Below are 72,089 nucleotides of genomic sequence, written 5' to 3' on the forward strand. Positions count from 1 at the left end.
ATGTTTTCCAACAGACTGTTAGTGCAGTAATGTTATCACACTTTCATTATTGAATTCCACTTGGTCTTTATAACTGTTACCTTATAATTAATAGGAACAATGTTTTGATTGTCTAGGAAAATAGATGGGAGAACATAGCTTCTTTACAATTTTGTTCTTTAGCTTCAAAGTGATGAAAACCGTTCTTAGCCCTCGTGCCTTATCTCATTTTTCATAACTCCACAAAATTAAATGAATTCGTTCATATACCATTTCTGGAAAGGAGATATTTCATCGAGTGCTAACTAAAATAGTGCTAAAGAAAGAAAGGTATGCCTTAAACTAATTTTAAACTGGGGAGCCATGCTCTTTCTAAAACATGGATTAATTATATTTTGAAATGCATATGAAGTACAGCAGAGTGCTATGGCAAAGTTCTGTAATGAATATGTGTTTTTAAAGATTAAGATTGCTCCTCAGCTCCAATCCTGAATTAAAATTTATCTCACATGAAATATCAAACAATAAGGGTGGAAGGAATAATAAAACTTAAAAAATTATCAGTTCACAAAAAAAAAGATAGAAAAAATGTGATTCAGGAAATAATTGTGAATTGATGCTATACTTTGGGCAGAATGTTGTTGAAAAACAGGCTGTTTACTTCGTTTCAAATGATTACTTCACAGATTAGTCATTCAGTACAAAAGGAAGTTGTTTATCTTTACCATATAACAATCAGGCAGACGCCATTTTATTTGATTTGTTGAACTTAACGTTACCAATAATAAATTGCCATCACATGCCTTAAAATGTGATACCTCGAGAATAACAGAATACCACCTATGTGATATTCCTGTAAAAACAAAGAAGAATAAGAAAAATAACCTGAATCTAATCATGAGGAAACAATCAGGCAAGCCAAAATCAAAGGACATTATGCAAAACAAATGACTTGGAATTTTAAAAATAGAGTAAAGCTATTAAATATTTTTAAAAAATCAGCGTAGTAAACTCTTCTAGATTAAACAAAATACATAACATTGGTCAGATTCTTATTTGGACAAGAGAAGAGTTTAAAACACTTTATTAGGTTAATTGGGAACTTAAAATATGGACCCTACATTGAATATTTGCATTGTTTTAATATTAAGTTTATTAAGTGCAAACTCTCTGGTCACAAATGAGTATTGAGTATATTGCTTCAACACAAAGAGACCTTCCTTCGGCCTGGCATTGACTTCTAGTTAGTTAATTGTTTCTCAGCTTCCTTTCATTCAACATTTTTGCAAAGACTTGTATATATATAATAGTTATACATGATACCCTCCTTTCACTTTGCCACCCACTGAAGTTAATTTCCAAGGTCTCCATTTCACAAGCGGCTTCTGCCATTCTTTATAAATACAATGGATTTATTTCAGTCTTTATCTTAATTTCTTTCTCTCTTCCATATTTAATACTTTCATTAAACAACTTCTGTTCTTTTTTTTTTTTTTTTTTGAGACGGAGTCTCGCTCTGTCGCCCAGGCTGGAGTGCAGTGACCGGATCTCAGCTCATTGCAAGCTCCGCCTCCCGGGTTTACGCCATTCTCCTGCCTCAGCCTCCCGAGTAGCTGGGACTATAGGCGCCCGCCACCTCGCCCGGCTAGTTTTTTGTATTTTTTAGTAGAGACGGGGTTTCACCGTGTTAGCCAGGATGGTCTCGATCTCCTGACCTCGTGATCCGCCTGTCTCGGCCTCCCAAAGTGCTGGGATTACAGGCTTGAGCCACCGCGCCCGGCCGACAACTTCTGTTCTTAATTTCTGTGATACTATTCTCTGCTTCTCTTTCTGCCTCTCAGTTGTTGCTGTTCATTCTGCTAGGTTTTTCTTGGCCATTTCATGAATGTGGTATATCCAAAGCTTTTTTCTTTAGCCCTTGTTTATTTTTTGTTTGTTTGTTTGTTTTGTTTTGTTTTCACTTTAACATTCTTCATGGCTTATTTTACTCAGGTCCCAACATTTCTACTATCACTTTTGTGAAAATGACACTCATGCCTACATGGACACATCAAATTTGTCTTCAGATCTGTACTTCCAAATACCTGCCAGCAGTCTCTAGCTGGACGTTTTAAGAGCTCGTGTATTATAATAGATCCAACATTGAACTTAGTGTTATTTTACACCCAGATTCATTCACCTTCCTTTATTTAGCTTTATATAAACAGCTTTCCACTCCTCAGAGTCTGTGGATTCATCATCCTTCTGTTAGGTTTGTCAAAATTTATTAAACAATGAAGTCTTATCTTATTTCCCCAACCTTCTTTCCATTGAATTTAAATTAATATTTAAATCCTGTAAGTATAGATTTAGAATATCACACATACAAAAGTATCCTTCCTCCCTTGCCTGATTGCTGACATTAGCTTAGTCTAAATAATTTATTATTTTCTTTGGAAAATAGTAATAACGTTTTTTGTTTTGTCCCACCAGCTCCTTTATAGTCTATAGTTTGCCACCATCATCATCTTCCTGCCATACATATCTTCTTTTTCACTGCCTTGATCAATAGTCTTCATTTGCTCCCCAAAGTCTTTTCTTTTTCTTTTCTTTCTTTCTTTCTTTTTTTTTTTTTTTTTTGAGATAGTCTCCCTCTGTCGTCCATGCTGGAGTAAGTGGCACAATCCTTGGCTCACTGATACCTCCACCTCCAGGTTCAAGCAATTCTCCTGCCTCAGCCTCCCAAGTAGCTGGAACTACAGGCACGTGTCACCACACCCAGCTAATTTTTATTTATTTATTTTTTTTTAGCAGAGATGGAGTTTCACCATATTGGCCAGGCTGGTCTTGAACTCCTGACCTCATGATCCACTCACCTCAGCCTCCCAAAGTGCTGGGATTACAGCATGAGCCACACGCCCAGCCCCCAAAGTCTTAAGAATACATTTTAAACTTTTATGCATGAGATACAACATTATTCTTCATCTGCATTGTGAATACTACTCCAGACTCATCTCGGCTTGCTCCATCACTCCGTATACATCAACAGTAGTTATATGTCTTCGAGCTATGCGTATTAGTCAGGATTCTCTAGAGGCACAGAACTAATAAGATAGATGTAGATATAAAGGAGAGCTTATTAGGACAATTGACTCACATGATCACAAGGTGAAGTCCTGCAAGTTGAAGAGCAAGGAAGCCCGTCTGAATCTCAAACCCTCAAAAGTAGGGAAACTGACAGTGCAGCCTTCAGTCTGTGGTTGAAGGCCCCAGAGCCCCTGGCAAACCACTGGTGTAAGTCCAAGAGTCCAAAAGCTGAAGAACTTGGAGTCCTATGTTTGAGGGCAGGAAACATCCAGCACCAGAGAAAGATGAAGGCCAGAAGATTTGGCAAGTCAGCCTCTTCCACCTTCTTCTGTCTGCTTTATTCTAGCCATGCTGGCAGTTGATTAGATGATGCCCACCCAGACTGAGGGTGAATCTGCCTCTCCCAGTTCACAGACTCAAATGTTAATCTCCTGGGACAACACCCTCATAGACCTACCTAGGAACAATACTTTGAATCCTTCAATCCAATCAAGTTGACAGTCACTATTAACCATCACACTATGCTTTCTCATTTCTCAAGGCTTTGCATTTGTAGTTATTCCTGCCTGGAAGTGCTTCCTGTGAGTGTTCATCTGGTTGACTGTCTCTCAAATTTTAGTTTGCATGCTGCCCTAGACTTTCCTCGGCCTATTTTAGCTCTACTTCAGGCACTGCTCTCTTATGCCTTGTTTTTCCTGTATTTCAAAAATACATTATTGTATTGCGATAGTTATTTTACATAACCATCTCCTCAGCAGAGAACAGTTATACATGGAAATAAGCGCAGTCTCTCTCTCTCTTTTTTTCTTTTGCCTGTATTTCCAGACCTATCGTATGTGGAACTTCTTGGCAATTGCAGGCAAATTATTAAGAAATTAATACATTAAGAGGAAGTCTTAAACCCGGTCTACTTGTATCATTAGAAGTCAAATATTATAAAAAAGTTTGTTAGTGATTTAGGCACTCATAAGAATGATAGTTACTGACTAACATAAATGGAGTGGCATCTCCTGGAGACAAGCAAGGAATTTCAGCTGACAGAGAACATTATGTAATTATAGTATCCATTGATAGTGTGGTACACATTCCTAGGAGCACAAAAGGATTCATTAGATGGTATTTAATCTCCAGTTTCTTCATTTCTTTGACAAGATATTATCAACTTTGCTCTAGACTTAGAATCAAAACAAAATAACTTTTGCAAAGTCATGAGCTACCTTTATCATTTAGAGTCACAGAACAAGTCAGTATAGCTATGAGAATAAAGTTTCGTATTTTAAACTTAGTATGTTTCTCAATCTTAACCGTGTTTCATCTCATCTGTTAGAAGCAACTTACAGAAATAAATTTTATTGGTCATTTTGGTAGTCTACTTAATTTTTAAATTGCATGGATGATGCTATTAAAATAAGAGTTATTTTTGAATGATGATAATTCATGTCCAACATAAAAATTTTGCTAAAATATTTTGCCTAAAAATATCAGATGAAGATAATTCTTAACATTTTAGTATACTTTCCTAATTTTATTTTTCTGATGCGTAGTGGCAAAGTGTTTGGGCTCTAATAAGAACTGTATTTTACTCTTGAATCCTGTTGCATGATACCAGGTAAATTGTTTAACCACTCCATGACTTGGGTTTTTCCTCTGTAAAATGGTGATGATAATAATAATAATACTCATATCATTAGTTTCCTTTGAAAATCAAACAGAATTATCCATATAAGACTCTTAAACCATAGTCTAGAACTGCATAAGCAATCATTAAATATTGGTGGTTTTTGCACACTTTTTTTCATTTTTTGATCATACTTCACATAAACTGATTTATGTTGTGAATTTTTCATTTTACATAATATCATAGGCCTTTTCCTGTATTATAAGCATTTTTCAAAGTTTGTAGTACTTTTAAAGAAATATATTTTATCAAAAATAAAAGTAAAATTACTTTTATTTCTCAAATACTGTTACACATAGTTACTAAAATTCAAGTTTTGCACTAAAATATTTTACCTCTATACAGACACCTACAATCTATTTTTGAATGCTGGGATACTTTGGGATAAAAACTGAAAACAGTTCAGGTGTTTCAGAACATCCAGATGTTCTACAGAATAAACACTTTCATTGTAGATTAAAAATTTACATTTTCAGCTAGGTGCTAGATGAAAAAATTTCCTGTATTAGTAACTAGAATTAGTCATACTGAATGGTTTATTTCATCTTTTTCATCACTGCAATATTATCACCTTAGTGCTATGTATTACAGAAAACTGAGATATATTGATCTCTGATAGAATTTCTGGACCATGAAAGCTATACTCTTATAGTTTATATTTGAGTGTGGTTGTATATGAAAATAACTACAATCTTATTTGACATTACAACAATTTAATGAAATAGAAGTCTACTTTTTTAAATGGTCCCATTATAATTTTTGTAGATAATTGCATCTACTCCTTTTCGTGTCAATAGTTGCTTGATTCTTGATCTAGATCTTAGTATGTTTGCCTTAGTAAATAAAGATAAAGCTAGTTCTGGTCTTTATAGTTAACTCCACAGATTAATGTAGGGTACCTGATACTGGATAATACATCATTTGACCATGATCCTGCCCTTAAATTCTGTTATTTGATACATGCTGGTTTGAAAAGAAACCGCAGAACAGAAATCAGGAGTCTCTGTTACATGTTACCTGAAATTCCTTATTTTCTGTGTATTTTTAAAATTTTTCTATTCAATCTAAATACACACATACACACTCTCACAGATGTATGTGTGCATGCATATGGTGTGTTCTAAGATTCATGCAGCAGGTTCAGTAGTACAGAGATGAATTTACTGTCTGCCATCAAAAATGTTCAGAATCTGACAGAATGTTGACATATATCAACAGCTATAAGAGATACTGTTTATTATGTTCTACACATTTTGCTAGATTTTTTGTGTGTATTATCTAATGAAATTGTTTAAATTAAACCTTCCATAGAATTGGTATTATTATCCCTGCTTTACAAAATAAGAAATTGAATAATAAGATATCTTGCTCATAGTTGCACACCTTAGAAACCAGTTACATCTAACACGAAATGCTATCAGGTAAGCTCCAATGGTTCCCTCTGGTAGTTTGAGAGGAGCTCTATAACAGGTATTGGTTGGATGCCAGAGAACTCTGTCTAATAAGTGAGCATCCAATGATAGTGGAGAAAATTAGAAAGTCTTCATGTATGTGATAGCCCTTGAGGTGAAGCTTGATAAAAGAGTGGTAGCTAACTAGGAGTCAGAAAAGAGAAAAGGCATTCCAGGAAAACTCTTGCAATTCAATTATATTTGAACATTGTCACATACTTTGGTTTTCTAAATAACGATTTAATAAACAGTATGAAGATTCTTCTGAAAATCTCAAAAGAACTTTACATTTCCCTATATGGAATTTTCAACATTGTAGCCAAGATTTATATGTCAAAAACAGAAGGCCTAGCCAACCACAGTTAAGTATAGGACCAAAGTAATAATTGATAAACCAAGGAAAATCATATCCCTACTCTTTCATTTCACTTGCCTACAATATATGGAGAATTGTGCATCTATTTTCTTAAATTTGCTTATATAGACACCACTTGCCCTAAATGAATGGGACTCTTGCTGAAAAGAAAGGATTCAAGTTTCAGTATTTGGATCTCTCAAAACAGAAAAGAAACATAATCAAATATGTTGCACCTGATATTTAGAGAGGAAATTTGTTTAACATAAACATTTTCTGGACCAGTTTTGTATGTTAAATTAGTGATCACACATGTTTTATTGCCAACTTAGTGTAATAAATCTCTCAGATGCCAATACCATCTGGCTATCTGTGCCCACTTGCGAATTCCATGTGTCATTTCGTACCTGCCATAGTTCCATACTCATGCTGCTCAGCATCTGCCCTGAGTTAAATGTTTCCTTTACAAATCACAATTAATGGGAACATCCTGAGTTGTGAGTAAAGAATTTGTGAAAAAAAATTGTCACACATCCCAAAATATAGCCTGAGATGTCATTGAACAGATGTTAAACTAAAATAAGTGTGATAATATAAGGAAAAAAAATACTGTATCGTGCTGATTTGACTTGGCTGATTTTATTTCTATTTCTTATTTTGTTGATAACAGTTTAAAAACTTTTTTTTTACAAAATGTGTTTTAGAAAATAACAGTGATTAAAAGGTATGAAGTGGCAGTGTAAAAGTATAATGAAACACCAAGTCTTTTTGTTTTCTAAATTATGTAAGAAAAAAATCAGAATGGCTGCCTTATACAATCTTTGCCTTTTGCCTTGAAACCTACAGAGATATTTTTGTGGGCTATTTGGAAAAATGAGAAATCCTCATTGGACCCTAAAGATGATATTTCCACTTTTAACTTGTGAGTCAGGTAGTCATTCAGCAGTCATTACCATTTAATCAGTACCAACCACACACATGTAATTTTCAGGAAGAATTCAAAAGCTAGGTGATATCTATGTCTGTCTTCAGGAGCTTACAAAATGATAGGTAAACTGGAAAGTTAAAAGAGTCATTAAGTATAAAATATGGTTATGTGGTTCCTGAAATATTGTTCTCGGAACAGAACTATGAAGTTAGGCTAATGCTGGGTGTACATGATGGCAAATTAAACTGTGAGTCGCATGTACAAAAAAGTCAAATGGAATCAGGGGGATAAAACCGTTTAAAAAATTATAGTTTCAGAAAATATAAGTAAGACACTAGCACCATTTAGCTGCCTCTAAATGGTCTTTCACAAAGATAAGATGACTTGGTAAAGGTGATGCCTTTTGAGTTTCTCGTGGAACTGTAACATATACGACTCTTGATGCGATGCACGGAGAAATACATTTTTGTGTGATTCTTGCTGAAAATGTGAATTTAACCTTGAGGAAACACCACACAAGACCAGATTGAGGAAATTATACAAAATAACTGGCCGGTACTCTCTAAGAGTGTCAAGGTGATGGAGACAAAAGGGCTAATGAAGACTAAAGAGGCATAATCAAATGTAATGTGAAAGCCTGAATTGAACCCTGAAAATCCTAAAAAATTGAGAAAAATAAATCCAGAGAGGAGAGAGTAAACATTATGCTTAATATCTCTGTCTTGAGGAATCATTACATTTCAGGTTGTGCGTTTAGTTTTCCAACACAAGTGTGTCTCCTGTCACAACACTGTTCTAAAAATGTAATTGTCAATGGCTATGCAGTGGTCTTTCATAGGAATACGTTATATTTTACTTACCATGTTTCTGTTAGCAGAATTTAGTTCTATATTTCCCCTCAAATTCTTATGTCAAAAAACCCAAATGCAAAGATTTATGTATAGACAAAAAGAAAAATACATTTCTAATTTAGAATTATGTTTTTGGTTAGACTTGATGTTGATTTATAACAATTTGGATTGTGTCATATGATGCCTCATCATATCCTTCCTGGAGCTGAAAATTACATTAAAATATTTTTTATTTGATCAATGGAAAGTTGATATATTGTTTTATTTTTCTTTTCTTAATTATTAGTTAGTTAGGATGTTATTTTAAATGGTTATTTATATTTGTATTTCTATTCTCCTTTTACATTTTAATGTATTCTTTAAATTTGATATGTATTTATTTAATATTTGATTATCATTCTGATGCTTAAATGCAACATTTTGCTTTTTTAAAAAATCCATATTTATCTGCTTTCTCTAAATTCATGACATAATATGTATACACTATTACTTTCTGTGAATGTGTGCTATATTTATTTTTTCTAAAACATTCTGGAGTGTGGTTCTGTGTATTTGACTACCTTTTCATCAAGATGTAGTACAGATAACTGACCCAATCTTACACATGGCTTTTATTTGAACATACAATTTTAAAATTGTGAGTATATATTTTTAGATATACTCACAATTTAGGTTTTCTCTCAAGAGATCTGAGCATCAACACAGCTGGAGCTCTTCAAAAACTGACTTTGTGACTATTACTCAAGTCACTTCAAGATAACACAATTGTTTTGTTTTGGTATTATTTTTCTTAATGTACATTATTACCTTTTCATTTATGAATGTATATTGCAACTAGCACTGCAGAGTGAGCCCAAAATCTCCCTTATAAACAATTTTCATTGAGTTGAATATTTTATTTTTCTTACTACACAATTTAAACCATCAGTATAAAAATAATTATATTGTAATTACTTAAGTTACTAAAAGACTATGTAAAGAAAATAATTTCAGAAACATTATAATGTTTTATTTAAAAATTCTTTAAAAGGGATTTTCCAAACCTGACTAGTAATGATTTTGAGTTACGTGTTATAACTCTTTCAGTAGTTTCAGTTGACATTTGCTAATTTAATCATTAAAAGTTTTTAAATAATTTCAGTTGACAATTTTGTAGTAATGGTTACAGAACCTGCCTGGCCTTATCTCTTTATGTAACCATTTTCAAGACTTCATAACAATAGCAAAAGCTTGGATTTATTTAGGTTTACAACATACCTTTCCTTGTTCTAAGAGTTTTACACAATTTGTTTTCCTTTATTTATTACAGTATGTAGTGTAGGGGTTATTAATAGGCTCATATTACTGGAATCAGATTTTAAATAATTGGTGCAACTTTGCAGAGTAGGTCTCAGACATTTGCATCAGATTACTATGACCTATGCATTTTTCACTCCTCTGTAGGATGGCTACTTTTTTGAACCATAACTTCACTTTCTTTTCTAAAACTTGTTCATGTGTGAGTTTCTCAATTGTTATTCACGTCTTTGCAGAATGGTGTGTTTTCAAATAATCATTTGTAGAAGGTAAATAGACAAAACATGTTATGAACCTGTTTTTATTGGATAATATTTTCTACCGCTTTTCCATCAGAAGAGATACTTCATTTTTATTACAATAATGCTAGGATTGCATCATACTATTAGTGTAATAACAGGCAATTGACCTGTCTGAAAATCAGTTTTTTTAATCTACAAATGATAAAACTAGTGTTCATCCAACTCACTGGATTGTTTTGAAGATTTAATTATATATCCCTCATAAAGAAGACAAATAATCAACTGGAGACTACAATGATTATTTTTCTAATGTATTATTATTATCGTTTTCCAAAAAAGTAACACAGCTGTTGTTGTTGTGATTTTCATTAATTTCTTGGTAGAGAATTATTCAATAATCCTCCAAAACTTGCAAAACTTTCTCCGTTAGTGTCAGGTAATTTAAAACAGAGAAATCTGAGTCCATTTGGATTTTGCCTCTTTCGAAGACATCTTTTCCTCTCCTGCCCTCTGTTCCCTGGATACTACCTGTAAAAATTATTTTTCTTTTTATTTAACATGATTCATTTAGGTATGGCTTGTCTATAAGTTGTTTATTGAATATCTTTATACTACATATTTTGGAATATTATTAATTTTTATGGAAAGTTGTATTCTATAATAACTTTCATTATTGCTTCCATTTAGTCTCATATAGATAATTTCCACAAAATTCTTCATAGGCTGTATTTTAAACATGTCACATATATATCTGGCATCTAGTCTTGTAATGCATTTACTCATTTTTTCATAATTTTGAAAATTCTTTATAAATATGAACTGCACAATGATGAAATCTTATAATCAATTTGATTTTTTTAAACCAGTTATTTAAGTGTTGTCTACTTTTAAAGTAGTTGAAGTATTTATCAGGGTAATGTGATTTTATTAAAATATCTGCTATGATTTTGGAGGAAACTTCATTTATTCATTCTCTTTTTCACACACACATAAGTTTCATATTTTTTCAAAATGATATTGTTTTTCTTAATTCTCAGCAAATTGGGAATTGGAATGAGCAATGAAAGCAAAATAATAATTACAATTTATCTTTTTCATTCTTAAAATAGAATTTCAAAGTATTCAGTGTTCTATAATTTAATAATCAATGCCACTCAAATATTTTTATAACTGAGTCAATTATTGATGGATGCAAATATCAATACACAAAAGCAACTACAATAAGATTATTTTTCCACATTTCATGCATACTGGCATTATATACAACTCTTTTTTTGTTTTGTACATTTGTCAGATCTTCTAAAATGTGTATTTCTGACATCATTTTCAAGGATTTCCAGGATTTTTTCTCTCTTCTGAACTTGGCCATCTTATTCTTTTATATGTCTTTTAACCATACCTACAATATAGAATCATATTTGGGTTTAATATATTACAAAATAATTTTCAACTGAAACTTGTACTTTAAAATATTGCAAGATATGAAACACATCTGTACCTTGTTTTACTGTACTACTCTCTCACCATTCTAACCCTTAGTGAAACATCTTCCATAATGTAGAAATTATATTATCAGCTCAAATGTGTTAAAGAATCACTGGGTTCCTAAACAGCTTCATCTTTATTGGACAGTCACTAATAATTTGGGGGGACATTTGTCTATTTTGTCTCTTAATTGTTACTAGATTTTAGTGATTAGCTTAAGTAACCACTTCCTCTTCTAAAACGACCAATCCTGGGAGATTCAGTAGAGGTATTCTCTTGAATACCCTTTACTTGACATTCTATGTGTATTTCCAGTTCTAACTTTAGGATCCTTTTATTAGAAAGTCAAGAAGGTATAGGAAAATTGCCTTGATTCTGACAAAATTTGCTCTGGTCTAAACATAACCACTCATAGCCTCTCGATTCGGTGCAAAGGACTTACTTTTCTGGCTGTTTTTGCAATCATTATTTAATAGGATAATTTAGATAACAAACATAAAGCATGCAGTATAACACTTAGGCCATAGTAAGTTCTCAGTAAGTGCTAATTTAATTTCCAGATATTTCCACCTTGTAATTATGAGCTAAAAATTAAGTATTGTAAACACACTGGATACAATCAACTATAAAAACATAGGGCAGAGAAACATATAGAAAGCGCAATAATTATGGCATGCAGGGTAATATGCATGATGCATCCTATCAATAGGGAGCTCAAAATTGTGTGCAAGTCACAAAAGACATGCAAAGCAGTTCTGGGAATGTGCAGTGACACATGCAAAGGCAAGAAAACCATCAATCTTTGCAAAGGTTGGATATGGAAAAAATTCTAAGAACACAAAATATATAACTCACTTTTTTTGTATAATAAAATCTCTAGAAGTATAAAAATATAGAATATAGTCTGTAAACTAGATAAATGTACTTCAAGCAACTAAACTAAAAATACTTATTGAACTCCTGCAATATAAAAGACACCTTCAAACAAGATACATGGCAAGAGAGCCAACATTAGCAAAATTTTTATGTAATCTGCTCTGGATTTATCCCTTGTCACTCTCCTCCAAGCAATCTACGTTGGTGTGTGTTTATTTTACTTTGTCTTTAATGTTAGATGCCCTAAGCTTATTTAACTTCTATTGTTTTTATTTAAGTTGTTCAGTTTGCCCTTCCTGTTGGTACAAATCCTGTCATCCTTTGAATTCCAACTTCAATATCTCTTCCCACAAACATAAATCTCATAACATTCTGAGTTAAATAAAAGTCTCAGTTTATTTTATCCTTCTAGCATTTCTGACATCCTTCACCTTGCTATTACAGGTCCACATGAATGCAAACCTAATATACAGTGAGTTTCTTGAGGGCAGTGGACAGTTGAAAATATCTCTGTGACTCTAGAATCTTGATGCAATGCCTGAGAAGGGCCTGATCATAGGAGATACAATATAATAAGCTGGGGATAGTGAATTGATAACTATTTTCAATAGTCAGTTTCTAGTATGTAATTAATAGCAGAGAGGAGCAAAGGTTTCAGTGCAATGACACTTATATGCATGTTTGCCTAAAATCTCTCTTCCTCCACTCTCTTTTGCCTTTTCATTCTCTTTTCCTTTATTCATTTCTATTTTCCTTCATATTACTTTCCTTTTCAATGTTTTTTAAACTTTCTAATTATCCATGTAAAATTCTGATGAGCTTTTGTGTAACTACAGGATGGTAGAAAGAATAGTAATTTATACCCCAAAATATAGTGGTTTATTAATGTCATTGAATGAACAGGATGCATTTTCAAACTATGATATTTCTGATATCCTTCTGCTTCTGTAGAGACCAACACCTGGGCCAGAGCAGGGAAAAGCAACGAATAAGGAAGATGAGGACAAATAAAAATGGAGCACTTAGGTGTGTAATGTGTGTGTGTGTGTGTGTGTGTGTGAGAGAGAGAGAGATGATCATCAAGTCAACATGGTAATAAAAAATACAGAGGTCATTACTTTACAGTGAAATCAATACCAAATATAGTACATGTGTTAACATAATTTTTGCATCAGTTTTTCCACGTGTTAAAAAACCATGATGCTCAATATTTATATATCCACAAATTTATACTAACAGTTTATATATGAGGATCAACTAAGTTAATGTTCTCTCAGTAATGGGAGTTATTAAATATTCCAAAAGCCAAGGAATATGTTTAATTTATCTATGAAATTTTAGAAATTTTATTCAGGCAGCAAATTCCTTATATTTAGTTCATTTTGTTTAGGGAGCCAATGTGTTATAAAAATAGATTTTGTTTTGATAATATTAGTTTATAATTTTAGAGAGAAAGAACAAGTGAATTGTATGAATTTTTAAATGATGTAAATATAAAAAAAGGCTTGTATATACAGCAACAAAAAGCTGTGCTATCCTCAGTTTTCAAAGTTTCAAAGAAAAATCTTATCATCTTTCTTAAAGCATTTTTTCCAGTTATTCAATTTTTGCTATAAATATACTGTAGGTCATGTGTGTATGTACAAATTTTGAAATTGCTTTTATACAAGGAAATTAGTTGATTTCACAATATTTTCCGGAATGTTAGGCAATAATTTTTTTTTTTTTTTTTGAGACGGAGTCTCGCTCTGTCGCCCAGGCTGGAGTGCAGTGGCGCAATCTCGGCTCACTGCAAGCTCCGCCTCCCGGGTTTACGCCATTCTCCTGCCTCAGCCTCCCGAGTAGCTGGGACTACAGGCGCCCACCACCTCGCCCGGCTAGTTTTTTGTACTTTTTAGTAGAGACGGGGTTTCACCGTGTTAGCCAGGATGGTCTCGATCTCCTGACCTCGTGATCCACCCGTCTCGGCCTCCCAAAGTGCTGGGATTACAGGCTTGAGCCACCGCGCCCGGCCTAGGCAATAATTTAAATTATGATATAATATTTAGCATATCAAGATATGATTTGTGATCATTGACAGACATTCAGGAATGTTTAGGAAGCAGTGTATACTTTCACTGTACATCAAATAATGTTGCGAATAAACAGAAAAACACTCAACCTGGATTTTGAGGTATGACTTAAAGTCAAACAAATATTGAAAAATGCTTACATGCAAACAAAACAAACATTCGACACATATGCTACTCCAGCTGATCACTCAATACTTGCCACATAAAGAGACCATATAATTCAAATAGGTAAATATATTAAATTCTACTGGAATAAAAAGTTCAATTATAGATCAAAGGATAAACTGCACAGTCCATACCTGAAATAAAATAGTCAATTTTACCATATAATCTCATATGGATGCATGTAGTATGAAATTCATCATATAAAATTTATATTACGTGATATTTTATGATTTTACATGGCTTCTCTTATTTAATTTTTCATTCACTATAATACACTATATTGTAAATGCTTATTTACTTCACAAATTGTCATATCCTGTAAAAACTTGAGGATATTAAGCAAAACAGAAGATATTCCTAGTGTGCCTGGTGCAATATATGTATTTAACAATATTTAGAGGGATAATAACACTATAGGTTATAGCTCACTCCTGGCAGAATGAAAATGTAAATCCAAGTCTCCTAAATTATGGCCTCAATCATTTTATATTAATTATTGCTATTTTCACTAACTTTAAATTAAAGAATCATAATGTTAGAAACCCTGCTGAATCACAGATCTTGAATATGAGTACATTTTTAGACAAAATATGTTAGTTAAGGTTTGGTTTTACTTCTAGATTAATATTCTTGGCAAGTTAGTAGGCCAGAGTCATTATATTTTATCAGAAAAACGGACCTTTTTATGGACCTAAAATTTCTAATTAAAAGGATATCTTTTACGCTTACAGAATTAAGAGGGCATCGTTATATGTAAGTTTCTTTATTAAACTCTCTGAAGAAAAAAGATGAGCATCATTCATTTATAGTCCTCACATATGGTTACAAATACTATCTGAAGTTCTAAATTAAAGAAGCTGTGATATTTTAGAATAAGGAATGAAAATAGAAGGAGTTTGAGATATGCTGACATGTTATGGTAAGGAGAAAGCATTGACAATACTGATAATGCTGATTATGTAAGCTCAGTTTATTATTTCCACTCAAAATACAACATTTTTACTAAGCCTTTTGTCTCCAATATATTTTGTATGTTTCCACCTATGTTATACTAGTGTTGTTATTAACCCCATTTTATGAAGTTTTAAACTGTCACTGAGAGGTAACTGGCTTGTCTCAAGTCACACAACTAGTTATTGGTGTGTCTGGGATTTGAACTCAAATGTCTCTTGAGCAGAAAACCCCAATTTTTTTCTTGACAGTACCATCTCTCATAACTCATATGGCCTAACCAGGATTGTGAAAGAGAACACAGTGTGTTCTAATGTTTATTTGCCATGATATTTGTTGAAAATAATTGTAACACTGATGTGACACTACTAGTCATGTGATATACAATGAGTAGCATCTTTTTTTTTTCATTTTTTATTATACTTTATGTTCCAGGGTACATGTGCACAACGTGCAGGTTTGTTACATATGTATACATGTGCCATGTTGGTGTGCTGCACCCATTAACTCATTCTCAGCAAACTATCGCAAGAACAGAAAACCAAACACTGCCTGTTCTCACTCATAGGTGGGAATTGAACAATGAGTGGCATCTTATTTACAACCAGATCCATTGGGGGAAAAATCATTCAGTAACACAACTTTTAAAAACAACTTTATTTACTTCCCTTTTAAAAAGTTTGTTATATTAAGTTATAAAACAATATACTTTTAAAATACTAAAGAAATGAAAACAGGCATGGTTCAAAACAAACAGAGGTTGCAAATGATTTATTTGGTATCTACTGTGTACTAAGCAATGTACCAATTACTTTATTTGTATTTTATTCTCATCCACCCACATATTATGGTTAAAATAAACCCTATTTATCAGATGAGAAAACTGAGACCAGAGAAGTTAAGCAAATCATATCAAGTATTAAATTTCTAGTAAACGAGGCATCTAGTACAGATGCCTATGTAATGCAAACAAATTTTACTATTGTAAATATCTCTCACTGATGAAATTTAGATTATTTATAGTTAAATTTCTGGCTCACATCTAATCATGCTATAAACCACTACATACAAAGTCCATGTAAGGCTCTTCTTTGAATTGCAATAAAGGAATACCTAAGGCTGGGTAATTTATAAAGAAAAGAAGTTTAATTGGCTGACAACCCTGCAGGCTGTACAAGTATAGTGCTGGCATCTGCTTGGCTCCTGGGGAGGCCTCACGGAGGTGTTTACTGATAAGGAAAGCCAAGCAGGATTAGGCATAACTCATGGTGAGACCAGGAGCAAGAGAAAGCAAGAGGGAAGTTGCCACACACTTTTAAACAACCAGATCTTGAGGGAACTTACTCACTATGGTGAAAACAGCACCAAGGGGATGGTGCTAAATCTTTCATGAGAAATCCATCCTCATGATCCAATCACCTCCCAAGAGGTCCTGCCTCCAACAATGAAAATTACATTTCAACATGAGATTTGGAGGGAGCATCCAAACTATATCAACTAGTATTCATTGAACACAAAAAATAAACCAAGAATGGCCTATCCCAAAGGACTTTACAAATCTAGTTAAGTAGAGAGAAAAGATTAAATATGTATACACATAAAAATTTTACAAGGTCAAAGCAACAAATGCTCTAATAATAACGTACATTGATCATGATTCATTCCTACCAACGCATATTTTTGAAATATAAATGCTGGAAATCACATCGGAAAAAATGATGCACCATGAGTTTTCCTGATATATGTTTTTTTTCTTTCTTCTGCTTTTTTCTTTTTCTTAATAGTTTTATTTAACCTATGAATTTCTGTTTAAAAATCCACTTTATGAAATTATAATCATGTCTTAGCTAGAAGGTTGATAGTTGGAGCAAAAGTGACATCCTACTTGTGCGTCATATTGACAAAAACCTGAAATGTACAGAGTTTTCATACAGGTGAGAACTACAGAACACTCTCTGATGGGAGCACTGTGGCTATATTAAAGACTCAAAGAACAAAACAAGCCATAGCAAGTGAATATAATTCATATGTCAAGAAAAAGATCCTATCATGGCTATAGCACCAGGTTAAATGAATTAATTATTTTAGTTTTTAACATACAAAAGCATGTTATTTAAGAAAAAGCGAATTAAAAAATAATAATTATGAAAATTTGGTGATTTTATTGTGCCTTAGAAACATTAGGTAGGATGTTGAGGCAACTGAATATGCCAGATAACCACGAGATTAGTAAGAAGGCTAAAAGGAAAAGCAAGAGGGAGAGGAAGAGAAAGAGGGGGAAAGGAGGTCAAAAAAAGAAAAGACAAAAATAATAGTAAAAACGCCAAATAAACGAATTCATTTTGAACATTTTCATATCTATGTAATTAAAAATGAGTGATACTTCAAGAAAGAGAAGAAGGAATTTTACAAAATTAAAGAAGAAGGAATTTATGGAAGTAATTTTTAAGAGTATATAGTAATGTTATTAATTAATATAAATGATTACCAACTATATTCAAAGAACATCTATGTTACCTTCAAAAATACAATCAATAATAATCAATAATACAATGACTTCTTCCTCTTACTATATCTTTGTCTTAAAGAAAAACACTTGCTGTTTAGTGACTTTTAAATTAAATTATGGATACATGTTTCTTCACATATCTGGAACAGATGTAAGAGGGAAAGGACAAGGGAAGCCTATCCATTAGCATCAATATTTTTATATCCTATTCCTCTCATATGTACACACACACACACACACACACACACATTTTGAATTGTAATGAATAGTTTTCCTTGCATGTTCAACAGTGATATAGTTTGACTTTGTTCCCCCATCCACCTCATCTCGAATTGTAATCCCCACATGTCAAGGGCGAGATCTGGTGGGAGGTTATTGAATCATGGGAGTGGTTTCCCCCATGCTGTTCTCATGGTAATGACTGAGTTCTCACGAGATCTGATGGTTTTTAAAGTGTGTGGCAGTTCCCCCCATCACACTCTCTCTTTCCCCTGTCACCTTGTGAAGAAGAAGTTTGCTTCTCTTCTTCCTTGATTGTAAGTTTCCTGAGACCTCCCCAGTCATGCAGAACTGTGAGTCAATTCAACCTCTTTTCTTTATAACTGACTCTGTCTTGGGCAGTTTAGCAGTGTGAGAACAGAGTAATACAGAAAATTGGTACCAGTTATGTGAGGTACTGCTATAAAAATACTTGAAAATGTGAAAGTGACTGGGTAACAGGCAGAGGTTGGAAGAGTTTGGTGGGCTCAGAAGAAGACAGGAAGATGTGGATAAGTTTGGAACTTTCTAGAGACTTGTTGAATGCTTATGACCAAATATGGAGATATTAAAACTTAGTGATAAAATTGGATTTTTGTGTTGAGAATTTTGCTTTTGTTTTTCTATTTTTAATGATGACAATTTTACAATGGATATGTTTGTAGCATTCTATTTTATATTGGAATTTGAGTTTCTCATGATTACTGATACCAAATGACCAAAATGTGATGAAACTACTATTGTATTATAGTGTAAAACCATCTGTTATTGTCTATGTTCTAGACACCTGTCTTAGTCTTTTTGTTGTTGTTGCTATAAAGGAATTCGTGAGGCTTGGTAATGTACAAAGAAAAGAAGTTTCTTTGGCTTTCAGTTCTGTGGACTATACAAAAAGCATGGCAACAGCATCCAGTGAAGTCCTGATGAGGGCATCAAGCTGCTTTAAGTCCTAGTGAAAGGCAAAGGGGAGTTGACATGCAGAGATCACATGGCTTGAGCTTAAGCAAGAGAGAGTGAGCAGGAGGTGCCAGAGTCTTCTTAACAATCAGCTCTCATGGAGACAAGTAAAGCTAGAACTCACTCGCTATTGCAAGGACATAACCAAGCTGACCATGAAGGATCTGCTTGTCCCCAAGACCCAAACGTCTCCCACTAGGCTCTACCTCCAACATTGGGAATCAAATTTCATTATATTTGGAAGGGCCAAATATCCAAGCTATATCAACAGTAAACATACATTTCACCCTCTTTCCTCCCTTTCTTAAATTAGTATGTGGTCAAGGTGAAATCTAGACCTAGATCTTTGTCCCCAGAGTTCATGTTCCCAATATTATGTTATTTTCATTCTCTGTATATTATTCAATAGTCATAATTGTTTACTTTTATCAGCACTAGCCAGTTACATTTAAAGTTGAAAATGGAGAAAATGTGCAAATTACTTTCAAATAAGGTTCTGTTGCTCAAGTAGAGTCACGACTTGACAGCCGTGCTTTTCAGTAAATTTGGTAAATGCATAAAAGCTATCTTAATCTTACTAACTAAGCATCCAAATTTTTCCAAATTGTCTTTACATGTTACTCTAGTCACCTCTTCCTTTGGCTGTTTTATGATCATTCGCATAATTTTGCATGGGACCTATCATAGAACACCTTTGATTTTTGGCAAAAAAAAAAAGAATCAAAAAATCCCTGTATTTCCTTAAAGTTTTAATTTCTTTTTGATGCCTGTTTCTAGTTTGGTGCCTTAGGCTGTCCAGGATGAGAAATTCTTGTTTCAATCTTGTAAACCAAAAAAATCTCCTTCTTATTTTAGATAATCTGTGTTCTACCTGAGCCTTTTGAAATAATGTGTAGTGGTGGTTATTGACAGACACAGCAAAAGAAGAATTCCCAATTCCAGAAATTAAACATCAAAATTTTGATGAAGAACTCTGCATTAAATTCAGAACAAAATATGAATTCATATTCACGTGAAGAACAATGTATTCTAAGATAAAACCTGTGTGTGTGTGTGTGTGTATACATATGTACATGTATATATTTCCAGCAATATTTATATATATGTATATATTCCAGTTGCATATTTTTCATGCAATATTTATTTAATCTGTCGGACATGTAGTCTGTGTTCAAAATGTTTTAGTAGCTTTAACGATAACAGGTTACCTACTCAATAGAGCTCAGTCGAAGGAGAAAGTGGAAATTTAGACCCCTAACATAAAAAGGAAACAAATGTGAAAACGAGGAAGATGACTGGTGATTTTGACTTGAATATAGAAATAGCAAATCTTAAGCTTTGTATTAGAAAATTTACTTTATAATTTTGAGGAAACACTTAAATCACAGCTTAGCAACCTGTTAATCAGTAAAGCATTCCAATAAACCTGGAGACTAGTGAGAAGGCTAGATGTTACTGCTGTCTGGACAGGATAGCCAAATAGGAGAAGGTTTTCTGGTAATATTTCACTCTTAGTTTGTTTTAAAGACCTTCAAATAATAGTAAAAACACCCACAATATTTTAATCAATCAATGTTAATTAAATAGAAATAGAATTTAGTGTTTCCAAAGCTTGCCAAAACAATTTACCTGGTTTTTCTTAGTAGTAAAAATACATTGAAAACAATACTTTTCAAATATAATTTCAAGAATCAATTGCAAATAACTGTGTAAATACAAGATATGTACAAGGATAAATAGATGTACTCTACCCCATACGGCCTTCTTAAGATTATGAGCGCTTAAAAAAGAAAACTAACTTGCTGTTAAAGATCATTTGAAAACATAAACTAAGAGCCTTCTTAGACTGCTCAAAAGCCTATGTTATAAAACATATAGGTCACAAAATTGTTTAGAGTAAGTAAATTGTGTAAACTTTAGAAAAGCATATATAAACTTGACCAATAATTCAAAAGAAATTAGGCCAAGCTATTTGATAAATAACTCATAGTTTCAAGAAAATTTTGTGACATTTTAATAGAATTTCTGTAAGCAAAATATTCAGAAAACACAAACATGATGAAAAATTAATGCTTGTTAACTTTAAATTTTAAAATTAATCAATACTTAGCAGTACAATAATTCACTGAAATTGCTTATGATTTCTAAATATTCTACATTTTATGAGCAAATTTTCTTTTGTTATTTGAATTATTAAAATACAGTGCTATCTCATTTCTCAGACTTTGTTACTTTATTATATATTTTCCTCATATTGATCTCGTGTAGTTTAATCACTTTATCTCTTCTTTTTTTCACTAACGTTAACTTGCACTATGCACTGTATTAGTTTATTTGCAAAGAATGTTATTCAACTAATGGAGGTATTATGCTTTTAGTGCTATATTTCAAATGTTGTAAAACATTAAATCAAAATTTAAAACAAAATAAACAGATTTATTTATTGTTTTCTGACAAAAGAAACTCAGTCAAAATATATCATGAATAAATCAATTTTTTGTTTTATAGCATCATAAAAATAAAATAATGTAAAAAATATATTTAGTTGATTCCTAAATATTTTAATTTTTATGTGTTCTGTAACAGGGATCCCCACCTCTGGGCCACAGATTAGTAAAGGTTCATGGCCTGCTAGGAATGACGCCTCACAACAGGAGATGAGTGAGCCAAGCTTTATCTGTATTTACAGCCACTCCCCATTGCTTACATTACCACCTGAGCTCTACCTGCTGTTAGACCAGAGATCAGAGGTGGCATTAGATTTTCACAGGAGTGTGAACCCTACTGTGAAATGTGTATGCGAGAGATCTAGGTTGCGCGCTTCTTGTGAGAATCTAATGCCTGATGATCTATCATTGTCTCCTGTCACCCCTAGATGAGACTGTCTGGTTACAAGAAAACAAGCTCAGGGCTCCCAGTTATTCTACATTATGGTGAGTTGCATAATTATTTTATTATATATTGCAATGTAATAATAATATAAATAAAGTGGACAATAAATGTAATGCACTTGAATTACCCTGAAACTGTCCCGCCCCCCACTCCCAGTTCTGCTGGTTCATGGAGAAATTGTCTTCCACAAAACTGGTCCCTGGAGCCAAAATTGTTGGGTACTGATGTTCTATAATATACACATCAAATCCTGCCTTAATGCTGGGAAACTTCCTGACCATTGGAGCCAAAAGTGATGTACTGTGTTTCAAAAGCATGAAACACAATGTATGGTATTCCCTTGGTGAACTTGAAGACATGGATATCTTTGGGAATTGGAAAAGATGCGCAAAAGATCAGAAGCTATGATTCCATTTAAAAATCTACAAATACTTGTGTTTTAAAGAGGTCAGTAATGACAATATGATGGAAAATGACACAGGGAAGTTACTCTGGACTGAAATTTCCAAAGACTTTTTTTTGAGACACAGTCTCGCTCTGTCACACAGGCTGGAGTGCTGTGGAGCCATATCCTCTCACTGCAACCTCCGCCTCCCGGGTTCAAGTGATTCTCCTGCCTCAATCTCCCGAGTAGCTGGAGCTACAAGCATGCACCACCACGGCCGACTAATATTTGTATTTTTTATTAGAGATGGGATTTCACCATGTTGGCCAGGATGATCTTGATCTCCTGACCTCATAATCCACCCACCTCCGCCTCCCAAAGTGCTGGGATTACAGGCATGAGCCACCACACCCAACCTCCAAAGACATTTTCAAAGCTTGATTGCTTGTTGTCTATTTCTAAATAAGAGACTGGAATAATTGATTTTAAGTGGAATAATAAGTATGATTAATTTGTCTTTTGTAAGTACTACTTTGATATTAATGGGGAGGGTCTAACCAGGAGAGTCGTGGAGAAGGGAAAAGTTGGGATAAGATAAAAAAGACTTTGGAATACACCTCACAGAAATTACTCAATATACATATGAGGCTTAACTTCTCCCCACTCCTTTTGTAAGGAGTACTGCTAAACACAGTCTTGTGAAATTCTGGGTAAGAGCTAGTTGTCTATGTTTTTTACCACATGTGTCTCCTGACACATTTGACTAGTTCTGGGGAAACACTGATTCTAGTGAGGGGGGTCAGATTCCTAGGGCAGAAACATTTAAAGGGATAACGAAAATGAGGTGATATCATAGAGCATAAGGAAGAAATAAAGAGAGATGGAGAAGTGTAATTACTTCAGATCCTGGTGTTTTCCAGGTCCTTAGCTCCCAGCTCTTGAATCCAACATGTATTTATATTCTGTGATACACTGGGATTTGTTAACATATATTGAGCACTTACTATGTGCCAGATATTTCTTGGAACCAATTATATAGGAATTTCTGATTTCACACAGAAAACAAAAAGCTAAGAGAATATAAACTTAGTGAAAAATTTTCCAGAGTATAGAAATAGGAACCAGGATACAGAAAATTTAACTCTTGTGGCTATAATTAAAATTATTGCAGGATACTTTCTTTCCGTTTCACAAAACCAACATTTGTCTCCGATTGAACGTGCTTGTAGATTCCCTTGAAATCAAACAGTTTGATTAAAGCAGTAAGGAAAATTGTGAAAAGAATGAGAAAACATGAGAATACTATCCTGGGTAATCTCAATTTTCAAGTTGTAGATGGCAGAGAGAGTTCCTAAAAAGGAGAGAACTAGAAGGTGTCAATATATACGGCAAGGTAGGAGATAAGGAAAGCTCAGTTACTTTCCGCACAGTCATAAGCTAATTATATGATATATGCAGTCATTTTGCCAGACTATATATTTGATTTTTACTTGGAACACTATAGGATATACTATTTCATAAGAAAAGAAGAAAAAAAGGAGGAGAAGTAGAAAATAACGGGGGAGAGAAGGTGGACGAAGAAGAGGAGGACTCCCTGAGTAATGATTTGGGCTATGTCTAGGGCCACATTTACTATAATGAAAGCACATAAAATATGAAAGCATGGCAAGCATGCAGAAAGTTATGACTAGGGCTCTTGTCACATCTGCCATTTCAACAGAATTATACTCACAACTCTGGTCTTCTTTAGCTACGAATTCACATCTACAGGTCTTCTTTTCTCCTCCTCATTATCTTTGGAATGTCCCTCCTTTTGTGGTTACCAGTTATTCTCTCATTGAATGAGATCAAATGAAGCAAGTTTTCATTCAGGTTTCTGGGATTTTTAGTCATGAAACTATCTGAAAAGTTGTCAGTCTTTACCCTGTTTCCTGACTTTTCCGCTGTCATGCCTAATCAACAATGCTGACTGCTCTGTGAATGACAGCTTCAAATTCTCCAAAGAGAAGACATCTCTCCACACAATGCATTCCAGTGTAGCACATGTTCACAGAGCTAATCTTGCCTATCACAGTGAATTCTTTAGGTTACTAAGCTCATAATTAAAAGTCTTCACTAATGACATGGTAATTGTTTTAATGGGTTTCCAATGAAGTGTGAAGTTCCCTGCTGATGTGTCAACAAAATATGAAGCATTGTGAGAAAACGATGTAAAGCTTCATAGAATGCAGCATTAGAGGAGACCTTAAAATTAGCAAGGGTAACCTTTCCATATTAGAAAAGAGGAAATAACTTCAGAGAAGTGATGTGTGTTGCTGAAGGTCATTACATTGAGTGGAAACTGTGGATGCACCAACTCCTAGTACTGTGATTCATTTCCATCTCACTGCCTATTAATTTTGATCTGCTTTTTATTTATATTGTCCCTGTATAAAAAATTTGATTTTATGTTTTTCACTATATCAATAGAAATATTTATTTATTATATCAATAAAAATGTACATATGAAAACAATTTTATTACATTAGTTTTATGGGAAGATTGCAAAGGTGACTTTGGGGATAAATATCTACAGAGCTGAGAATTTCTTGGTTGGGTGCCTCCAGAAGAAATAAATATCTTGAGAAATCAATGCACCAAGAGAGTTGTGAGGGAATTTTCGTACAATTTCACAATTAAAAGAACGTTATATTAAGTAACTGAAATTCTATATATTTGTACAATATCAAAATGTCTAAGAATATTTCTAGTTATTTTAGTCTTGAAACTGTGAAAGGAAGTAGAACAGACATCAGAATTTTAAAAAGCAGAAAACTGAGGGAAAAGGTAAGTGGGTTACTTGGCAAAACCAAAACTTAAATTTTTAATTTGAAGTTCAAGCCTTGAAAAGTGCAATAAGTTGCAGAGTGAAGTTTTGCAGAACCCATTTAAGACCAATTTTCAATGCATAATAATTAGTGACAAAACAAGAAAAAAATTTTTCATCGTGATGTCAAATTATATTCCTTAGACATATAAACAAAAAGTATGAGAATTTTCTTTTACTGTAACTCATCAAAGAATATTTTTCATTATTGATCCAGGAATGTTCTCCCAATATGAGATAAACTTAGTAGTTCTTGTAAGTCTTTTGGAATTTTATAACACAAACTCATGTTAAAAGTCATGCATGCATCTATTTCCAAAGTAGGTTAAAGCACATGTTCTCAAGGAATTTACAGATACTTTTACATTTCTCCAAATATTTAATAGGTAATTGGCACTAGCTTCAAATTCCAGAGATTTAAAATTGATAAGTACATTGGATCTATTAACGTAGTCTGGGTTTAATTTTAAGACCAGGATAATTTCATTACACCTTTCTTCATTTAGGAAGCATTCTAAGAATGACAATTATCATTTTTTAAAGTTTTCACAAAGTAAGAGATCGTTTAAATGCAAACTACTCTTATTATCACTGTGTCAGTACCCTTGCTTACATGGAGTAAGCATTGCTTCTGCTTCCTCACTTATATCTAGGTTTTGATGGTGTCTCATGCTGTTAAGCTGTTAGACTGTTTCATTTTCTACTTGATGAAGGAAAGTGATGTTAATTTTAATTGGATTGCTGTATTTCATTACTTTGTAAATTCCACTCTTTATACATTTTTCCAATAGAGTTCATCAGAAAACAGCTCCAAAATAGAGTTTATAATGGAGATTCTTCTACAGTTTGCCAAACTGTTATAGGCACTTATATGCTTGAAGAGTATGTTGAAGTCCTTGAATGAAGGAAAAGAATTGTGTTATGTTTGATTACATTAAGCAACCTAATAAAGTCAATTTTCTCCAAATGACAAATTAAGTGACCTTGTTTTCTCCTCTATGTTCCCTTTTCCTTTTGGCATTGATGACCTCCAAAGAACAGAAGCAGATACTACATTCTGCCTAGCTAGCCATGCTTGCTTCTACTATGGTATACCTTTTTTTAAAAACATTCTTTAACTTTATTGGAATTAGCACATTTAACAAATGGCTCTGTTAAACCCTGAGAAGGAAATAACAAAGAACCCATATAACTAGCTAAGTTTTTTAAACACAAAGGAAAGCAGAAATACATAAATGTTAAATAATCATGTAATATGGGCATACTGTATTATTGTGTAGTAAGACTGAAATTCAGGGGCCTGGATTTTCATCCTCTAAAATATTATAAGCCTTCTCAGAGATAAGAATATGGCCCTATGAGATTATGATTTCAAGAGAGATGATGATTTTACCTGGCACACAAAAGAGGTGAAATAGGGCTTAGTTATTTTCTTGGTATGGGCACAAGCCAGTTCTGTTGAATAATCCATAGCCAGGTGCAGCTAGTCGTCAGCAGGAACCCCTCCCTGCCCTGCTCTCCACCAAAAGCTCCTTATATGGTGCCTAGGAGCAATGGTCTGCTCCCAGGTTTGGATTCAATTTGTGTGTGAGCTGCTAACAAAATATGCTGGGCTGTGATGATATGCAATCTGTTCTCCGTTTATGAGCCCTGGAGGTCCCTGTAAGCCTGGGAATGGTGCTCGTAAGGTAAAATCCTTTTGAAACAAATATGGAAAATAAATCTCCTTAATACTCTATGCTTTTAATAAACTCTCACTAACATTTTCACTGTTTTTATAAACTTCTTCAAAAATAATAACATATTGAAATTCTTCAATACCTTCTCCTAAAGCTTTTTCTCTAATCTATCCCTCTAGCACACACACGAAAGACCAGAAAGAGAGGAAGATAATTGTGGTGTACTGCAAATAATGATTGTAATTCATTTCTGGAGCCAATTTTTCCTTCCCTGGTATCTGAATTTGCCTTGTATTCAGTTTTGGCCAATAGCAATGTGGTGGAATTGCTGTTGTATCTAAACCTGTACTTTGTGTGCTCCTGCTGTCACACATGGATTTCTGAGACAGCCATATGAACAACAGCCTAGCCTGCTGGAGGATCAGAGATCCAACCTACAGCTGGCCCAGGAGCTTAATGGAACTTTATGAGTGAGCCAACGTGAAATCAGCCAGTCCTGGCCTGATTTGGCCAAATGCCCAGCTGAGCCTATCTCCAATTTCCAAATCACAGTACAAACTAAAATACAGTTGTTGTTTTAAAGTCATATTTTTTCATGAGTTGTTATACAGTAAAATGTCATAAATAAAATGAGTCTAGTATTTCTGAAGAGGTCATGGTATAAAAATACTTAGGCCTCTTAAGGATGTCTAATGTAAGTAAAGCACAAGGTAAAATGCAATTCTTCCACTATGCCAGAAAACATAAGTGATGGGTACTTTCTTTTATGAATAATATTTAAATGTAAATTTGATTTAAAAATGACATTTTTAAAATTTTTGATAGTACATTTATAATATATTGGCCACAAGATGATACTAACACCCCTTAAGTTTTCTGAGAACTTTATTTAATGTCTTGAAGGCATAATATTGAACAGTGCTGTAAAACAAGCTAACTTTCTCCATTAGATTAAAACTATGTAAATTAACAGCATGTAACACAGTACAAAGCACTGGAGCTTTATAGCAGTATACAAAGAAAATATAAAAACAATTCCAGGGAATGTACAAGAGGATTTTGGGTGGGCACACCGTTATAATAGAAACTGGAAATTAGATAGGAAAACAGTTTAACAACTTTGCTTGTATCAAAAATATCATGAGATATTCAACAACGACAAGCGTTAGAGATTAGATTTTATGTTTCCTCTTCACAGTGCTCCCTCAAGGAATCTAAATCCATAAGGAAATAGCAATAATTGCTTAAGTCTTTTGTAGTATATGACCATCAACTGGGAAAGCTTTTCTACTAAAATAAGAATAAGGAAAAATAATAATTTTAAGCACTGGCATATTATAATCCTTAGTTTTTATTCATTTTGTTGCAGTTGTTCCAAATAATATGTCCCCAGTTAGTGGCCAACTATACAATTGTATTGATAGTGTAAGAGATAGGAGAAATGAAAGTGTATCATACAATCATGTAATAGGCTACCTACCCAGTTTATAACCAAACTTTCCTGAAAAAAATTTTTGTCACCAAATGTTATGTTATCTATCAACATATGATATTTGAATGTGAGCATTTGCTATAAAATAATCTGAATCTAAATTATCATATTAACTTCTACATATAATGGAAAGTTTTATTTATTTTTTAAGAAACTAGTTATTAAGTTAACCTTCAAATGAATTATCATTTAAATTATGATTTATTTCACCATTATCATCTAAGGGGCTTTATAGAACTCTTAAAATACCAACAATAATAAATTTAAAAAACACAAACACACACAGATAATATGTAGGTATACACACCCACACATAATGTATATGCATGTATATGTATATATCTTAAACCACTATAATATATGATATTAATATTGGTATATATCACATATTTTTATATTTATGTATAATGTATACATAGACTTATAATTTTGTTATCATGTGTCACTAGACCCTCAAATTAAACACTTGCTCTAAGACTCAAACTCTCTTCTTAAAATAACCCCCTTAGCTTCTTCTTGCTGTTCTATAATACCTGTTTCAAACCACTTCCAAGCCAGGAAATCATTTTCTGCTGTAAGTCTAACCTTGGTTATTGCAAGATGGCAAACAATTAAGAACATAAAGGGACAAGGACCAGTCAAAGGGCTATTCAACTCCCCTTCACGTTCTACCAAAATAGTCATTTAAAAGCAAATAAACAGTTCAGCCTCTCTTCTTCCAAGATTTGTTTTGTTTTGTATCCTTTCTCCCAACCTCTGTCATTCTATTCTCTTTCTCTCTTTCACTCTTACTTATTGGGTTTTGGACCAGTCCCCACACACACCCCACCAGAAAGGTCTAACACATCAAACTAGACACTTGTGGGGGGAAAAATATATTGACAGAGTTTAGAAACTCAGAAAATGATTTTATTGATGGTAATTGGGTGAACAGATAGTCATTTCTTCCACTAGCAATATTAATAATAATTTTAAAAATTTACAAATATAGAAGTAATTTAACAGCATTATCCTCTTTTTTAAAATATATAAAGTAACCTGTTTTATGGCATAATTGACTAATCTCTTTTTCTTCTTAAAAAGGAGTAAATATGCCCATGTTTCCCAAGAGAGGGTGGTTTTTTTTTTTGTTTGTTTTGTTTTTTTCTGTGTGTGTGTGTGTGTGTGTGCGTGTGTGTGTGTGTGTGTGTGTGTGTTTGCCAGGAGGGCTGTCTTTTTTAAAACTCAATTTATATAACAGTATTTTTAATTTTTATGGGTACATAGCAGGTGTATATATTCATAGAACATTTGATATATTTGATACAGATGTACAATTTGTAGTAATCACATCAGGATAAATGGGTATTCATCACCTCAACATTTATTCTTTGTTTTATAAACAATCCAATTACACACTTTTCATTATTTTATAATGTACGATAAATTATTGACTTTTGACCATAATCAATAATAAACTATTAATTTTTTTACTATAATCACCCTGTCATGCTACCAAATACTAGATCTCATTTATTTTATCTAACCCTCTTTTTGTATGCATTAAGCAGCCCCACTTTCCTCTTCATCCCACTACCTTTCCCAGCCCCTGGTAACCATCCTTTTACTCTATATGTCTAGGAGTTCAATTGTTTTAATTTTACCTCAACAATTCCATGAAAACATGCAAAGTTTATCTTTCTGTGCCTAGATTATTTCACTTAAGGACATCTGGGTCCATCCATGTTGTTGCAAATGACAGGATCTCATTCTTTCTTGTGTCTGAATAGTACTCCATTGTGTATAAGTACCACATTTTCTTTATCCATTTATCTGTTGATCAGCACATATGTTGTCTCTAAATATTGGTTATCATGAATACTGCTGCAACAAACATGGGGGTACAGATATTTCTTTGATAGACTAATTTCTTTCTTTTGAGTATGTACTCAGCAGTGGGATTGCTGGATTATATGATAGCTCAATTTTTATTTTTTTAAGGAAGCTCCAAACTGTTCTCCATAGTGGTTATACTTATTTACATTCTAACCAACAGTGTACGAGGGTTCCCTTTTCTCCACATCCTTACCAGCATTTGTTATTGCTCATCTTTTAGATACAGACAATTTTAACTGAAGTGAAAGAATATTTCATTGTAGTTTTGATTTGCATTTCTCTGATGATCAATGATGTTAAATATCTTTTTCTATACCTGTTTGCCATTTGTATGTCCCCTTTTGAAAAATTTCTATTCAAATCTTTTGCCCATTTTTACTTGGTTTATTAGATTTTTTTCCTATAGAGTTGTTTGAGACCCTTACAAATTTTGGTTATTAATTCTTCATCAGATGGATAGCTTTCAAATAATTTCTCCCATTCTGTGGCTTGTCTCTTTACTTCAATTATTGTTTCCCTTGCTGTGTGGGTGCTTTATAACTTGATGAGTTCCAATTTGTCAATTTTTACTTTGAAATCCTCTGCTTGTGGGGCATTACTCAAGAAATCTTTGCCCAGTCCAATGTCTTGCAGAGTTACCCCAGTGTTTTTTTTTTTTATTAGTTTCATAGTTTGATGTCTTAGATTAAGTATTTAACCTAATACTTAGGTTTTGATTTGATTTTTGTATGTGGTCAGAAATAGGGGTACAGTTTCAATCTTCTGCATATGGACATTCAGTTTTCCTAGCATCATTTATTGAGGAGACTGTCCTGTTTCCAGTGTATGTTCTTGGCACCTTTGTTAAATATTAATTCATTGTAGATCTATGAATTTGTTTCTGGGTTCTCTCTTCTTTTCTATTGGTCTATGTGTCTGTTTTTATGATAGTACCATGCTATTTCGGTTATTATAGCTCTGTAGTATAATTTGATGTCAGGTAATGTGATTCCTAAAGGTTTTGTTCTTTTTCGTTCAGAACAGGTTTGGATATTCTGGATTTTTTGTGGTTTTATATAAGTTTTAGAAATTTTTTTTCTATTTTCGTGAAGAATGTCATTGATATTTTATTAATAATAGGCATTACATTGAATCTTTAGATTATCTTGGATAGGATGATTATTTCAACAATATTCATTATTTCAATCCAGAGACATGAAATGTCTTTTCTTTTGTTGTGCCCTTTTCAATTTTTTTCACTGATGTTTTAGTTTTCACTGTAGAGGTTGTTCACTTCCTTGATTAAATTAATTCATAGATATTTTATTGTATTTGTAACTATTGGAAATCAGATTAATTTCTTAATTTCTTTTTCAAGTTGTTCACTGTTGGCATATAGAGATGAGACTGCTTTTTGTATGTCAATTTTGTATCCTGAAACTTTATTGAATATGCTTGTTAGTTCAAATAGATTTTTGGTGGAGTCTTCAGATTTTTCTAAATATAAGTTTGCATCATCTGCAAGCAAGGTTAATTTGACTTCTTCTTTTCCAATTTGAATGCTCTTTATTTTTTTCTCTTGTCTGATTGCTCTAGCGAGGACTTCCAGTACTTTGTTAAATAACAGTGGTGACAGTGGGCTACCTTATCCTAGGCTTTTAGTATTTTGCCATTTAATGTGATACGAGCTATGGGTCTATCATATATGGCTTTTGTTATGCTGAGACATGTTCCTTCTATGCCCAGTTTTTTGAGTTTTTTTTTTTTTTCTTAATCATGAAGGGGTACTGAATTTTATCAAATAATTTTTCAGTATCAATTAAAATGATTACATGTTTTTTGTCCTTCATTCTGTTGATATGAAGCATCACAATGATTGATTTTCATATGTTGAACCATCTTTGCATGCCCAGGATAAATCCTGGTTTTGCGTATGTTGAACGATCCTTGCACCCTCTCTTGGTCCTAAAGAAGAATCTTTTCAATGTGCTGTTGAATTTGATTTGCTAGTACTTTGTTGAGGATTTTTGCAACAATGTTCATCAGAGATACTGGCCTTTATTTTTCCTTTTCTTTTTTTTTTAATGTGCTTTTGTCTGGTTTTGATATTAGGGTAATACTGACCTTGTAAAATACGTTTGGAAGTACTCCCTCCTCCATTTTTAAAAATAATTTGAGTAGAATGACTATTAGTTATTTAAACGTTTGGTAAATTTTAGCAGTGAAGTCATTGTATCCTGGCCTTTTCTTTATTTAGAAATGTTTTATTATAGCTTCAATCTCATTACTTTTTATTCATCTATTCAGGTTTTGGATTTCTCCCTGATTCAATTTTGGTAGTCTTTATGTGTCTAGGAATACATCCAATTCTTCTAGATTTTTCAATATATTGACATATAGTTGCTCATAGTAGCTTCTAATGATTCTTTGAATTTCTGGGGTATCAGTTTTAAAGTTTCATTTTTACCTCTCATTTTATTTATTTAGATCTTTTCTCTTTTTTTCCCTTAGGCTAAAGGTCAGTCTGTTTTGTTTGTCTTTTCAAAAAACTTTTTGTTTCATTTTTGTATTTTGTTCTTCATTTCAATTTCATTTATTTCTGCTTTTTATTTTATTTTTTTTATTTTGAGACAGAGTTTCACTCTTGTTGCCCAGGCTGGAGTGCAATGGTGCAATCTCGGCTCACTGCAACCTCTACCTCCTGAATTCAAGCAATTCTCCTACCTCAGTCTCCTGAATAGCTGGGATTACAGGCATGCACTACCACACTCAGCTAATTTTGTATTTTCAGTAGAAATGGGGTTTCTCCATGTTGGTCAGGCTAGTCTTGAACTCCCAAATTCAGGTGATCCACCCACCTTGGCCTCCCAAAGTGCTGCGATTACATGTGTAAGCCACTGTGCTTGGTCTGCTCCTTATTATTTATTTATTTTTTCTATTGATTTTGGGTTTGGTTTGCTCTTGCTTTTCTAGTTCTTTAAGATGCATTGTTAGGTTGTTTATTTGAATTTTTTTCTCCTTTTTTTAACATAGATACTTATAAATACAAACTTTATTTTTAGTAATGCTTTTACTGTATCCCATAGGTAGGTTTGGGTGTGTTGTGTTTCCCTTACCAGTTGTTTCAAAGATTTTTAAATTTTCTTCTTAATTTTTTCATTGACCCACTAGTCACTCAGGAACACATTGTTTAATTTTGATGTATTTGTATTGCTTCTAAAACTTATCTTGGTATTGATTCCTAGTTTTATTTTGTTTTCATCAGAGTAGATATTTGATATAATATCAATTTTTGAAAAGTTTTACAACTTTTTTTTTGCGACTTCTCGTATGTTCTATCCTTGAGAATTATCCATGTGCTGAGCAGAAGAATGTGTATGCTGTAGCCATTGGATAAAATGTTCTTTAAATATCTACTATGTCCATTTGGTCTATGGTACCATTTAAGTTCAACATTTCTTTGTTGGATTTTCTGTCTGGATGATCTGCCTAATGCTAAAAGTGGAATGTCGAAGTCTCCAGCTATTATTGTATAGAGATTTATCTCTCTCTTTAGCTCTGATTAAATTTGCTTTATATATCTTGGTGTTCCAGTGTTGAGTGAATATATATATCTACTATTGATATATCCTCTAGCTGAATTTATCCATTTATTATTATTTAATGAGCATACTTGTCTCTTTTTATATTTTTATCTTAAAAACCTATTTTTCCTGATATAAGTATAAATACTCTTGCATTTTTGCTTTCCATATTCATGAAATATATGTTTACATCCCTTTATTTTCAGTCTACATTTGTTTTTATAGTTGAGTGTGTTTCTTGTAGGCAACAGATTGTTGGGTCATTTTTTTTTTTTTAATCTGTTCAACCACTGTATGTCTTTTTATTGTAGAATTTAATCAATTTACATTCAATGTTATTATTGATAAGTAAGGACTTCCTCCTGCCACTTTGTTTTTTCTTTTCTGATTGTTTTGTGGTCAACCCTTACTTCTTTCCCTCCTTCTGGTCTTCCTTTTAGCGATGGTGGTTTTCTCTGGTGGTACATTATCATTTCTTGTTTGTGTGTGTGTGTGTGTGTGTGTGTGTGTGTGTGTAAATTGTATTTTTTTTGGGGGGGGGAAGGGTTACCATGATACTTGCAAACAATATAATATAGCCCATTATTTTTAAAAAGATGAAAACTTTAGATAAATAAAAACAACTAATAAACAAGTAGAGAGAAAACTAATGAAAACTCTATAATTTTTAATGCCATCTTCCCACTTTTTAACGTTTTGTTGTTTTTATTTGTATCTTATTATACTATCCATGTCTTAAAAAGTTGTTGTAATTATTATTTTTAATTGGTTCATCTTTAAGTCTTTCTACTTAAGATATAGTTTAAACATAGTAATTACAGTTCCATAATATTGTGTGTTTTTCTGTGTATTACTTTTTGTTTTTTGTTTTGTTTTCTTTTTGTTTTGAGACGAAGTCTCTCTCTTGTCTCCCAGGCTGGAGTGCAATGGTGCCATCGTGGCTCACTGCAATCTCCGCATCCTGGGTTCAAGTGATTCTCCTGTCTCACTCTCCTGAGTAGCTGAGATTGCAGGCATCTGACACCATGCCCGGCTAATTTTTATATTTTTAGTAGAGATGGGGTTTCACCATGTTGGCCAGGCTAGTCTCGAACTCCTGAGCTCAAGTGATCCGCCTGCCTTAGCCTCCCAAAGTGCTGGGATTACAGGTGTGAACCACCACCTGTATAGCGTACAAAACTAACAAGTTAGTTTCATACCTTCAGATGGTCTCCTCTTGATCAGTAATTTTCTTTTCTTTCAGACTGATGAATCTCCTTTAGCATTTCCTGTTGAAAAAGTCTTGTGTTGATGAAATCTCTCAGCTTTTGTTTGTCTGCAAAAGTCTTTATTTCATCTTCATTTTTGAAGGTTATTTTTACTTTTATTCTAGGATAAAAGTTCTTTTTTTGTTTTTTTTCTTCAACACTTTAAATATGTTATGTCACTCTCTCCTGGCCTGTAAGATTTCCACTAAAAAGTCTGCTGCCAGATGTATTAGAGCTCCATTATATGTTATTTGTTTCATTTCTCTTGCTGCTTCTACTATTCATTTATTATCCTTGACTTTTCATAGTTTGATTATTAAATGTTTTGAGGTAATCTTATTTGGATTTCATCTGCTTACTGTTCTACAATTTCTTGTACCTGAATACTGATATCTTTCTCTAGGATTGTGAATTTCTCTGTTATTATCCTTTGGAATAAACTTTCTACCCTTATCTCTCTACCTACTCTTTAAGACCAATAACTCTTCAATTTGCCCTTTTGAGGCTATTTTATAGACCTTGTAGCATACGTCATCCTTTTTAATTCTTTTTTCTTTTGTCTTCTCTGTGGATTTTCACATATCCTGTCTTCAAGATCACTGATTCTTTCTTCTGCTTGTGCATTTCTGCTGTTATGTGACTCTGATTCATTCTTCTGTGTATCTATTGCATTTTTCAACTCTAGAATTTCTGCTTGATCCTTTTAAATTATTTCAATCTTTCTATTTTAGTTTATCTGGTAAGATTCTGAATTTCTTCTCTGTGTTATCTTCAACTCCATAGAGTTTCCTCCAAATGGTTATTTTGAATTCACTTTCTGGAAGGTCATCTATCTCTTTCTCTCCAAGATTAGCCATTGATACCTTATTTTGTTTGTTTTGTGAGGTCATAATTTCCTGGATGGTCTTGATGCTTTTGAATATTCAGTGGTGTCTGTGAATTGAGGAGCTGGGGATTTACTGCATGTAGTCTTTGCAGCCTGTGCTTGTTTATACTTACCCTTCTTGGGAAAATTTTCCAAATCTTCAAAGAGATTTGGGTTTTGTAATTTAAGTTTTTGGTTGCTGCAGCCATATCTGCATTAAGGGGCATCCCAAGCCCAATAACACTGTGATTCTTCCAGACTTGTAGAAGTACCACCTTGATGGTCTTGGATAATATCTAGAAGATTTCTATGAATTACCAGGCAGAGAATCTTGTTCTCTTCTCTTTCTTTCACACAAATCAACAGAGGCACTCTCTCTGTGCTGAGCTCCCTGGAGCTCCCAGAAAGGTTACAAATGCACCACTATAGCCACAACCACTGAGAATGTGCTGGGTGTGCTGAGCTCCCTGGAATTCCCGGAAAGGTTACAAATGCACCACTACGGCCACAATCACTGAGAATGTGCTGGGTCAGATCTGAAGCCAACACAGCACTGAAGGTCACCAAGGCCTGATGTAACCACTACTACCTGGCCACTGCCTATGTTTGCTCAAGGCCCTAGGGCTATATAATCAGCAGGTGGCAAAGACAGCAATGCATTTCTCTACTGATCAGTGATGTTGAGCTTCTCTTCAAGTTTTCTGATCACATAAATGTCTTCTTTTGAGAAGTGTCTGTTCATGTCCGTTGTCCACTTTTTAATGAGTTTGTCTGTTTTTTCTTGTGATTTTTTTTTTTTAAGTTCCTTGTAGATTTTGGATATAGACTTTTGTCAGATGAATAGACTGCAAAAAATTTCTCCCATTCTGTAGGTTGTCTGTTCACTCTGATGATAGTGTCTTTTGCTGTGCAGAGGCTCTTTAGTTTAATTAGATCCCATTTGTCAATTTTTTATTTGTTTGAAATTGTTTTTGGTGTTTTCATCATGAAATCTTTGCCCAAGTCTATGTCTTTAAGGATATTGCCTAGATTTTCTTCCAGGGTTTTTGCAGTTTTGGGTTTTACATTTAAGCCTTTAATCCATCTTGAGTTAATTTTTGAATAAGGTATAAGGAGAGGTCCAGTTTCAATTTTCTACATACGGCTAGCCAGTTTTCCCAGCACTATTTATTAAATAGGGAATCCTTACCCCAGGGCTTGTTTTTTTCAGGTTTGTTGAAAATCAGATGATTGTAGATGTGTGGTCTTATTTCTGAATTCTCTATTCTGTTCCACTGGTCTATGTGCCTGTTTTTGTATCAGTACCATGTTTTTTTGATTACTTTAACCTTCTAGTATAGTTTAAAGTTGGGTAGAGTGACACCTCCAGCTTTGTTCTTTTTGCTTAGGGTTGTTTTAGTTGTAAGTGCTTTTTTTTTTTTTTTTTTGGTTCCATATGAATTTTAAAGTATTCTTTTTTTTCTAATTCTGTGAAGAATGTCTATAGTAGTTTAATGGGAATAACACTGAACCTATAAATTACTTTGGGCAGCATGACCATTTTCATGATACTGATTTTTTCTATCCATGAGCATGGAATATTTTGCTGTTTGTTTGTGACCTCTATGATTTCCCTGAGCAGTAGTTTGCAGTTCTCCTTGAAAAGGTCCTTCACTTCACTTGTTAGATGTATTCCTGGTATTTTATTATTTTTGTAGTGATGAGATACCATCTCACAGCAGTCAGAATGGTGATCATTAAAAAGTCAGAAACAACAGACGCTGGCAAGGCTGTAGAGAAACAGGAATGCTTTTATACTTTTGGTGGAAATGTAAATAGTTTAACCATGTGGAAGACAGTGTAGTGATCCTTCAAAGAACTAGAAACAGAAATACCATTTGATCCAGCAATCCCATTATTGGGTATATGCGCAAAGGAATATAAATCATTCTGTTATAAAGATACATACACACATATGTTGACTGCCACACTATTTGCAATAGCAAAGACATGGTATCATGTCCATGACCATCAGTGATAGACTGGATAAATAAGATGTGGTGCATATACATTGTGGAACACTATGCATCCATAAAAAGGAACAAGATTATGTCCTTTGCAAGAACATGGATGGAGCTGGACTCCATTATCCTCAGCAAACTAACACAATAACAGAAAACCAAACATCACATGTTCTCACTTATAAGTGGGAGCTGAACAATGAGAACACATGGACACAGGGAGAAGAAAAACACACACTGGGGTCTGTCGGGGGAGGGGCTGAGGGAAGGAGAAAATCAGGATACATAGCTAATGCATGCAGGGCTTAATACCTAGGTGATGGGTTGATCCGTGCAGCAAACCACCATGGCACATGTTTACCTATGTAACAAACCTGCACATCCTGCACATGTATCCCAGAACCCAAAATTAAGTTAAATTAAATTTTAAAAAAAGAAAAAAGGAAAAGACAGTAATGCTTATGTCCTTTCCTTTAGGGCTGCATGTTTCCTTTATTATTCAGTGGGTCCAGAGATGCCATTTGGGAACCAGGGTCTAGAGTTGGAAACCTTGAGTCTACCTGGTGCTCTATTCCACTGTGGCTAAACTTGTATCTAAGCCACTAAACTGTCAACTTTTCCCTTCCCTTTCCACAGTCAGAGAAGTTACTCCTCATGGCCACCATCACTGCAGTTCCGTGGTGAGTACTTCCTGGCTATTGCCAATATTCACTCAAGGCCCAAGGACTCTCTGCTCAGTTTATAGTGAATGCTGCAAGGTTTGAGACTGTCCAGTGCAGTGGATTCCCCTCTGGCCTAGGGCAGGTCTAGAAATGCAATCCAAGAGCCAAGTCCTAGAATCAGGGATCCTAAGAGCCCACTTGTTGCTCTACTCCACTGTGGTCAAGCTGGTACTTAGGCTAATATTTGGTTCTTATGAATGTGCTTATTTGGTGTTCCTGCAGGGAGGAAAATTAGCGGAGGCTTCTGTTAGACCATCTTTCTTTGTCTCCATCTCAGGGGTGTCTTTCGGGGGATAATAAAAGGACTCTCATTCCTTGTTGTAGCCTTTCACAGAAAAGAGGAAAAAAAAAGAAGTATTTGAGAACAGGAGAGTATTTACAAAGAGCAGCATAGTGTCTTTCCTTATTTCTTCCATTAGAAAGGAGGTTTCAAGTCGAAATATGATTATTTTTTGCTGGTACATTGGATCTATTCCAGTCCACTGAGTGACACAGAGAGAGACACATTTAACAGTCCCTATATTTTCTCTTATAATTCAGCCAGGTTTTACGTGGGGGCAGAAAAGAACCAAATTCATCTCAGGAAAATAATAAAGGAAGGGTGACTATTATTCCTAACTGAATAAAACTAGAACCGTGCAAAAAGGAAAAAGACCATTAGCTCAGTATGGGTTAACTGAATCACTGAAGAAAAATGAGTATCACTGAAGCTGTGCTTGCTTCACATGAGGGATAACTCTCACTATTAGGAAGGCAGCCTAGAAAGTGGGTCACTTGCATTAGATCTAATCCTTGGAAATGTTTGTTTTCTTTTGAGCCCAAGAAGATTGAGAAAATATTTATATGGCTGTGCGGCCCAAACCTAAAGAACTGCTTAAAGTAGCAGGAAACAAGGAGGGTCCAAAAGGTGAAACTCCTTCCAATGGGGAAAGTTGGAAGTTTTATCAAGGAAGACTGTGTGTTGAGAGTGATGACAGACTGTAAAAGGGGACTATTTGTCGGTGGGGTGATACCACAGTTCAAGATAGAGCTATCCACTGAGCATTCTGTCGTCATCTGAGTGTAAGCTGAAAATCCCCTTTTATTCTGAAACACAGTGGAACGCCCATAATGTCAGCTTCTTCAAGTGTTATTCCTCATACACGTTTGTGATTGCCTTGAGAGAGAGAGAGAGAGGGAGAGAGAGGCTTGATGTTTGTGATTGCTTTGACATAATAAAGAACTTATGTTTCTAATATATATTGACCTTAATCTGGAGCATAAAGTCCCTTACAAGTTGTTGGGACAAAAAGTGGAGATGGCTTAATAAAAATAAAACTAATTTCCAAGAAATCTTTACTGGAAAAATAAAAAATAAAAAAATTGGCTGTTTTTCATTAAATATAATTTGACATATTCCAGTGTCATTGAAAATGAGAAAGATACTGCAGTAAAATTTCAGGCATTTAATGTTTGTAAATACATTGATAGTCACTTTTCCACCCACTTCAAAATTAATAATTGGTCCTTTGGAATTAAAAAAGTGATTGATTCCTGCACAACCAGTTTATAATAACAATCATCTAGTTATCAGGAATAAGAAGGCAAACAGAAACTGTAGGGCTCTACTCACATAGCCTCCTTTCTTCTTCTATCACTAAATCTATTCCCAGATGAATGCACTAAAAAGAAATAAGATCAATCTCCTTTTTAAATTTGCTGTGACAAAATACCTCTTGCTTTCACATGTAGAAAGTCAATACAGAAATGTGAAAGTATTATAAGCATTTCACTTGTTATTGTTTTCACTTGTTAACAAATATATTTTAGCAGCATTATGTCTATTGATACTTACGACTAGCAGAATCCTAATTTAATTATTCAATTTTTTACATACTGTCTATTAAAACATCTGTTTATTTTTACAGTCAGAAATATTCAAATTGTCAGTTAATTTTTTTTTTTTCTTTTTTTGAGATGGAGTCTCGCTCTGTAGCCCAGGCTGAAGTGCAGTAGAGCTCCGTCTCAGCTAACTGCAAGCTCTGCCTGCCAGGTTCACGCCATTCTCCTGCCTCAGCCTGCCGAGTAGCTGGGACTACAGGCCCCCGCCACCACGCCCAGCTGGGTTTTTGTATTTTTTCTAGAAGAGACTGGGTTTCACCGTGTTAGCCAGGATGGTCTCCATCTCCTTACCTCGTGATCCGCCCGCCTCGGCCTCCCAAAGTGCTAGGATTATAGGCGTGAGCCAACGCACCCGGCCGTCGGTTAAATTTTATATAAAATTTAGGTTGTCCAAAATAACTCTCAGCTGCCTAAAAGTTTAATAAATTATGTTGATCATTTTAAATAACCAGGTCACAGTTTTATTTTAATTAATTAATTAATTAATTAATTTATTTATTTTACAGTTTTTGTTTTTCAGATTTTTGTCTAATTTATATATATTCTGCAATGGTGTTCGTTTTTTGTTTTTTTTTTTTCCTGTCATTCAAATCATCTTTGTATTATCTTATTATTTATAAACATCTTAAATTCTTTCATTAATTCTATTAAATTGGCTTAATAATAATATGCTTAAAGCTATGCATTTTACTGAATAGAGCCTTGGTCATGTACTATGGGTTAATATGCAATGATTTAAACTTTACTAATGTCTAAATTATGTAAAAATTAATTTGGTATATCCTTTACAATATAAATAATGTTTAGATTATTAAAATGTTTTTAAACAATTATTTTATTTGTGCTGATTTATCGTTTTAATGCATTTTTTGTTAAAGTAAGTTATATATAAGTTTTATACTTTTACCATATGAAAACATTTCTCTGGCTATATAATGTATGCCAGTGTCTATAAATGTTTATATATTTTTATGATAATGACTTTTTGATGTCTTCATTTTTGTCTCACTCATCATTAGGCCTGGGATAGACTTTGCAAAAACAAAACAAAACAAAACAAAAACCAAACTAAAAATCAAGAGACATTAATATTTCTTGAAAAAAATAACCTAACCATACTCTTCATTTTTCTATTTTTACTAATAACTGAACTTAGTGAATGGATATGAAAGAATTAATCAATAAACTAAATCTTACAAGTATCTAATTAATATTTGATAATAACATAGCAACATATAAAGAAAACCTACATACTTAACAAGACATGTACAAATAGGCAGTTTTTGATGCATGGTTCAGCATCCCTATGTTATCTTGGAATTATCAGTCATATGATTGCCAGAGATCTAGTTATTAATTTATTTTCTAAGTGTGAATGAGAAGAGTAACTGCCCCTTTTACTTATTAAGAAGGCTAAAACATTCTTAGCATGTTTAGAGTAGAGATACACTTAGATTTCCTTCATCAAAATTTGGCACATATTTTCTCCTTTCTTCAAATATTTCACCGTTTCATCCTATATATTAAGATTTTCAAGGACAAAGAGAGTTAGAGTGGCAATTAATCTAGCCAATATCTGTGTGTTAGCATTATTTTAAATGTATGGTGCATTAGACCAAATTAAATTGATTTTTTATCTATGTGTGTTTCTGTAGCTTATTATAACTTTCTAGAAACAAAGATAAAAAATGAGGAGAAATTGTGATTTCAGCACAATTTAATAAACAATTTAATAAATATTCATTTAACATCCACTATTGTACTATGCATTATAAATATATTTATTTCTGTGTCTGCAAAAATGTAGCTAAAACAGGTCTTTTAGTTCAATTCTCTAAATGACTCCTTTTGCAAACCATTTCACACAGGCATTCTCTGCAATAAGTGAGAATAAAGAAAGCTTCTTTATCCTATCCTTTATCCTAAGAGAATAAAGCCTCTTTATTTCTTCAAAGCATATTAAAGTTCATAATGCAGTTATCTTACTCGAATGGTAAGAAGTTTGTGATGTCAATGCAACATAAATGCTTATGTTTTCTAGCCCAATTTTGGCTAGAAAACTGCAAATGCAGTTAGCAGCTCTTCTTTTCTGCCTCATTGGTATTTAAAAATCTGGAAGAATACTCAATACTCTCCACCAGCGCCTGACTGCTTAATATAATATATTCATCAAACAGGTATATGCTTGGTTCAGCACAAAATGGAAAACTTAGATGAAAAGGGAGTATTAGGCAGTCTTTTTAACATATTTCTTTATCATAGGTACATACAAAGCTCCTCTTGATCCATAAGTTATCATCCTGGTGAGTTGCTATAAATATGCATGAAGGGACTGACCTCAGACTAGCAGATTAATTACCTCTTGTATGATTTTGTGCATGTGTGTGAGCATAGTTTTATTGTATTAATTCAAGGAACATTGATTGAATTCTTTTTCTATCTTAAGAAATAAGCTGCATTCAAAGATGAATAAGACATTGGCACTATTCCTAGGGAGTGAGGTTTAGATAACGAAGAGTTTGAAACCAGGAAACTAGTTTGAAAAAGATGATCCCTGTAGTTCATTGGAGGCATTGTTTGAAAAGTACTGAAGATAATTACATAGTAGTATAATAACCTGAATAAAGATTTGTAAAATCTGACATGTGATATATTTACAGTCAATACAAAGAATCTCATTTTAATCCTTTTATTTTTCACATACATAAAGTATGTGAAAATCATGGAGATTTAAATGATATCGTTTCTTTTTCTTTATTGTGTATACTTTAGAGTTCTCAGTAATGCAATTAAATTGCCTGTTTTGTTTATCAAAATCCTCTAATGTACTTCAAGCCATATGCTAGATAACCAGGCACTCACCTTGTGTTATGTAGTCTATATGTGTCACTGTCTATAATAACTGCTGTTAAAGCTAAATTTGCAAAAGGTGAATCGGGTAAAAACACCGACTTGGAGTTACTTATTGTCATTTGTACAACTCATTTTCTTAGAATAAGAAGAAAATCTATTTATAAAATACAAAATAGCTTTCCATTCTTAGTTTTATTATGAAGGAAAAAAAGGCTACAAGAATGCTCAGAATCCTAAACAATATTTGACAGACTGGAATTTCAAGACTTTTCTCAAAGGGTCACCAAATATTGATTTTTATATTATTTCATTTAGCTATATAAAAAGGGCAAAGCATGTCTTCTGATTATTTCCACACATTCTGCTCCTAAAACCTGTACACCCTATTCTTCAATTCAGGAAACCTTGGGAGAGACACGGTTTCTTTCCAACAGAAATAACTGTCCAAATAAATGTGTTCAACTGGTGTGTTCACTTAAATTAAAGACAGGTTTCCAGCTGATACAGATGATTGTTCTAGCTGATATGTTTGATTGCTCTTGTGTAGGCAATTACAAGACCACAAGGAGAAGCACAGAGAGTCTGACTTCCAATCACAACCTGACTGTGGGCATGCCCAAATCTGACAGTCTTTGATGGAGGAAACCTTGAGTGAAAGATTGCAAAAAGAAACCCTCAAAGAGAATAGATATAGTGGTATTTAGAAACACACACACACACACACACACACACACACACACACAGAGGGAGAGAGAGAGAGAGAGAGAGAGAGAGAGAGAGAGAGAGAGAGAGCAAGCAAAATAAACCCTCAGAGAAAATAGTTATAGTGGTATTTAGAATGAGAGAGAGAGAGAGAGAGGGGATGAAAAGGGTGTGGGGCTCAGTGGCTCACACCTGTAATCCCAACATTTTGGGAGGCCGAGGTGGGCGGATCACCTGAGGTCAGGAGTTCAAGACCAACTCGGTCAACATGGTGAAACTAAAAATAAAAGATTAACTGGGCGGGTGCCTGTGGTCCCAGCTACTCAGGAGGCTGAGGCAGGAGAATCACTTGAACCTGGGAGGTGGAGGTGGCGGTGAGCCGAAATTGTGCCATTGCACTCCAGCCTGGGCAACAAAAGTGAAACTCCAGCTCAAAATAAAATATATATATGTAAAGAAAAGGTGAAAAGGTGGAGCGGGAGGCAAGGAGCAAGAGACACTGACATAAAAGAAGAAACATGCGATTAGATTTTGCATAGGGCCCTAGTTCCTTAGGCAAACTTATTTCTGCATGGAAATCCCTGGACTCTCTCTCTTCACTTTCTCTCTTCTTGCCTTTCTGTATCTCTTTAAAGTTTATTGCCTCCATACAGAAGAGCTAAATAAGCTGTTAAAATGTAAGATAACTGTGGTATGAAAATCAGGGTTTTCCCAACTTTCATTTATCACAGTCCATTGAATTAATGGAAATTGGGTCTATTATGGAGAATTTGTTTTTATTTCTGTTGTTTGATTTTACTTTGAGGTTGATATTTCACAAGTACCAATCTGATAGACTATAAAGGAGAGAGGTAATAAGCATCTTTCAGGATTTTATTTGTAATTTCGACTTCGTACCCATTTTTCCCAATATGTGTAGCTATTTATAGCATTTTGTGAGAGAGAAAATGCTGCCATACATTCTCTATTATTAATATTTTATAAGTAGTCTATGCTTTTGGAGTTTTAATACTTTTTTTTTGTTTTTTTGCTTACATTTTTTCTCTATATATTTTTCTTAAAGTCATATAATAAATTCTACTGTTCAGTAGATAATAATATTTCTTCTCTTGGATTTAATGAAGGACAATGCCATTTCAAAATCTAGAAAGAGGTGAAAGTTTACTGATAAAGAATCTTTCTTATTTACTCTAGGCCCATTACGTAACTTATCTTATTTGAATAAAAATTTTCTGTAATTGTCAACACACTTTGAAACTAGACATTTGTTCAAAGAAAAACTAATTGTAAAGCTGTAGAAGGCAATTTTGATCAAATTGTGCTGTGCTTATTTTATGTTAGAAAAGCCATTTGAGGCAATTCTTTAAATTTCATTGATAATTTTCATTGACTATGCTAGATGATGGTAGCTACAAATTGGAAATTAGAAGTACGGTGAAGAGAACTTCTCATTTTCCAAAAATAATCTTCCAATTAAAATCAAATATAAAAATATAATATGAAGTAAATTTTGAGGTTTTATGAATGACTGAAACTGTAATTTCAGCTGAAACCATTGAATCATGAAGTAAAGTGTTCTCACAAATAAATTAAAAGACAGCACCTTCAGTGTTTTCTGATGGCACATTTTATCTGAGCATACATGAGACCACCAAAGTGAGAGGGACTCACATATCTCACCTTAAATTAGTTGGCCATGCCACTTTTTGGATTATCACTCATCATGAACTGACATTTTTCATAGTTTGCAACTGATGAAAATCCAGAACTGACCTCAATATGTTGGTTTGTAGAAACCACACACCATGAAAATACCGGCTGGTGATGATCTGAACCAACAAAATGAAATAGGAATAAATGCTTTTATTTCCGTTTTAATTGGATTCTTTGTTGATGGGTAGAAGAAACAGTTGCAAAGATTTCAACAAAAGCTAGACAGAGAATTAAGTAAACAGAAGATGATATTTTTAGGGAACTCACATTCCAAATGGTGCCCTCCTCAGAAGTCCCCATGCAGAGGACATTCACTTGATGGTACTTCTGCATGGAAACTTGAGGTGCTTTTTCAAGTTAAGGATTTTATAATAGAAAATCTCAGAATTAACAGCACTAAGTTAATGAAAGCAGAGGAAAAAAATGGTTATCCTATTATTATAAACTTATAAAATTTACCCCTTATTATTTAAATAGAATCAATACATGTCTCAGAAACAAAAAATTCCTTAAAGACATCTTGCTCTAACATCTTCCTATAACTTATTTTACTACTTAGGAAACACACACTGAAAAAATTACTGTGTAATATATACTCAGTGTAATTATTATTGATGGCATGACTGAGACCAGTATCCTCATGCCATCAACTCTCAACCAAGACTTTTGTGTGGCAGCATGTTACTGCTCTCTAGGCAATATGTCTATATAATTTTTATAAGGAGTTAGCAAAAAAGCAGAGTTTCTTTATATACAATTAACAATAACAGTGGCACTTACGTTTTAAACAGAGGAATATTTAAACGTATTCATCTACTTAACACTGTAAAACTGAATCACTGAAATGTTTGATTGTTTTAAGCATGAGAATTTCTATTTATTAACGAATGTATTAAGTAATGATGTCATTTCTATGTTTATCCATAGAACATTTTGATTTTGATGGATAGATTTTAGTGTCACATTGATACTATCATGCCTGATTAAAAGTTTTAACCTTTTTTTCATCCTTATAACTATAAATACCTTGACATGTATTCTTTAATCTTTGACCTTGAAATTTTTGATAAGACAGTAATTTATAGAATCGTTTTGAGTATTAAAATATATTCTTTGCATTATTTAGGCAGCATATTATTTTCATTTAAAGCTATTTAAAATTTCAACAACACATAAATCTACACATGGCTCCCCATTGCATAAAACTTACAACAGTCTCCCAAGGAATTTAGATATGTGGTAGTAAAGTATGAGTTGTCATATTGCCATCGTATTATAGACTAAAGGGAAAAGGTTTCTGACAATTTTATATGAAAATGTAGTGTGATATTCAATAAGAAAAAAACTCTTTTAGATGTTTTTAATTTAGAAAAATATCTTTTTATATATTTTTATCAAGTTTTATGAAAAGAATGAGTGTTGAGATGATTGAATAAAATATTTCCAAACAAAGAAACAAAATCACTTTAACAGTCATCTTCAAAATGAAGTATGTGTTCACTTATTTGAAATTTTCCTGATAATGTTTTTTATGGTGTTGTCCCGTTCACAGAAAGGCATAAAACTTTCATAAAGTTGTGAGGTAGAAATTGTTTCCATGATGGTCCAGGTGGAGCCAGCTGATGAGGGATAGCAACATCTAGCACAGAATTGCCTGCAAAGTATGTGTCTGCAGACTAAGCCTTAAATAGCACTTTCTTTTGTTTTTCAGCATGACATAGTAGGCAAAAATGATTCACATATATCTAGTTGAGAAAGGAGGTGGTCAGAATAGTCACCAAAGATGAAAGAGCTAAGATGATGGGACAGTTGAACATCTCCTCAGCATTTGTGTAGACCAATGACTAGAGAAAGTAATGGATATTTTGGTTGAAATATTATAGTGTAACTATGGAACTTAGAGGACAAGATTTGTTACTACCCTCCTATTGATCCCATGACGTGATCCACGCACCTAGAACTAAGCCTAAAACACGAGTGACTTCAAATTAAGATTTTGTTTCCATCATGTCAGCAGAATGAGGATTCAAAATGAGTTTTGAAATAAGATTAATACTCACCAAATGTTATTTTTTGCAACTTAACAAATGAAAGAAGATTACATATTGTTTCATTTCAGCATAAATAGATAAAACCATATATTTAAAACAAAGATAAAGGAGGCTCTTGAGAGTGGTATGGTTGGTAGTCTGTCTTTAAATCTGTAATGTTGGGCATCACTCCATATATTATAGTCATCAAAATTACTAAATATTGCTTAGTTCATTCAGTATTTTCTCATCATGAGATGTAGGCTTTTAGGAAGACTGGAAAGAAAGGCTTAATTCTGAGAAAATAAGAGGGAGGCTCTTAAAAATTCACTCTTTCAGTAAAATAGCTCAGAGTGAGTTCACAAAAGATGTCAGGTTTTTTAAGAACAACCCTGTCCTACTATATGATTATTAGGATATCATTGTTTTGTCTAATCAAACTAATCCACATATACTTGCTATATATAACTACTGAGTTGCAAATGTCTCTAAACATTAGCAAAATTGCAAATGACAACAAAGTATTATCAGGACCAATATTGTGTTTATATCATTACCCTCTTATGTCTAAAGAAATGTAACACTTTTTATCCAGTTAATTTTGTGTCTAACAGGTAGTCTTACATGTGTTCTTAAATCAGTTTTTATTGTTCCCTAGACTACTTTCATTGCTAATGTTTATCAAACTGAGGGGCCATTACAGCAATTGACATTATTCTGTTGACTCAGGGGGCAGCCGTACCCTTTGCCCTTGCATTTACCAGAATCAGGTTCTGCTACTGGGTGTTGCTGCTTCCTTACCCCCAGGCTCTACTTTTGAGGCTACTCACAAGAACAAGCATTTATGACGGGCTGATAGGTGCAGCAAACCACCATGACACATGTATACCTATGTAACAAACCTGCATGTTCTGCACATGTATCCCAGAACATAAAGTAAAAAAGAAAAAAACAAAAATTACAATAAAGAGGTTCTTAGCTGATCATTGTAATTTTGTCCCTGTCATCTCATCCTTCAATTCCCAGTGCCTGTTGCACATGCTTCTATATGTCTGAACACCACTTATAGAATACATTTAAATTATTTTCTGTGGAGGCTCTTTAGCCACTATGTACTTCAACTGATACAAATATATATGAAAGGGTGAAAAGAAAACAACAGTCAACATAGGTTAATTCTGAATCCCAGTTCCAGCTGTGTTGTATGATTTAACTTTCTTGTTTTACCCTCACAAAAATATTGATAACAACTATGATTGCAATCCACTTTAATTTCCATGTACTTTACCTCTATTAAAAACTATCCAAACAATATATTGGAAAAATAGATAGGAAGTGAAATTTTAAATTTTGAGAACATGGAGAATGAGAATTTACACATACCAAGAATTTAACTTTAAGGAGATGTAAAATTAGTTAATCTCTCCATCACTGAGATATTCACTAACCTAAGCAATCCACAAATTTGGAATTTGCGTATGTTCAAAACCACCTTCAAGAAAGATTTCTAAGTATAATTCCAATTTACTATAAATTAACAGAAAAAATGGTGTTTATTGCAATAAAATGTGTTTAGGAACAATGTAAACTGATTTATGATGTATAAAATATGTATGTATATATAAAATATGTGTGTATGTGTGTGTTAGTATTTTCAAAAATAAACTGATACATTTTAGATGGATTGGCACATGATCTGGCATTTGGTTAACATTTCTTTCCAAGTTAACCTAGATTAGCAAGAAATAAGTATATCTGAATTTCTTTACAAATGCTCCAAGATTCATGCATCCTCTTTCTTTGGCTATTTCTGGATGTTGGAGGCCTATAATGTATTTTCTGAGTTAGTCCTTCTGTAACTTTATTTTCCCCCAGTTCTCTTAACCTTGACTCTTTGTCATGACCATGACCTTTAACTTGTAGCCTGAATCTGACACCTAATTGCAGCTAAGAGACTTCACTGTCCCAAGAGTTATGATGACATGAAATTGAATATTAATGCATGCTATGATTTGAAATTATACAATATATCAAAATAATTTTTTTTCCCAAAAAGGAATACTTCTGCAACATAACAGTAATATAATGTTTATATAGATAAATTACATATAAATAGTTCAAATAAGGTACATTTATATTTATTTAACAATGTATAATAAATAACATTATCATCATTACTACATTTCAAGTTGTCTATACATTATGACTTCATTAATTCAGTATATTACATACTGTCGTTTATTGCTCTTTGTGTAATCACATACTTACAATATTAGTTTAAAAATTAATAATCATTCTTTTTTGTATTTCAACTTTTGAAATGATATAAACTATTCTTTTTGCCAATACATTATTTTCTTAATAAAAATTAATGAAAGGTTTTGTTAATTGGCTTACTTTTATCTCTCAACCTCAAAGATGGGAACGTCTTTCATGTTGGAAACATTTTGAGTTCAACTCTGGGCACCACAAGAGAACAAAATGTTCTCTTTTATAACCACACCCCAACAAACACACATTTACAGCAATCTTATAGGGCACTGCCATAGAAGAGTTAATTTGCTCTGTGGACTACTGTGTAGATTCTATACAGCAAGGTAACTTTCAAATGAGCTCTTGCACATGAGAAAATTACAACACATTTATTACATAATGTGCAATCACAAATATAGAATGATTGTGAGATGGACAGGGAAATACGGAGTAGAAGAGGTTGGTTCCCCTGCAGGTGCCCTATTCTCAAGCCTGGAAACCCATGGCCCTAAATTGGAGCAAGATTTCCTGTTTTTGCACCCAAAAGTTGCCATTTGACCTGCCATACCCCCATATCCTGTACACATATAAACCCTAATCTCTAGGCTCCATACAAGCACACGAGCAGACGGTGAGGTGAATGGAAGAGTAGAAGAAAGGCAGAATCGCACGTCAGAGAGAAGAAAAGGAGTGTCTAAACACTGAGAGGAGTTTGGCTGGGGGTGGTTGGAGAGAAGATGGATGACCAGGCTTCAGGGGAAAATCATCTTTCCACTCCATCTCCTTTCCAGCTCCCCATCCACCCCACTGAGAGTCACCTCCACCACTCAATATAACCCCCACATACATCCTTCAAGTCTATGTGAGACTTGATTCTTCCTGGACGCTGGACAAGGACCTGGGTACCAAGAGGGCACTGAACTGGTTAATACTTAAGCTGCCCACGGAGGACAAGGCTAAAGGAGTACACTGTAACAAATGTCCACTTGGGCTTCGTGAGTCACAGACTCCCACACCTGGACACTGCCATGGGGCTGGAGCCCAGAGGCATTCGTCCCAGATCCCATACCTGCCCGTCTCTGTGCTCCTCCTCCCACAATGGGTTTGAGTGTGTATGGTGGCCAAACAAATGAGCCACACCACTGTCACACATCCTGCGAGGGGGATTAGGGTTCTCTACCATTTCAATTGTTACTTCTTCCTCATGAGGCATTCGTTGTTTTTAATCATCCATGATAGAAAAATTATTGCATCCAGTCACATGTCATCCAGAATTCTGCTATTGACTCTCTCCAAAGGCAGATTTGAAGCTTATCTTCCTGGTGTCATCAGCACTAGAAAATACTTTAGGTTTTTTTCTCACTGAAAATTTTGAGACTTTGAACATGTCGTATGCTTATTATAAGTAAAGGATTATTATTTTATATTCCATGTGTGACCAGTAATATTGCAATTTCCTGTCCTCAAAATGAGAAAATCAATTGTACTAGTTTCATTTCACATTTAAATAAACTACATAGTACATGCACCTGAAGTCAGAACGTTTGTTTTTTCTTTCACTTAGTTTATAAAATTCCACATTTTCTTCATAATGTGAATTTTCACTCTGGACACACACACACAAAGTATTTTGAGACAGAACAAAATAAAGATTTTTTTAAAAAGTTAACTGAAGACCAACTGTAACTGGATAAATTTTAAGAACAATAAAATTGTTCCATGAATCACAGCTAAAGATTCACTTTGTCTTATACTCACACACTTTATTACATTTTTATCAGATTAACAAAGATCTGTCACTCAAATTCATGAAAAGTGTTTCCATGCACATCTTTGCAAATGCACTGTTTGTAACTATATTCTTTAGTAGGGTGACACAGAGGAACAATGAGGAATTTTCTGTTTTCTTTTTTAATTCTGTTTATCATCACTTTATTTCATGTTGTGCTATAGCATCAGATCAGAAGTCACACTCAGCGTCATTTTGCCAATTATGAAATCCAGATGCCAAGATCTAGATTAAATTTCAATCTCTACCTAGAATTTTGTTTGTGATTTAATTTTAGTCATAAATCACTTTTGGCCTGTTATAGCAAATAAAAACATATTTTGATGACTATTACATCTTTTTAAAAATCTCAGGAAGTGCTGTATTCTTAGATGAATTGGCCTTTGCTAAAATTCGAAAGTGCTTGCAGAGCATTAAAACCTAATTCTAAATTTTGTTTAGACAAACAGTATTAGCATTAAAGCTTATTTCTATACTAACAAAAATGAAAGAGATTATTTTATATCATTGGATAATGACATGTTTGCATTAACATGTGAGAAAATTTTCACTAATTTCTATAATTGACATTTGACCAGATTTAGCCTATATATGAGGACAAAAAAAAAGATACCTGCTGAAAGTTCAAGAATGTGATAGCTAAAAAAAGGACCCCTTATTATATTATTCAATGATTTATGCATCACATACGATCAGAATAACAATCTAGTTAACCACAGTAGGATGTAATAACATCCTTGTAAAAGTAAAGAAGAGAAACAGCCATGAACGTACGGTGTTTTGAGGTGATGTCTAATGCTTTTTATTCACTATCTGTGATTTCAGGATGAGTCTTAAGTTTTAGAACATAATTTAAAAACCCACATAATTTTCCATTTTTTCTTTCATTTTTAGTGGAAATGAAATTATGGGAACAATTTTCCTGGACTTGATGTAATAAGTTAACAAAATAATTTTAGAACTGATAATGAGTTTTGGTTTTTGTTCTCATAATGAATGTAATGAACATATATGAAATTTCAATACTTAGCCAAGATTGGTGGCTCATACAATCCCAGAAATCTCTGAAGTCATTGTGGAAGAATTGCTTGATGCTAGGAGTTGAGACCATCCTCGGCAACATAGCAAGAATCTGTCTCTACAAAAAATGCATTTAAAAAATAGCCAGGCATAGTGGTACTCACTGTAGTCCCATCTTAGGAGGCTCAGACGGGAAGATTTCTTGAGCCCAGGAGTTCGAGGTTACAGTGAGCTATGATCATGTTACCACACTCTAGCCTGGGTAACAGAGTGAGACCTCATTGCAAATAAATAAATAAATAAAATTTAATACTTTTAGCTATACTGTATAATAAGCATTTATTTATAGTCATTATTAAATAAAATGTTTCACTTTCAAAAATATGTTAAATATGAAAGATTTTAACTACGTTGTTTTGAGAACCTATGTTTACTCTTTGTGGCCCTAAACTATATTCCATAATCAATAAACACATTTATTTAATTTACAAAAATATTAGATACCATCTCTAGAGGCTAGGATCCATGGGTCAGAAAATATATCAGGTTTAATTACCATTTTAGACTCAATACCAAGTCATGCCTACCTCATTATAGGTGTTCATAACCACTGGTTAATGAATGAAGGAATGAATAAAACATATGAGGTCATACTTTCAAAATATGATGATATCACATCCATCTGTGTGTGTGAGTAAGTAAGTGTTCACTCAAACTGTAGTAAGCCAGTCTGGCTAAAGGAAGGGCACAAGTAGGTACGAGGGAAATACAAGGTCAGAATAGCAAGTTGGGACACAGTTATGAAGGATTTTGACAGCTGAAAAGTCTGGATATAATACAGTATATTTGAGTAGTTGTAAGGATATAAAATATTCATCCACATATTTTCATGTATTATTTTTGTATATCTATACATTTAACAAAATAAAAGGTTACATATGGGGTGTGTATGTGTGTGTATATATATGGCAAATAACATATATATCTACAAACACCTACCAATTTCAGGAAAACCAAGAAAAATAACATAATTTATATTTTAAAATTTGAATTAAAGTGCTTTAATAAATAAATTTTATTGTGCTAGATCTTTTATTTTTTTCAAACAGTAGATTTCTACTGGCTTTTTTTGTTTGTTTGTTTGTTTGCATAACAGGATTCCCAGAAAGAATGCCCCACTGTTCTAGACCAGGCATCTGTAATTTTTTTTTTTTTCTATAAAGGGTCAGAGTAAATAATTTAGGCTTTGTGAAACTTAGATCTCTTGCACAAGTGCGTTATTCTGCTGTTGTAGCATGAAAGCAATCATAGTAGCATTTCTGACCAATGTAAGTTAAAAATGAGAATAGCTAGGTTTAGGTAAACTTTAATTCTGGAAACTAGTTGATTGCCACATGATTGTCTTGTGTCACAAAATAATATTTAAAAAACTTAACAATTTTTCCAATCATATAAAAACACAAAAAGTATTTTTAGTTCATAGGCCACACAAAATTCAACATTTGCAACCATCTATTCTATCAATTTATATGCCTAAGGGTTTTAATAGATATTATCATGATTAGGTTTATAGCTATTTTCCAACAGACTAAGCTCCCTGAGGGTTGCAAATTTTCTATTAGTAGTTCAGTTCCAGACATGCAGTAACTAATCAACAAATATATATTAAGGAAATGTTTGAAATTGATGAAAAAGTGCTCATACTTTAAACCAGGATACATTAGTTTTCTTTCCACATATTTTTCTCCTGTGCAAGATAATTGCAGAAGATTATGGACGACATTTGTAGAGCATTAAGGAGAAGTGTTGGCAGTAAGAATATTCTATATTCTAACACAATGTCAACCATTTTTAGGGAAAATAGAAAAGAACCTTTTGCATCTGCTAAGGCTTTAATTACATACATCACATACATCATGAAAACATTAAGAAAAGATGTCTAGATTGTGCAGACGTTCATTAAATTAAAAATGGGAAATACAGCTTTAGTAGTTCTAGTGATAATAAAATCACACATTTTAAAATTATATCTAAAATTTTAAAGGTCATATGGCTATGGATAAAATAAGATGATTATATTCTCTTGCTTTGAGACTGCGATTTTGATTCCAAAGACATTTTACCTCTATCATTAAGATTCTGTCATTTTGGCTTATCTCTGTACCTAAATTTTTCTGTTTCTTTACTAAGCTTATTTTTGTCCTTTAAAATATAAATAAAAATATTAAGTATACTGACACTACTGAAAATCATGTGATTGGGAACTCTGAAATCCGTTTCCTTCAAGAAAGCAAGAAATAAACTAACACCAATAGAATAAACTATTTCATGACTCTATAATCAACAGTTTACAACAACCAGTGAGATACTTAAAGAAGAACAAAGCTGCTGAATTTTGTAAAAGAGTGTTGTGGTGTTTTAAGTCATCTTGTTACCATCCTCCAATCCCCCCAGTTCAATGGTGGCCTTGAAGACAGTAGCCTACATTTCTGGTGCAGGTTGCAGGTACCAACTGGAACAATACAGACCTTCTTTTTGAAGAATTGTAGTAGTGTGTTGTGATCTGTCTGGTGGTTCCTTGTAGGATTAGCTCAGAGGATTTCCTTTGTTTTATTTACTTTTGATCTTACCCAGAGATGAGGTAGCTTCTCAGGTGACCTTTGTCAGAAATTTAAATGAAAATGAATTAGCTGCTGTTGCCTGAGGCAAGAAGTAATTATTGGGGAAAAAAATAGACAAACAAACCCGGGAAGAAAGAGTTTTGGGAAGGAGATACTTGAGAGAATAAAGGCTTTTAAAAGTTCTTGCCTATTCTGGGAATCCAGGAGGCCAGGCACAGCCCAAGGGCTGAAGATATGCCAGAAAAAAACCTGAGCAAACCTGGAATTATCATGCTTCAGTTGATCTTTAAGATCTATAAAAGCAGGACGTGAAGGCTAAGGCAGAGTTGTCAACAGGCATGGCTAAATATTACAGAGATTTAAGTGACCTCAGATGACAATGAATACAGGCTTTAAGACATTGGTTCAGAAAAGTCACTTAGCATACAAATAACAACAACAATCCATGCAGAAGGTGAAGAATATAATTTCCAAAGTTGCCACATTAAAATATTAAAAATATGCAGCTTTTACAAAACCAGTGATATATGCAAGGGAACAAGAATGTGTTGTCCATTCAGAGAGGAAATAAATTAATAGAAACTGTGCCAGAGGAAGAACAGATATTCGACTTCCCAGATGAGAACTTTAAATCAAATGTCTAATTTATGCTAAAAGTGTTACCTGTAGTTAGACGGGCATGATCAGGGCAGGAGAGGGTTCCCTCCCAACCAACCTGTCAGGGATGTCAAGCATTGCAGTGATGGTTCAACAGTTGTCGCATTGCCTCTCTAAAAATGATAATTTGGTAGCCTGCACCAGGGAGAGACAATCTCCTGATGATCCACAGCTGTTAATATTAAAACGTTAATTGAATGCAGGCTCCAGGGAGAAACAGAAAGGGCTTCCAATAAAATCTCAGGTATTGGGTGAGTGAGCCTTGGTATGCACATTAAGAGAAAAAATGGTGAAGTATGAGCTTTTCTGGGCACTCCACTAGAGAAGGGAAGAAAGCCTTAGATGGACATGATTACAACTTCCTAAACATGCTGCGAGTGCTCACTTCCCAAGGGTAAGGAGGGCACTGAGAACCATGGGAAAGGAGCACAAGGTGCCAGAGGTGGACCAGCCTATAAGGTCCTAGAATCAAGCTTAAACATTGCACTTGTTCTTCAAGTTGCCTGGTCGGGTGTCTTCCCAGAATACCTTCCTGTTCTATAGCTTTTTAATAAACTTCCATTCATTCCCTGAAACTTCCTTTTTTTTTTTTTTTTCATGCTCTTCAGTCAAATTCTTTCTTCTGAAGAGGCAAGAATTGAGGCTGCTCCAGATCCATATGGATTCACCACTGGTAACTAGAACACCTTCCACCAGTAACAAAATAACTAAAGGAAGCCATGGACAAAATATACACATACACACACGCAAAACAAGTAAAAAATAAAACAAGAGAAAAATATCTTACCAAGTAAAAATTATCAATAAATTTAACAAAGAGAGAAATAATTAAAAAGAGGAGTTGGTCATAGCAGGTTATTCCTGTAATCCCAGAAACTTGAGAGGCTGAGGTGGGAGAATAGCTTGAGCTCAGGAGCCCAAGGCTGCAGTGAGCTATGATTGTGCCACTGCACTCCAGCATGAGTGATGGAGCAAGGCTCAATCTCAAAAATATATATATATATACACAAATAAAATATTAAAATAAAACACAAGGAGACACATAAAGAACACTCCTCTACACAACAAGGGAATAGACATTCTTTTCAAATGTAAACGGAATGTCCTCCATGACAGACCATATTTTAGGTCACAATGCAATTCTCAACAATTTCAAAACCTATTATAAAATTTTTATGCAATCATAAGAGATCAAATCAAAGTATCATCTCTAACCACATGAAAGGCAACTAGAAATCAAAAACAAAAATTGAAAATTTTATCATTATGTAAAAAAAATAGACAATATATTCTTAAACAACTAAGAGCTCAAAGAAGAAATAACAAGAGTAAATGTTTGGAGACAAATTAACACAAAAACACAACACACTTTAAGGTATAAATTGTAGCAAAAGTAAGGATTAGAGGAAAATATATAGCTGTAATGACTACATAAAACCAAAAATTCTAAAATCAATAAACTAATTTTATACCTAAAATTATATAAAAAGAAGAGCAAATTAAATCCAGTTACGAAAACGAAGGAAATAATAAAGATTACAGCAAGGATAAATAACAAAATAATCAACAAAACAAAGTTTGTCCTTAAGGAAATCAACAAAATTGACAAACTTTAGAGTAGACTAATCAAGAAAAAACGAGAGAAGACTAAAATTACTAAAATATAAAATCAAAATGTGGTAATATGATAAATCTTACAGGATTAAAAAGACATTATTATTATTATTACTATTATTATTTTTATGAGACACAGTCTTACTCTGTCACCCTGTCTGGAGTGCAGTGGCACAGTCTCAACTCACTGCAATCTGCACCTTCCAGACTCAAACAATTCTTGTACCTCAGCCTCTGGGTAGCTGAGATAACAGGTGTCCACCACCATGCCCAGCTACATTCTTTGTATTTTAGTAGAGACGTGGTTTCGCTATGTTGGCCAGGTGGGTCTTGAACTCCTGGTCTCTAGTGATCCACCCACCTCAGTCTCCCAAAATGCTGGGATTACAGGTGTGAGCCTCTGTGACTGTCCAGGAATTAAAATAATCATTACCGAAAAGTATGAACAATATTTTATCACAGTATGAACTACCCTATATGAAATGTGTAACTTCATAGAAATATACAAACTACCTTTTAGAGACTGAATTGTGTTTCCCCAAAATGTATATGCTAATCCCTAACCCTAACATGTCCTTATTTGGAGGTAAAGTCTTAAGGAAATAATTAAGGTTAAATAAAGTTATAAGGGTGAGCTTTGATCCAATGTCACTATTGTCCTTAAAAAGGAGAAAATATATACCAAAGAGATACCTTCTCTCCCTCTCTCCCTTTCTTCTCATACATGTATCAAGTAAAAGCCATATGAGGACACAGTGAGAAGATGACTATCTGAAATCTAGAAAGAGAAACTTATTCTGGGACTTCCAGTTGCAGTTAAAAAATAAATTTCTGTCTTCTAAGCAACCAAGTCTGTGATATTTTCTTCTGGAAGTACAATCAGACTGTTATGGTTTAGCTCTGAGTCCCCATCCAAATCTCCTCTTGAACTGTAATCCCCATATGTCAAAGGAGCAACCTGGTGGGAGGTAATTGGATCATGGGGGCTGTTTTTCCCATGCTGTTCTCATGATAGTCAGTGAGTCTCTTGAGATCTGATGGTTTTATAAGTGTCAGTTTTCCTGTGCTCCCACTTCACTCGTCACCTGATGCCATGTAAGCTGCCATGTAAGCTGTGCCTGCTTTTCATTCTGCTATGATTGTAAATTTCTTGAGGTCTCCCCAACCACGTGGAACTGTGAGTCAATTAAACCTCTTTTGTTTATAAATTACTCAGTCTCAGGCAGCTATTTGTAGCAGTGTGGAAATGGACTAATATAGCAAATTGGCACTGCAGTGAATGGGGTACAGCTATAAAGATACTTGAAAATGTGGAAGCAACTTTGGAACTGGGTAACAGAAAGAGGCTGGAAGAGTTTGGAGGGCTCAGAAGAAGACAGGGAAATGTGAGAATTTTGGGAACTTCCTAGACAATTGACAAATGGTTTTGGGCAAAATGCTGATAGTGATACGGATAATGAAGTCTGGCTGAGGTGGTTTCTGATACAGATGAGGAGTCTATTGGGAACTGGAGCAAAGGTCACTCTTGCTATGCTTTAACAAAGAGACTGGTGGCATTTTATCTCTGCCCTAGAGCTCTATGGGGCTCTGAATTTGAGAGAGTTGATCTGATATTGGAACTTTCATTTAAAAGGTAAGTGGAACATAAAAGTTTGGAAAATTTGCAACCTGACAATGCAATAGAAAAGAAAAACCCATTTTCTGAGAAGAAATTAAAGCCATCTGCAGAAATTTGCATAGGTTATTACCTATGCAAAAATGTTCAGGTAACATTAGGAGCCAAATGTTAACAGCCAAGACAATGGGGAAAATGTCTTCAGGGCATGCTAGAGACCTTCACAGCAGCACCTCCCATCACAGACCTAGAGGACTAGGAGGAACAAATGGTTTCCAGGACTGGGCCCATAGCTTCACTGTAATGAGCTCCAGCCAGCACTAAAAAGAGCTAAGATACAGCGTGGGTCATGGCTTCAAAGGATGCAAGTGCCACAACTTGGTAGCTTACATTTGGTGTTGGGCCTGCAGGTGCACAGAAGTCAAGAACTAAAGTTTGGGAACCTCCACCTAGATTTCAGAGGATGTATGAAAACTCCTGAATGTCCAGGCAGAAATCTTCTGTAGGAGTGGAACCCTTTTTTGAGAACCTCACAATGCAGAAGGGAAATGTGAGGTTGGACCTTCACACAGAGTCTGCACTAAAGCACTAGTGAAGCTGTGAGAAGAGACTGAAGTTGTGAGAAGAGATCTACCGTCTTCCAGACTGCAAAATGGTGGAACCACTGAGAACTTTCACTATGCACCTGGAGAAGCCAAAGATACTCAGTACCAGCCTGTGAAAGAAGCTGGGTGTGGGACTGTAGCCTGCATAGTCACAGAGGCAGAGTTGCCCAAGGCTGTGGGAATCCACCTCTTGCATCAGCATGCCCTTGACATGAATTCAAAGGAGATTATTTTGGAGCTTAAAGATTTAATAACTGCCCCGCTGGATTTTGGACTTTCATGGGACCTGTAGGCCCTTTGTTTTGTACAACTTCACTCATTTGGAATGGGAACATTTATTTGATGCCTCCTACATCCATTGTATCTTGAAAGAAATTAACTTGTTTTTGATTTTACCAGCTCATAAGTAAAAAGGGACCTGCCTTGTGTCAGATTAGACTTTGGACTGTGGACTTATGAGTAAATGCTGAAATGAGTTAAAGCTTTGGAGAACTGTTGTGAAGGGATGATTGGTTTTGAAATGTGAGGACATGATACTTAGGAGGGGTCAGGGGTTGATTTGGCTCTGTGTCCCCATTGAAATCTCATCCTGAATTCTAATATTCACATGTCAAGGGTACAACCTAGTGGGAGATAATTGGATGATGGGGCAGTTTCACCTATTTTGTTTTTGTGATAGTGAGTGAGTCTCATAAGATGTGATGGTTTTAAAAGTGGCAGTTTTTTTCCTGTGCTCTCACTTCACTTCTAGCCTGATACCACGTAAGACATGCTGGCTTCCTTTTCTACCAAGATTGTAAGTTTTCAGCCATGTGGAACTGTGAGTCAATTAAACCTCTTTTCTTTATCAATTACCTAGTCTTGCATGCCTCTTTATAGTAATGTGGAAACAGCCTAATACATAGACTAATACATGACAAACAGTGACTCAAGAAATTAAAAAAAAATCTGAATAGACCTATAACAAGCAAACTGATGGAATCAGTAATCAAATATTTCTTAATGAAGAAAACTTCAGGACTAGATGCCTTCACTGGTAAATTTTACCAAATATAAAGAATATTCAACACTAATCTTTTTCAAAAATCATCAAAAAGAGGTTGTAATACTTTCTAGATCATCTTATAAAGTCAGAATTACACTGTTTCTAAAGCTAGACAAAGATATCACAGAAAAGAAACTACAGACTAATATATTAAGTCAAAGTAGTTGAAAAATTTCTCAAAAAAAATACAAACAAACCGAATTATGTATAATATTAATAGAATTATATACTACAAACAAGTAGAATTTAGACCAGGAAGGCAATAGTGGTTTAATACATACAAATCAACCAGTGTAATACACCACATTAATTAAATAAAAGAAAATCAAAACAGAAAAGGTCAAGTGATACAGAAGTTTCATGATAGCTTAGAAATAAAAGTGAATTTTCTCCACAGAAAAAACAGTTTTATGAAAATTCTCGGAAACATCATACTTAATGGTAAAACACTGAAAGCTTTCTTTCTGTGACCAGGAACCACACAAAGAAGCCCATTTTTGTAGTTTTTATTTAATATTTTCTGGGTGGTTTAATCAAAGCAGTTAGGCAAGAAAAATAAACTAAAATCAGGAAGTAAAACTATCTCTGTAGATAATTTGATCTTCTATGTACACTATACTTAAATATCCATAAAGAAATTTACTGGAGACAATAAAGAAGTATAGCAAAGTTGCAAGATACATTATCAACACATAAAACGTTGTATTTATATATGTTACCAAATAACAAAGCACAAGGAAAACTAAGTAAACAATATATTTACAATGATATAAAAAACAAAATATTTACAATGATATCAAAAATATATATATAACCAAGGATATCCAAGATTTAAACACTGAAAACAACAAACCATTGCTGAAAAAAGCTAAAGAATATCTATATAAATGCCAAGATATACCATGTTCATGGAATGGACACCTTAATATTGTTAAAATGGCAATATTACCAAAGTGATCTACAGATTCAGTGCAATCCTCTATTAAAATTCAACTGTTTTTTAAAATTAAGAAAAGGAAAATCTGATCCTAATATTCACACAGAATTTCAAAAGATCTGAAAATCCAAAACAGACTTGAAAAAGAACACTGACACTTCACAATCAGTAAATTGGGGAAGATACAGTAGTTGAAGATAGACAATTGAGTATATATATATTTCAGTTACAACTCAAAGCAAACAAACAAAAAGCTAAATTACCTGTTACAGGTTGAATTGTGCACCAAAAAATTTACATGTTGAAAACTACTCCTAGTATTTCAGAATGTTACCTTATTAAAAATAGAGTGGATATAGATGTTATCAGTTAAGGTGAGATCATACTGGAATATGCTAGGTCCCTAAACCAACGTGATTGGTGTCCTTATAAAAAGGGGGAAATTTTGACACAGATACACACATACAGGAAGAACAAAATACAAATATAAAAGGAGAGTACAAAAAATATAAAAAAAGAATCAACAAGACCTACTATTTGATAGCACAATAGGGTAACTATAGCCAATAATAACTATATATTTTTAAAATAACTTAAAGAATATAATTGAATTATTTGTAACTCAAATGATAAATGCTTGAGGGGATACATACCCATTCTCCATGATGTGCTTATTTCACATGTTATGGAGTACAAAATATTTCATGTACCCCATAAATATATACACCTACTCTGTACCCAGAAAAAATTTAAAAGATTTAAAAAAACCCAGAAAAGTAAATGTATATATGAAGACAGAGATTGTGGCATGCATCTGCAAATCAAGGCAAGAAGTCTGGGATAAATATTTTTCTACCATTCCTTAGAAGAAAACAACCTTGCCGACACCTTGATTTCAGAATTCTAGCCTGCAAAACTGTGATACATTTATGCTGTTTAAGCTACCTACTATTTTGTAACGTCAGTCCTGTCAAATTAATATACTTAAAAATTAAACATTGGCAAAAAACCTAGACATTTTATCAACAAAGAAAAATAAATGGCCAATCAGCATGTAAAAAGATCAACATCACTAGTCATTAGAAAAATGTGAATCAAAGTCATAATAACATACAATAACATCTCACGGATGGGCATAATTTTTGAACTTAGAGAAATTTAAACCCTCACACATTGCTAGTGGGAATGCAAAGTGTTATAGTCACTGTGAAAAATAGCTTGGCAGCTCCACAAAAGGTTAAACATAGAATTACATGTGGCCAAACAATTTTATCTCTAGTATATACCCCGCAAAAGGGAAACAAAGTGTTCAAACAAAAACATCATAATTATAAAAGCACTATTTCCAATAGCTGAAATAGCAAAATATATAAACAACAAAAATGTTTATCCAATAATGAATGGATAAACAAAATTGTATCTGTATACAATAGAATATTATTCAGTCATAAAAAGAAATAAAGTGCTGATACTTGCTACAACATGGATTATCACTGAAAACATTATGCTAAGTGAAGATAGACTGACACAAAAGATCATATAGTGCATAATTCTCTGTAAGAGGCAAATCTATAAAGTTAGAAAGCAGATCAGTAATTTTCAGGGGCTGAAGGGAGAGAAAAATGGGAAATGATATTTCAAGGGTAAAGGGTTTCTCTTTGAGATAATGAAAACATCCTAAAACTGCAGAGTGGTGATAGTTGCACAACATTGTAAATATATTAAATACTACCAAATTGTACTTTCTAACGTGGTTAAAGGGATAAATTTTTCCATGAAAATTTTAGCCTAAAGGAAGAAAATTACTAAAAGGTAAGTGTTTACTTTGTAGTGACAATGAATTTACAAGGAAAAATGATGGACAGAATAGTAAAGTTTTACAGTAAATTTATAAAACATGTACATAGAATTATAATGAATTTGCAAAAGAAATCAGAAAGAATAAATTGAATATTTTAATATCCATAATAGCAGAAATATTTAATGGCACTTTGCTGGCAATATTAAAGAATTAAATAGTAAAATGGGCTTATCTACTACCCAAACCTTAATTTTAAATAAACAATTTTTGGGTTGGGTCAAGATGGCAGACTAGAGGTAGCTCTCGTCCACTGCTCTTAAAGAGGGGAAAAAATGACTAGGAGCACTGATCCTGCAAGCTAGTTGTCTAAGGCACCACATTGTGATCCATCAACTCAGCAAGGAGAAACAGAGAGCAGAGAGGAGCAAATCTGGGCAGCAGCCCATGTGGGATTAGGATGGAACCAGAAGAAGCTTCTCAACACTGGAAAAGAGTTAGTGGGTCAGAGCCCTTCCAGTGGATTTACATTCTGCACAGGAATCTGTGCAAGCCTGAGAGTTGGAGAATCCTCCTGACCTCTATCCATATGTCTCTTAATTGAGACACAGAGCCACTCAGAGTTTTTGCAGAAACAACTCTCAGGTGCACGGTGACCTCTACAAGCCTTTGTCCCTGGAACAGACTAGCACCAGTGCCATAGTCCCAACACAGGCTGCAGTTGTGGTGCCTGGGATCAGTAAGATTGCTCTGGCCCCTGTCACCAAAAAAGGTTCAACACCAGTATGCAACCTGGCAGTCCCACTTCTGTTTGAATTCTGGCAGTGAGTGCAGCCTCCTGTTCCCACAGGAAACACCCAGAGTGTAGAGCATGTGGTTCCACCCACCCCCACTGCTCATAGCCAGACACGCACACCTGCTACAGTTTCTATCTCGGTAGTCCTGCTTCTGTCTGAACTATGCCAGGATTCCAGCCTTCTGTTGTCCTGGGACACACCTGAAACAACAGGGTGGGTAACCCCCAACCTGGACTGTAGGAAGGTCAGTGGGATCAAGGAGAAAGTTGAAACCCAGTCAAAGAAACTCAGTATAACAATCCAGGATCTGAAAAATAAAATAGCCATTTTAAGAAAGAATCAAACTGAACTTCTGAAACTAAAAAATTTACTTCAGGAATTTTACATTACAATTGCAGACATCAAGAGCAGAATAGATCAAGCTGAAGAAAGCATGTCAGCGCTTGAAGACCAGCCTTTAGAACTGACTCAGTCAAACAAAAATAAAGAAAAAAGCATTTTAAAAAATGAACAAAATTTTTGAGAAAGATAGGATCTTGTAAAGACACCAAATATATGATTTATTGGCATTTCCAAAAGAGAGGGAGAGAAAATAAGTTACTTGAAAAACGTATTTGAGAATACACTCTATGAAAATTTCCCCAAACTTGCTAGAGGAGGAAAAACTCAGAAAATATCGAGAACCCCTGCAATAAACTAGACAAGATGGCCATTCCTAAGGCATACAGTCATCAGATTAACCAAAGTCAATGAAAACAAAACAAAACAAAAACTGTAAAGGCAGCTAGAGAAAAAGTCAGGTAACCTACAAAGAAAACCCCATCAGGCTGACAGCAGACTTCTCAGCAGAAACCCTACATACCCAAAGAGATTGGGGGCCTATTTTCAGCATGCTAAAGAAAAGAATTTCCAGCAAAGTATATCATATCCAAACTAAGCATCATAAGTGAAGGAGAAACAAAGTCCTCCTCAGATAAGCAAGCACTAAAGGAATTCATTACCACAAAACCACTCTTAAAAGAGATCCTTGCGGGAGTGCTAAACATGGAAACAAAGCACAAAAATCTGCTAACTCAAATAATACGTATAAGCATATAGCCCACAGACATTATAAAGCAACTATACAATCAAGTCTACAAAACAGGCAGCCAAAAACATGATGACAGAATCAATATCTCATATATCAATACTAACCCTGAATGTAAATGGTGTAAGCACCCTATTTAAAAGATGTAGAATGGTAAACTGGATAAAAAGCCAAGACTCAACTGTCTGCTCTCTTTAAGAGATGCATCTCACATGTAATGATCTCTACCAGCTCAAATTAAGGTATGGAAAAAGATCTAACAAACAAAAAACAAAACAAAACAAAAAGGGAGAACAAAAAAGAACAAGAGTTTCTATTCTCACAATAGATAAAACAGATTTTAAATCAATAACAGTCAGGAAGAAGAAACAAGGGCAGTACATAATGATAAAGGGTTCAATTCAACAAGAAGACTGACAACACAACTGGAGGAACTAGAAACAAGAAAATACAACCCCAAAGCTAGTAGAAGAAAGGAAATAACTAAAATCAGAGAACTGAATGAAATTGAGACCCAAAAGTCTATAAAAAAGATCAATGAAACCAAAAGATGATAGACCATTAATAAGATTAACAAACAAAAAGAGAATACCCCAATAAGCCCAATCAGAAATGACAAAGATGACATTACAACCAATCCCATAAAAATACAAAAGATCCTCACAGGTTATTATGAACATCTTTATGCACACAAATTAGAAGCTCTCAAGGAAATAGGTAAATTTCTAGAAGCATGTAACCTAACATGACTGAATGACAACAGAACCGAGTAGAGGTCCCAGAAATAAACCTGAACATGTGCAATCATCTGATTTTTGAAAAAAATCAACAAAAATAAGCAATTGGGAAAGGACTCCCTATCCCGTAAGTCCTGGGATAATTGACTAGCCATATGCAGAAGAACAAAAGTGGACTCTGGCTTCTCACTGTATTAAAAAACTACCTCAGGATGAATTAATGGTTCAAATGTAAGACTTCAAACTATAAATATCCTAGAAGAAACCCCAGAAAATATTCCTGTTGACATAGGATTTCACAAAAATTTGTGGCTAAGTCCCCAAAAGTTATTGTAACAAAACCAGAAATTGACAAGTGAGATCTAATTAAACCAAAAAGCTTCTGCAAAGCAAAAGGAATAACCAACAAAGTAAACAGACAACCTACAGAACAGGAAAATAAATTTGCAAATTATGCATCTGACAAATACAAAATGTCCAGAATCAACAAGAACATCAACAAATCAATAAGCAAAAAAGAAACAATCCAAGTAAAAATGGGCAAAAGGCATAAACAGGCACTTCCAAAGGAAGACATACAAGGGGCCAACAAACAAGAAAAAAATGCCTTAAACATCACTAATCACTAAAGAAATGTGAATCAAATCAGAGTGAGATATCATCTCATACTGGTCAGAATAACACTTATTAAAAAGGTCAAAAAACACAGATGTTGGTGAGAATGTGGAGAAAAGAAAACAGTATATACATTATTGGTGGGGAAGCAAACTAGTTGAGTCACTGTGGAAAGCAGTTTGAAGATTTCTTGTGAAACTTAAAACAGAACTGCAATTTGACTCAGCAATGTCACCACTCAGAGCATACCCAAAGAAAAATGATTCATTCTATCACAAAGACATAGGCACCTATATGCTCATTGCAGCACTATTCACAGTAGCAAGGATGTGATTTCAACCTAAGTGCCTATCAACATTAAATTAGATAAAGAAAATGTGGTACATATACAACATAGAATACTATTCAGTCATAAAAAATAATGAAATTATGCACTTTCCAGCAGCATAGATGGAGCTGGAGGTTATTATCCTAAGCACCCTAACATGAGAACAGAAAACTAAATGTTGCGTGTTCTCAATTATAAATGGGAGCTAACACTGAATACATATGGTCATGAAATGTGGACAATAAGACACTGGGGATCTCTAGATGAGGGATGGAGGGAGGGGAGTTTGGACTGAGGAGGTACAAGGTGGACATTATGCTTATGGACTGGATGACAGGATCATTACGACTCCAAGCATCGACCATGCAATTTACCAATGTAACACACCTACACATGATAGAAGGAGCTCAAAAAACACAATAGGAAAAAAATAATAATCTAATGAAAAGATGCGAGAAAAATTGAATAGGTACTTCTCAAATGAAGATTTCCAAATGACAAACAAGCATATGGAAAGATGTTCAACATCATTGATCATCAGAGAAATGCAAATCAAAACTACAGTGAGGTATCATCTTATCCCAGTTATAATGGCTTATAACCAAAAGAAAGGAAATAATAAATACTGGCAAGAGTGTGGAGAAAAGGGAATCCTCCCTCATACACTATTGGTGGGACTGTAAATTAGTACAACTACTATGGAGAACAGCTTGGAGGTTTCTCAAATCTAAAAATTAAGCTACCATGTGATCCAGCAATATCACTGCTGAGTATATACCCAAAAGAAAGGAAATCAGTCTATCACAGATATGTTTGTTGCAGCACCATTTACAATAGCTAAAATTTGGCAGCAACCTAACTGTCCATCAACAGATGAATGGATAAATAAAATGTGGTATATATATATACAACGGAGTAGTATTCAGCCATAAAAATTAGATCCAGCCATTTGCAACAACATGAATGGAACTGGAGATCAATATCTTAAGTGAACTAATGGACTCAGAGGGTAGAAGGACTGTTATCAGAGGTGGGGAAGGGTAGTTGGGGGCTGAGGAGGAGGGGCAAATGATTAATGAGCACACAGTTGAAATAATGAATAAAACCTATTATTTGATAGCACAATAGAATTATAGTCAATAATAATTGTACATTTTAAAGTAACTTAAAGAATGTAATTGGTTTATTTGTAATTCAAAGAGTAAATGCTTGAGGGGATGAATACTCCATTCTCCATATGTGCTTATTTTAAATTGCATACTGGTATCAAAACATGTTATGTACCCCATAAATATACACACCTACTACATACATATAAAAATTTACAAACAGGTTGGGCGTGGTGGCTCATGCCTGTAATCCTAGCACGTTGGGATGCCAGAGCAGGTGAATCACCTGTGGTCAGGAGTTTGAGACCACCCTGGCCAACATGGTGAAACCCCATCTCTACTAAAAATGCAAAAAATGTGTTGGGCATGGTGACATTCACCTGTAATTCCAGATTCCTGGGAAGCTGAGGCAGGAGAATCGCTTGAACCCAGGAGGCAGATGTTGAAGTAAGCCAAGATGGCACCACTGCACTCCAGCCTGGGCACCAGAGCGAGACTCAGTCTCTAAATAAATAAATAAATAAACAAACACATACGTAAATAAATAAAATAAAATATAGAAATTGGAAAAAAAGATAGTTTTGTTGGTCAAGCTGACTGAAAATTATCAAAATGAATAAAGAATAAAAATTGAAAAAGTAGATACTCTCATACATTGCTGGTGGAAGTGTAGATAGATATAAATATTTTAGAAAGTGATTGCTAGTCTATACAGACCTTTGATGAAGCAAATTCTAATTCTTCCCATTAGGAAAATCATGTATTTGGACTATGACTACACTTTCTGATTAGCCTGTGGACATTTTGGTTTATACCTATTGTCTCGTATGGTTAGAGGCTCCGTTCACTCTGAAGATGTTTTAGTTTGGATAAGCTATTCACTTTACTTAAATAGAACTTTTTCAAAGAGATATGAAGAGATATTAGTGGATCACTAATAGTAAATGCCAAAAGTTCTGGTCAGCTCCTCAGCCTGTCAGCTGAAAGGCACATACTCCTCTGAAAGAGAAGGGCTACCAAATATTGGATTTTTCTTTCTGTTACTTCCTTTCCTTCTTGGATCTTGGTCCCACAATTCTTCCCGCTTTGACAGCTCTCAAGGCTTTTAACAAATTTTTAACGTATTTATTTTGTCCAGCTTGTTTAGATATTTTTAGTAGGTGTTAATAAAAAAATCTACATGATTTTCTTTTTAAAAAAATCTTTTTGCCTCTAATTACTTTAAAAGCATTCTAAGTAAAATGAGGTTGCAGACCTCTCTACTGTAACTATCACCCACTTCCATTGGTGCCGTATTTATAAAACATTCATATGATTAACATAATTTTCTGCTTCAAATTCTTCTGCATTTTATCTTTTTACAAAGACAGAAGTCTTCCGCGACACTACGACTTGGCCCTTTCCAATTTAGCATCTGTTAATACATTACATACTTGTATTTTCTCCCCACCTCTATCCTCCAACTGATCGTAATTTCTCACTTATCTTGAATTACTTCACTTTTGTTCAGGTCTACTTTACATCACATATACAGTCCCTTAACTTTAATACTCTTTCATACATTGCTGTTTCTTTCACCTATTATCAAGTGAAGAGAATCACTCTTTTCCTTGAGGACCTACAAATAGTATAATTTAAGTCCATGTTATCTCATCTATAAAATGTGAAGAATAATTCTCAGTCTTAGAATTTATGTATGGCTTAGATATAACACATACTAAGCTTCAACCCAAAACTCATATATCATGGAGGGCTTAAAAATAAATAGCATTCTTTATGCTAGGTTTCACATTTTCATTTTTTAAATTTTCTTTTTTATTCCTACCTAGACAATAAACTCTTTATGAGCGGCAATTGTACTTTTCACATTTTTGTATCCTCAGCACCTAAAATACTTCTCCCTGGAAGGTAATCAATAACATGCAGTTAAGAAGGTGTAGGAAATTAATATGTTCATTGATTTTCCTGCATGCAAAAAGCTTGAAATCATCACTGCGCCTAACAACAAGTTAAAAGCTAAGCAGACTGATAACTCATCTTGGCTCCAAGCGAGAGGTGAGAACACAGAGAAAATCACTGCCCCGAAGATTGCAGAGATAGACAAGTGAATACAAGGATTCACAGCTTACCAAAGCAGAGACCCCAAATCAGAAACCACCATGAGAACAAGTGCCTACATAGGAATACCTGAAATGTAATTGATGAATTTCTGCGGCCTTAGTGCTGATAAGTGTGAGAGTTAAAACCTTCTGGAAAACCCACTCACAAGGAGGGTCTGCACACTCTGTGAGTTTTACCTCCAGGAGCTCCATGAGATTCTCATAGTAAATATCAGAGGAAAATCCACTCATGCATCTGGCAGGAGGAGGGAATAATAAACCATTTTGAAATAGACTAGAGCATTCTGTTCCTCTTAACAAGGCCTCTTCTAAGGGGAAACTATCTACAATATGAAGTCCTTCACATGGTGGCAGCAAGGAGAAATGCTGAGCAAAAGGGGGAAATGCTGCTTTTAAAACCATCAGATCTTGTGAGAACTCACTATCAGGAGAACAGCATGAGGTTAACCGCCCCCATCATTCAATTACCTACCACTGGGTCCTCCCATGACATGTGGGGATTATGAGAACTACAATTCAAGATGAGATTTGGGTGGGGACACAGCCAAACCATATCAACCACTGTGTTAGCCGTAAATACAATTTTTAAATCCTATAGTACAAGATACATTTTATGCCTATTGCAGAATAAATTTAAATAAATATAACTAAACTTCTTTTGAATTTAATGTTAGCTTAGAAAGAAAGACTAGATTTGAAGACTGGAAAATAAGATGAATATGTAATACCTGATAGTTTTGGGAAAAAAAAAAAGTTTTGCAAATTTAAAAAATAACACCTCTCCAAGCAGACAATCTGAAAAAAGACAAAAGTAATTTAAAGCCAATATATCTGGAAATAAGTAAAAACTGATGTATGCATACACTACTAAATTCTTCACTCAAGCTTGTATAGAAGTAAAGATCACAAATGGAAAAAAAAGTTCTGAAATCAGAAAAACATATAAATATGAGCTGTTAAAAAATTCTGGTATTTCGAAATTCCAGAATTGTTAAGTCAATTTTAAATATAATGTCTTAAACTTTGCAATATCTTAGGACCAATAACACATTTAATAAAACCTAAATGAATATTATGTTTTTGTGACTTTCTCCTAAATTCAAATTCAATAACTCAGGTGGCATATTAGAAATTATTTGTGGCCGGGCGTGGTGGCTCACACCTGTAATCCCAGCACTTTGGTAGGCCTAGACGGTGGAATCACGACGTCAGGAGATCGAGACCATCCTGGCTAATGCGGTGAGACCCGCTCTCTACTAAAAACACAAAAAAAATTTAGCAGGGCATAGGGGCGGGCGCCTGTAGTCCCAGCTACTGGGAAGGCTGAGGCAGGAGAATGGCATGAACCCGGGAGGCGGAGCTTGCAGTGAGCTAAGATCACCACACTGCACTCCAGCCTGAGCAACAGAGGGAGACTCTGTCTCAAAAAGAAAAAAAAAAAAAAAAGAAATCATTTAC

The 72,089-nt window shown here is 34.1% G+C and overlaps 1 long non-coding RNA gene across 1 annotated transcript; it reads right to left on the reverse strand.

Annotated features, from left to right (window-relative positions):
* Positions 1–2,770: 2,770 nt before the first annotated feature.
* LOC117086319 lies at positions 2,771–20,799 on the reverse strand. Its single transcript, XR_004438281.1, has 3 exons — positions 20,789–20,799; positions 17,884–17,886; positions 2,771–2,891 (listed from the first exon to the last, which is right to left on the reverse strand). It is a non-coding gene; the product is annotated as an uncharacterized LOC117086319 (long non-coding RNA).
* Between the last annotated feature and the right edge of the window lie 51,290 nt (positions 20,800–72,089).

The sequence above is a fragment of the Trachypithecus francoisi genome, unplaced genomic scaffold (assembly GCF_009764315.1).
Source record: "Trachypithecus francoisi isolate TF-2019V2 unplaced genomic scaffold, Tfra_2.0 Lachesis_group1, whole genome shotgun sequence".
NCBI classification, from domain to species: Eukaryota; Metazoa; Chordata; class Mammalia; order Primates; family Cercopithecidae; genus Trachypithecus; species Trachypithecus francoisi.